Source organism: Crinia signifera, chromosome 7 (assembly GCF_055691185.1).
Source record: "Crinia signifera chromosome 7, ASM5569118v1, whole genome shotgun sequence".
Lineage (NCBI taxonomy): Eukaryota > Metazoa > Chordata > Amphibia > Anura > Myobatrachidae > Crinia > Crinia signifera.
The window spans coordinates 116,592,654-116,664,742 of NC_139223.1; positions in this window are offsets into that span (position 1 = coordinate 116,592,654).

A 72,089-nucleotide genomic window follows, 5' to 3' on the forward strand; every position below is an offset into this window, starting at 1 on the left:
GCTGCAAACACCTCATAGGAGACATAAGTCTACACTAAGATTTATGGTTAAAGGGGACCTGTTGGTACCCTGATTCCTGGGAGGGCTCCGACAGGTGCAGTTAGGGCCACCTGGACCAGACATCCAGGCAAGACTGGTGCACCCACACACCAAAGATCGGGGACACAGCCCCAGCCTCTGACCCATTGGTGAAGTGGCGATAACCAGACCAGAACTTTCACATCACCCCACTGCCCTTGGGCTTGGGGTTGATCCCAACCACCCCCACTTGACATACCATCTAATGTTAAATAAAGCAATAGTTAAATCACGCATACGTGTCACGACATCTTTATTGGTAATCACTCTCATTCCTCTCCCCCCCTTTCTCTTATCCCTGATACCTCCACCCCCCTCCCCTCCAATTTTTCCATCCACTTCCATTTCCTTCTGCACCTCACACCACACCCACCCTGAGTGCGCTATCCATACCCTCGCAGTAATAATCCCCAGGGGTCCATTTTGGACAGACCCCAGGATAAGCAGCACCACTCTCACATACCAGGTAGAGTGCAATATACCCTGTTTTTCATATACTGTATATAGATTGTACAAATTTTAACAGTGAAGTCAATTATTTTTATATTAAAAATCAAAAAGCTTTTAAAAATTTGATTGAGATAATTGTTGATGTTGGTGGTGAATGGCTGCGGCACGTGAGAGTCTCACTCACGCATCCCACTCAGCAAGGTGGCAAGGAGTGGGTACAGGGTTCTTCCCTGCCTGTCTCCACTTCAGAGAGGCGGGCAGGGAGCAGGCATAGGGGGGAGACGTGTGGGGAGACAGGCAGGGAGCGGGGACAGTGCTGCAGGACTTCCGGGAGAATAAGGCTCATGGATGGCGATAGCATCGATGGGAGCCGCAGTAATGAGAGAGGCTCCATCTGTATGAATATGGCAACATACAGCCATTTACACCATCGGGCTAATACGAATCCATAAATATGGCAGATTAGTAAATCTGCCCTATTTACAAAATGTAATTTTCCGAAAACAGGACTGATGCCGGTTGTATGAAGTCATTCCCGGCATCGGTCGTATTTCCGAATCTTAGTATATTTCCCCCATAGAGTGACATTTTTTAAACATTAATATAAATTTTAGCTCTGGTCCATTTTAAAGAACAAATACTGTTACACTAAGAACACTGATACGTGCTTAATTTTTTTTTTTATAAATGTGTTAATAGACTAACACACATACAGAAAGATCTTCGCACATTTTAAAAAAAATACTGACTAATAAATGTCTAACTCCCATTTTAAGATGCATAACTCACGTTTTACATTGCATTAACAGATGGGCTTAGAACTGGACGTGGGAATGTTTATTCGTTATGACATATGTGAATGTTTTACAATGAGCCTAATTACAAAATAAAACATTTTTTATGAACAATTAAAAGTGCTTTTAGATAACTGAGGCTTTCTCTATTTCTCGAGAAAAAATATTCTATTAAAAAGGAAATACGTTGATGGATCTAATTATAACTGACCTGCTTATATTTTACAAAATGTAAATCATTTGGTATATTTTGTCCCATAAGATAGCACTTTTCTGTAATTACAGCTTTGCTTTGTGCTTAGCGGTACATAAATACTGTATGTTGATTATCACAACAAAAACTGGTTCTGGGATCTCTGGTAGCAGCCCTTTCAGTAGATATTTTACGATATTTTTTAATAAACTATCTTTTAATGTTTGGCATTGCATAATTTTAAATAGAATGTTCCCTCACTCGATTGACTGGTTAAAGTTTTGAGGGGCCTTAATCTAATATACAGTACATTTAGCTCCCCTTGTAATGCTGCTAAACACACATAAATGGGCACTCGGGGACTCGCCATTCATATTGCCCATGTGCATGTAACGAAGGTTATGCAACTGGCATGTACAATCTAATGATTGTGGCATGTGAAGAAGACGTTGGCTTTAGGCCGACCAGCTGGCGTTGTTGCACAATGTACATAAAATAATAGTTCCATCAGTAAGTTAGCGGGCTCAGTTTTCGGAAATATTCTGAAATGAATATTGTTATCCTATTTTATGCTGCTATTTTATGCTTAAAGGATGAAGAGGATGAAGATATTGATGTTGTCTGTGTAAGTCAGAAACCAGGGGCAACAGTTCCTGCCTGAGATAAACAGAAAACAATTATGATGCCTTAGCATAAGACCAAAAAATATGCTTTTTTGGTGGAGAATTAGTTTTACCCAACTAGTGAAAATGTTTGTGATGGTATCTCATCCATTTGTGAGTTCAATGTTAGTAGAGATAATGAAATTAACCATTTAGGCACCTCCTTCATGTTACATCATTTATTTTGAGTTCATTACATTTATTTGACAAAATGATATTCATTTGTTATTATTAACACCCTCACCATTATCCTCCTAATTAATGATCGGAGGTAGTCTTTTAATGTTTGTGGAGTCGCAAACTAAAGTGAAAGTCCCTGTTGCTGAATTGCTTGATTTGTAAAACTGTGCATTTCCTTCATAAAAGTTAGTGGGAGTCCAAGAACAATTCCATCTTCCACTACTTTTTTTCATAATGGGCTTTATTCCCGGGGCATTGAGGACAATCTTTGCATTATTAATTCGCAAATCACTGTTAACAAGAAACTATGTGGTGCCTCAAACTAATCAATTGATCATTTGTGTATTCTTTCATGTCCTTTTCTCTTCTGAATATTTCCAAACTGAAGTCCAAAAGTCCATGTCTCAATTTTTTTAAAAATATTAATTCAATCAATCACCATTCTTGCATTTTTGTATGACCTTTTCTCTATCAATCTTGTACCTGCCTTTGAGATCAACCTCCCAGCTTCCTCAGGAGCAAGATGAGAAGCCACGGAAACGTGTTGAGCTGAGCTATATTATCTTGCAAATACTACCATTGAGGGCCTCTATATGGACTATGGACATTACATCATCCATAACTTAGATGTCTCCCTAAAAAACTTCATCCAGTAGCCTATCCGAGGCAGCAAAAGACTTGAATAAGTCATCCAGGTCTACAACACCTACTCCAGAATAATTTAATTAATCCATACAACTGAACTCTGATCTTGGGACTCAGTGGCCACCTGGTGTCCATCTGCTGCTTAATTGGAGACAACACAGTCCAAATCTCCATGCCTACATGGTAGTATGCCTGATATAATAATTTTTTTAATTTCTATTGTCACACATGTACAGTTTTTTTATATTTGTATTTATTTTTATTTATAGAATTCCATAGTGTATTTTAGTATATCTCAATTATTAAATTGTTTGTAAAAGAAACCGTTCCTATTCAGTATTTTTTTTATTACAGCCCGCACTGGTACATTCCTGTTTTGTTTCTTGTATGTTATTTTGGGATTGACAACCCCAGTACCAGCCACAGATAGTAGCACACCAATCAAACTCTCCTACCGGGGTTATTATTGTGTTTGTTTTTGCAAATGTAAGCTTAGCATTTATGTTCCTCTTGGTTAGTAGTGGTTTTGGCCCTGTAACATTCCTATAATAGTTTTTACCCAGGCTTATTTATGGTGGAATCATGAATGCTAACATTAGCTAAAGCAAGCAAAGCCTGCAGATCTTTAGATGTTCATCTAAGTTCTATTGTGATTTTTCGGAATGAGTTGTTGAAGTACTGTACTCTTGGAGCAATATTGGTAAGCTAACCCCTCCTCGGAACAGTCATCACTGTTCCAAGTTTTCTCCATTTGGAGATTATAGCTCTCACTGTGGTTGGCTGAAGACCCAAAACTTTAGAAATGTATTTGCTAGTCTTCCCGGACTGATATATTTCAATAACTTTCATTTTCATCTATTATGGAATTTCTTTTAATATTCGCAAACTGTGTTGTTTGATGAGAACTTTAAGCCAACTATAAATTGCTCTATTTAAGTAATATATTTAGACTAACTCCATTGGTTTTGATTTACTGGCTGAATGAGTAAATAATGAGGCAATAATTATTTCACAAAGGGCCAGTTGGTTTGTGTAAGTTATTTCCTTCAGTAAGAGAAATTATCCTTTAAAACTGTATTTTGTGTTTACTCATATTGTCTTTGTATGATATTCAGTTTTGTTTGAATATGTGGAACAATTAAAAATGAAAAAGAAAAGAGATCAGGAAGGGGCCAAAAACTTTTCATGTCACTGTAAACTGCACTTTGAGGACACAAAACACAGATGAATTCCAACAAAATTGCTACATTTCTTGAATAATTTGCACATATTTTATGTCCAGAATATGTGCTAGCAGAAAGCACACACATCAACAATTTACAATCTGCTATTACCATGTAATGACACACTTTTATACACGCCATTTATCACAAGCACTGATTGAGTCTCTGAAAATTGGAGGGGTTCCTTCAATGAACCATTTTTTTTATTAAATAGACAATTCAAGGCAGTTAGCATGCATCCAACCATACCTACAATTTATATATATTATATATAATTTCTCAAATGATTAGCTATTTATTATATGTGTATTATAGTTCATTATTTTTGTATTCTATTTGGATATTTACCGTAATAATGTGTCACTGTGTTATATATTAGCATAAATACAAAATGTCATTGCATAAGTTAAATATTCTGAGTCCAGATGGCCTGGTGGAGGGGAGATGAGTTAGCGCCATTGGGGGGGGGGCAACAGGTCCTGCTGCCAGCATGGAGGAGACCTCACTCTTCACACTGCCAGTTCACTGTCTAGCTACAGTTTGACAAGCACAGCACCATCATCAACAGTGGACACAGCAGCAGAGTGGGGAGAGCAAAGACAATGCATGCCTTTGCTGAATGGTTTGCGCTGGCTGGATATGCGTCGGGTCAACAAGAGGAAGATCAACATGCATTGAGTTAACCACTGAAGGTCGATATGCATCAAGGTCGACATGTCTGATTAAACATTTAGAAACTAGCAATTCATCTTTATTCTAATACCACATATCAGGGACTTTGGATTCCTTCTAATAGGCTGAATCATTTTTTGGCTTTTAATTACAGTATTTACTGTTCCAGACCTAGCCTCATATGTAAAGAACCTTCATCCTTTTGGATTATTATGTCCAGGAAGTGGACTGTTGCCTCCATGTGATGAAATACTGATAGTGAGTTTCCAATAAAAAAAGCATTTTGTAGACTAATATTGAATGAGCTTGTGAAAATTTTACATTTTACAAAAGTAAGGATAGAGTTTTGTTTGCAATCTATTGAGTGCCTTCTTAGTTTCCATTTGGGTGTATGTGTTATTTTGTATTCTTTGCTGGTGATGATCTACACAGGGGGAACATTATTAGAATTGTTTTATAGCATGGGAAATGTGCCTTTGCTATAAGTTTTAATGACCACCATTGACTGTCAAAATAGCAACACATTCAAAAAGTAGACATTCGTTCTAACGACATGTTCAATATTCCAAAATGTTTAAAATGTTGATAGATCAAAAAGTCAACATGCTTTTTTTAATGATTTTTTCTTTAAACTGACTTGTTCTCTGATCACAATCCAAGTGGGCATAGAGCTTGATTATAATAGTATGCCATAAGCAGCAAGGTACCATTCATGGACCATGGCGAGTGAGCAGTACACTTATGTGAAGATATACACCTCAAAAAATCCACTTTTCGACCTGTCAATATTTTAAATGTCATCATTTTGGCATGCCATCATGTTATCATCCTATCAATAAAGCATTCACCAGTAGTGCGTGTGTGTGTGTGTGCTTAGCACCCCTTCATCTTCTCTTTGCTATGCAGAGCAGCTATGCATGGACATACCTCTCTAACTGCCCAGTGATTGTGATAATCGTCTTTATCATGGCAGTAGGACACAGCCATTATAAGGACTGTCCTGCTTAGAGAATAGTCCTTCAACTTTTGCATATTACAGCTTCCTGTATCACAATGCACAATGAGAGCTGCCTATGGGTGTAATTTCAATGGGTCCCTCAAACCCTTCACCAACACCAAAAATACAGAAATAGAAACCACACTTAGCAGGTGCTTCACTCCTTCTTTTTACAGAGAGTCCTCCAAATAGGTAGAATTCATGCAAGAAAAACAAAACATGCAATAGTGAAGTACGTTCAAATCCACACTTCTGATTTTAATGCACACATAACATTAATACACAATAAAAACAATTCATCAATCATAAAAACATATGTTTCTTATGCAGCACTATTGAAAGTGCTCTAGTGCATAAACAATCCTCAATGTAGGTATAGACGAGAAATTACCGGCTGTTGTGGGAACTGATCAGTACACCGTCCTATAAGCGCTTGTGACAATGCTTGGATTACCCCGCAGCATCTCCTGGCTCTCTCCGTCCACCAACCAGTGAGAAATTCAGTTGTCCAGTTCACAATATCCACTGTATACACACTACAACTGTCTTCTATAGACTTCAATAGGCAGTGGCTACATGTGACCTTCATCTCTCATTAAAGTCTGCGCATAGTGGGAGCATACGCATAGCACATGCCCCACTATACCATGATCAGTGGGTCCTGATGTATACATATAGGCCATATAGGCTGTGTGCATGGTCTAGCTGTGTGCATAATATACCTGTATTGTAAGTAAATCATTTTCAAAGTGTGGTATAAGTTAAACATAACTGCATCATTATACCAACGTTACACCGAAGTGAAACATAAGGACAGAAAACAACAACAACTCTGAAAACCAAAGCACTACTTTGAGTGAGTTCACTTTATGCTCACAACATACTACTAATGGCTGCTTAATCTGCATATTCAGCCATAATAACACCTTTTTGACATCTGCAAAAAACGTTGACTATCCCCCCCCCCCCCCCCCCTTACTCCGGGTACTCCGGTTTCCTCCCACAATCCAAAAATGTACTGGTAGGTTAATTGGCTCCCAACAAAATTAACCCTAGAATGTCTGTTTGTACGGTAAGGAATATAGATTGTAAGCTCCACAGGGGCAGGGACTGATGTGACTGTTCAAATATACTCTGTAAAGCACTGCGGAATATGTATGCGCTATATAAGAAACTGTTAATAAATAAAATAAATAAATAATAATGACTCCACCTCTCCTGCTCTTCCATTGACAGTATCTCAAGATTCTGTTTTTGGTCCTCTTCACCTCTATCTTCACATGTCCTCTCTGGATGAGCTCTTTCACTCATTCAACTTCCAAAATCACTTCTACATCTGGGAGGCGGTGGGGACCCGGGGGAAGCGCCGTCGGAAGGGGACGCTCCCCTTTCGCAGATCAGATGCCAGCTGGCGGGAGATTCTTCCGCCATCCCCTGCAAGAGAGAGGCCCGCTCCATCTGTATGTTGATATTACTGATATCTACCTATCCTTTCCTGGTCTCTCTCCCTCTATCCTCACTCCTTGGGTGTGTCTAACGCCACCAATCAGGCATGTCTAACATCATATATTGGCACTCACTACAATATAAAACGTCTCTCAGTCTACTGCCTATTTCAGTTTTAATCTTCTTATTACTCTGTGTAACAGTGCATGCAAATAAAGTCAAAAAATATATGGATGATGCAGGTTTGTAGTGATATGACAATGGTCTAGTACCTTATGTAATTCTGAGATGAATTGAGCAACTCCTTTGGTATTGAGGTGCATTTCAATGAGACATAAACATATACATATGTGAAACAATTGTAAATATTCATCTGCACACCATGAGTTTTAAAATAGGTTAATTAATGTCAGGAAATATGTAGTGAGGGAAACATTACTTTTATTAAAAATTTTCTCTTACCACTCCCTGTGTCATCAGCAACGCCACGGGACACAGAATGGAATATTATACATGTTAAACATATCTCTTTCAGTTCATGGTAAGATATGTTTCCGCTATTGGGGGGCAAGAGTATGTGCGAACTACCTGCTAGCCGCTAACAAGCCGGGGTTTCTGGACTTAGATGCTAAAGGCTCTGAATTTAGTTGGGACTAGGCATACACCAAAATTTAGACTCTAAAGCATCTAAATTTAGTTGGGTCTAGGGGTACACTATTGAAACCTGTCCACAGTGCCACTAGTCGATGCAACAGCTGTCGACCATATAAATTCCACTATCCACGCCAACCCAAAGCGTGGCGAGCGGCGGCGGTACGCGTCCTACGACCTTTTCATACCCCCCACTATCCACGTTGGCGTGGAGTTGATTTTCTAAAGTGTGGCGAGCCACCGAGCCCGAAGCTTGGCGAGCGCACACCTTCACAGCTATCCGCGCCCCCTCCCGGGCTTCACAGGTGTCCGCTGCGCTCGCCACACTTTATAAAATCAACTCCACGCCGAAGTGGAAAGTGGGGTATGAAAAGGTCGTAGGACGCGTACCGCCGCCGCTCGCCACGCTTCGGGTTGGTGTGGATAGTGGGATTTACACGGTCGACAGCTGTTGCATCGACTAGTGCCACTGCGTACAGGTTTCAATAGTGTACCCCTACACCCAACTAAATTTAGATGCATTAGCATCTAAATTTAGATGTACCCCTAGTCCAAACTAAATTCAGAGGCTTTAGCGTCTGAATCCATAAACCCCGGCTTTTTAGCAGCTAGCAGTTAGTCGGGTTTCAGACACTTTAGCACCTAAGTCCAAGCGCCTAAGTCCAGAAACCCTGGCTTGTTAGCGGCTAGCATGTAGTCCGGTTTTCTGATGCTAAAGCATCTAAATTTAGCGTCTGCATGGGGGATTCCCCCTTTGATAGCGGTGTGCCGGGGTGTGCCCGGGGTGTCCACTTTTACATGCCCCCGTTGTCAGCGGTGCGCAGGGCTGCCTATTTCACTGTGGAACTACAAGTACCACAGTGACCTGTCAGCGCCTGGGCAGCGCAATGCTTCTGCGGCTGCCCGGCACTATGCTGATAACATAAGCTGACAATACGTAGATTACAGCTAGAGCGGCACATGCACAGTTAAACAGAGCTAGAGCGGCACGCACACAGTTAAACAGAGCTTCTGGCAGGCTGCCATCGATTAGGTGGCATCGGAGTGTAGATATTTGATGTCTTGCAGATAGAAAGTGTCGAGGTACCGGAAGCACGGCTTTCCCTGATTCCATGGCTGCCCGGATAGAGTTGCGGTGGTTAACCATTCTTTCACAGAATTTTCGCATCGTCATTCCCACATAAGCTAACCCACAGGGGCAGTTCAACAGATAAATGACGTGGTCCTTCTGACAATGTAAACGGTATTGAATTTTAATAAGTTTGCCTGAATGAGGGTGGGGAAAAGTAGGTCCCGGGGTCATGCTGTTGCAAGTAGTGCATCCCGCACATCAGAAACATCCTTAGTGTTTTGTGTGTAGCCATGTCATTTTGTTTTCAGAATTCGGATTGAGAGTGGGCCTTATAAGTAACTGTTTCAAGTTGGGACCCTTCTTGTACGCAAACATTGGAGGACTGTGATGTTGTAATTTCAATGAGGGATCGGAAGACAGTAGACAATGCTTTTTGATACTGTTGTGGATTTTTATTAGAAGCATGGTTAACTGGTTTTAGGTCGTGTCTCAAGGTTTGATGTATTTTGCTTTTTACACATGTTTTTCCTAGCTTTACGAAGACACCTTGTTAAGGTTTGTGCTGAGTAGCCCCTCTCAGTAAAATGCTCTGTCATCTCAGTTATCTGTTGCTCCATGGTATCCTGATTGGAATTATTGCGGATTACGGGCATGTATTGAAAGATTAGCAAATTCTCTTTTAATGCTGGAGGGTGTTGGCTAGTAGTGAGTAGTAGCGTGTTCCGATCAGTATCAATGTGAAATAACCTCACTTTTATTTCATTATTTTGTATGGATACATTGATATCAAAAGTTGATAGAGCAGGCGTCAATAGCATGTGTGAATTTTATGGGGCACTTTAGTTCATTCAGCTCGGTAACCATCGTGTTAAATGCATCAATTGGGCTGTCCCAGCTCATGAACGCGTAGTCTATGAACCACTTGCAAAAGATCATTTATTCTGCATATTTAGGCACGATGTGAGTCACCTCATACTTATGCTTGTACAGTCCAGCGTATGATGGGGCTAAATTTGAGCCCATGGTGGTCCCTGAGATTTGAACATAATATTTATTATTATACATGAAATGATTACATGTGAGGATTAACGTTGCCAATTGAATAAAAAAATCGGTTGGTGGTTCCAATGTTGCTCTCGCATCCAGTTTCTTGCGTAACACTATTAGACCCTCATGGTGTGAAATTCTTGATGTAAAAACTATACAGAAATAAAATTATAAATACAGGCATAGAATCAAAATACATTTAAGAGAAGAGAAAAAAAAAACCTAGGGTGGAATTAGTCAGGGCATTTAGCCAGTTCGATTATAAGGGTAAGGAACCAGAGAAATCGAACTGGCTAAATGCCCTGACTAATTCCCCCCTAGGTTGTTACAAATGCAATAAAACTAGATGTGCCACCTGCCAATATATTCAAAATAAAACAAAGTATGTAATGACAGCTGAGAATAAACCGTACGAAATTTGGTCATTTATCAACTGTGACACAACATTTGTTTTATATATATATATATATATGTTGACCTGTTCCTGTAACTTGAAGTTTGTGGGTCGAACAACAAGTCCCATGAAGATACGTTTCCTGGAGAACAGAAGGAACGTTATCAACAAGAAAATAAACCACAGTGTTTCTAGACACTACTTAATTCATCACGATAGTGACCCCAAATGTTTAAAAATTATCGGGTTGGAACATATAAAAAAATACGAAAAGAGGGGGAGATCGTTTTATCACCCTCTCTCGTCAAAAAATGTATTGGATGCATGCCATGAACTCCATGAACATCCACCCTGAAGGTCTAAATGACCAAGTGGAATTAAGGGGGAAATTTACTAAAGTAAATTTGTAAAAAAATAGGTGTATTTGTATCCAGAAATACACTTATTTTTTACATTTACTATCCCGAAAATACGGCAATTCGTATTCGTATTGATGTGCTATCAATACCAATACAAATTGCCATATTTTATTTTAATTTATATTCTTATGATAATATATGTACTCTATGCATTATATATTCCAATCTGTATTTTTTTCTCTTAAATATATTTTGATTCTATGCCTGTATTTATAATTTTATTTCTGTATAGTTTATACATCAAGAATTCATGAGTATGAAATAATAGACATACAATTGTTTCACTTATCCCCCTCCCCTTGAAATAATCAGGATGATATAGCTCTGCCCTCTGCCGGTCACTATGGGTTACCATAATAACCATTACATTGTAATATAAAATTACATTATAAAACCTATTTCCAACCTTTATTATTATACAAGCATGTAATAGAGAAGACTTTTCTGTTTATTGTCTATGATATTGTTCTATTGGGTAATGATAGTATGTATATAAAACAAATCTGGATACCGGAAGTCTGTTTCTCATCCAAAACAGAGACGGACATAACTCCACACTATGGGGAAGCATCACAAGGTGGAAGACGGAAGTTCTGTTTCTCCACAAATACCGGAAGTGACGCCGGTCAGTAGTTCACTGCGAAAGGCCCGACATAGAGAACACACGCCGGCCACTCAATCTACTCCTTCCGGGTCTATAAGCCGCTGCCCTCTACTCTCTCCCCACTAAGAAAAGACCAGACTTCTGGTTACACATGTACTGTCCACCAATGATATCAATGCTCATTTGCGTTCCACATACCAGAAGCTGAGCACGGCGTGCTTCCAGCGACTGGATGTGTAACGCAGATGACACTAAAAGAGGTAATTATGCCTGTATAATGTGTTTTATATATGTATGGTTCAAAACTTGACTGCCTCCTTTTGTCCTTTAATCATATAATAATTCTATAACAATTGTGGTTGATTTATATACATTTTTAAAACGACCAATTGGGTAAACTGTGTCTGAGGTCAAATTTTGCACTTCCTGTTAGATAGTATAAAACCTCAGGTCAGACCTAGAATGGTATACTTTTGATAAAGTCATCTGTGGATGACGAAATGCGTCAGGCCTGCACACCCCTATTGGATTCCTGTGGATTACAAATATTGCTTCTTACTTGGACCAGCTCTCCAAACTCTTATCGGTACCAACTGGACTTTCAAAAAAGGGATACCACCACCTGCTGAATTTTGGAGCCCTCCATTCCGTGAGAAGTCTACCAACTTTCCTCAGGACGGGAGTTGAGACATCAGGCTATCAGTCAGGTATATGGATACCCTCCAACCCAGTATTAATTGACTGTGCAAATAGGAGAGTAGTACTAGGAACAAGTGAGACTCTTATCAAGTATTCAAAGTCCGCATCAAGTTTTTTCAATAGGGGTGAATATTGCTATTATAATTTTAGTGATCTTTATTGCACGCAAATTATATATTTTATATATGTATGTTGTGATTTTATATTGTACTAATGTGATAATGATATATTAAAATCGCTTACTATATATAATACTCAATTGGTCATAACCTATTTTTTCTTTTAAATTCAAGCGCTCCACTACCAATCTTTCTTTTTCTTGTTCTAATACTTGCAATTTGTCTTTTTAAATAATCTGACTCTTGTAAATGCTGTCTTTATTGAGGATATGCAGTGTATCAAAACCAAAATACATTATATTTAATCGGGAAGCTTTGATATATTTTCAATTAGTGCAATCTATAATCAAAGTGATGTGTAGTATGATGTGCCCCTCTATCAATATACCTCTGTTCTGACACTTTACATTTAAGCACTTACACAGTGATATAGAGATTGTTTCTGATTGAATATATCACTCTGGATGATATACAAATGAATCTGATAACAACAAGAGAAGTTGCGTTAGTGCTCAAATATAATGTATCAGATGTCACAGTAGATAGGTAGAGAGGGGAAATAACTAATATACTATCACATATTCTAAGAAACACGATACCCCACACCCACAGAGTTTAGATGTCACACTAACACATATATTGTGTAAGATATATAGATACATACTATCAGGGGCGGATCCAGGATAAAATGACAGGGGGGGCACCATGATAAAAGAGGGTTTAGGTGGGGGAGGGCCAGTGTTAGTGGTGCCAGTGTACATGCTAAGAGAGCGTCAGAGAGAGGGTGGCAATGGGATTAAAAATAGGCCCTGGCATTTAAAGTACGCGGGCCCACCATGGCGACAAAAGTGAAGGATGTAGTTGTGCGGCGCGCTCTGGAAAAGGGGGTGTGGCCACTCAACAGGGGGCATGTCCTTGACTGTAGTGTACAACACCATATACAACTTCTACACATTATGCAACAAAATACTAGACCCCATTATACTTGCCCCTTACACATGATGCCAAATGGAATGAGCCAAAATTCAAACAATGCCACATGGATTGTGTCAAAATTCACATAATGCCACACGGATTGAGCCAAAATTTACATAATAACACACAGATTGAGCCAAAATTCACATAATGCCAAATGGATTGAGCCAAAATTCACATAATGCCACATGGATTGTGTCAAAATTCACATAATACCACATGGATTGTGTCAAAATTCACATAATGCCACACGGATTGAGCCAAATTCATAAAATGCCATATGGATTGAGCCAAAATTCACATAATGCCACATGGATTGAGCCAAAATTCACATAATGCCACACGGATTGTGCCAAAATTCACATAATGCCACACGGATTGAGACAAAATTCACATAATGCCACACAGATTAAGACAAAATTCACAATACGATTCATAAACAGGGACATTGTCCACCAAAGGAGCGCATTAAACATTTACACCATAATGTCCATTGCACGGCATGATGTCCATTATGTATTATGCCAAACACCATAATGCCTATTAAAAATTATGCTACATACAGTAAGTGCTGCTTATCTACATGCTCATCGCCAAGGGTTCCATGCTCATTGCCAGGGGTTCCATGCTCATTGCCATGTGGGATTACATGCTCATTGCCAACGGGGAATACATGCTTGTGGTAAATGGGGGACAGCCGCCACCAGGCAGAAGTGATAGCCACTGACAGTGGCAGAGCCTGTCTGAATTCCGAGCACTGCAGGTCCCAGCTATTTGAAATAATACCCATTTCACACCAGAAAATGCATTCACAGGTTGGCCCCTTTTACACCAGCCTAGTCCCTGCATTTTCTGGTGTGAGGGGGAGAGAAAACCACCCCTCCCCCCCTTTAACCATATATCTCATTTAACTGGCTATATCTTCGGAACTAACTGACCCATTTACATGAGACAAGTATCATATTGAAGAAATTATGAGTGGGCTCTGAATGATTTTGGTCCAGTGAAACTGGAACGTTTGGTTCCAGAGTAATCTTTCCTCAAAGAACATGAACAGCCATGAAATTACATTTCAAAAATAAAAAAATTGATTTACACGCTATACCTCTGGAACCGATTGACCGATATGGACCATCCTGGTATCATATTGAAGGCCCAGCGATTTGGAATTGAATGACTTCAATCACAAGCTCCTGTGATGTCAGTGGGGGAACTGGCAGCCATCCGAACTGGGTGGGGGTCGGAATTGACGGGTCCCATATTATCCTATGGGGAAAAAATGTTACAGCTTTGCCAGGCGATATCTCCGGTTCCCGGGGGGCTAGAGACATGGGGCTGGGCTCGTTGGAAAGCTCTAGTCCTCATCTACAAAATGAATGACAGAGGGGGCACGTGCCCGGGTGCCCCCCCCTGAATCCGCCACTGCATACTATAGATAGATAGATAGATAGATAGATAGATAGATAGATAGATAGATAGATACATTCTACCCCCCAATGCACTTACCTGATTGATGTAAAGGTGGAGTAGGCATGAAGCAGGGTCCTGGAGTATATTCAACCATGACCTCTCTGCTTGATGGTGCATCAAAACTTCATTCTTCAGCTCCTCTTAACAGCACAGAGGATGAACACTCCTCTGTTAAACCCCGACCCCTTTTACTCTCTCTACCCGGCTCTAGTGTTTCTATGGAAGGAAACCTCTGCTGATTGGTGGACGGCAGCCATCTTTTTGTAGCCTATATGGGGGCAGCTATTTTTTGTTACCTCCTGGCTTTGGCAGCTCAGCAGCTACAGGAGCAGGACCAGCCTCTGCCTAGCAGCAGCAATAACAGTGAGTGGGGGGAAAAGGGTCCTGGGCAGGAGGGGGCAGCCAAGTGTATGGATGGGAGGAGTAGGATGCACCTCCTACCCCTCTCCTCTACTGCTCCATTAGCATATGCAAATGCCCAGCATTTCATGTGTATTCTAATGAAAACGCTGGGCATTCTCAAGCTAATGAGGCCATGACGGACATGCGGGGGGCAGGCAGATGACATCACCAGAACTCAGTTGTCCGCCCTTTCCTCGCACAGAGCACCTGCAGTTTAGAGACACTATTAAGGTGCCTCTGAACTGCGAGCACTGGAGAAATGATTTAATGGTCGGCGACCTTGCAAGTCAATCAGAATAAAACCAGTGCTAGTGGCTGACAATCATAAAATGTGTGTACAATCAGAACTAAATCATGCCCTTTAACACATAACTGAACCTAAGGAACACATATAAACTTATCTACTTAATTTTATTTATTTTTGGGCCTAGGGGTGCCGTGGAAAAATTCTGATACTCTAGGGTGCAGTGATTCAAAATAGATTAGGAACACCTGCATTAAAGGAAATAAACTGGACTGAATTATTTAGAGGTATGGATACTACTAAAAGGTGGCAAACTTTTAATAAAATACTGTTGGAGGGCACTGATAAAATGATTTCTAGGGTAAACAAAAGAACAAATGTCAAAAGGGCATTCAAAGCGTTTAAACAAGTCATATAAAGAATGTAATAAGAAATGTAAAAATGCAATTAAGATAGCTAAATAAGAGACTGAATGTAAAATAGCCACAGATAGTAAATCTAATCCCAACAAATTCTACAATTATGTACTGTAAATGGGAATCGGTTAAAGAAGGAAAATATTGTCCCACAAAAAAATAAGCTGCTTACCCTGGTAATAGAAGGAAAAGAGAAAGTGGAATTATTCAATACATTTCTTGCTTTGGTATTTACAAGGGAATAATCTTCAGAAGATCTCTCGCAGATTAAATGCCCGGCTCTTGATTCCTCCCAAACTGTTTGAGTGGGAAAATTGTCAAAAATCTCCTAGCCCGGACAAAATATACCCTAGGTTACTAAAAGAATTGAGTTCTGTCATAGCACTACCATTATATCTGATATTCAAAGAATCAATAAACTCGAGGATGGTACCAAGGGACTGGCACATATATAACGTAGTACCAATATGTAAGAAAGGTAGCAAAACTATCCCTGAAAATCATAGACCGGTCAGCCTTACATCCATTTTGGGAAAAATATTAGAAGGAATAATAAGAGATAGTATCCAAAATTTCTTATAACAGTAACAAGCGATAAGTAGGGTTTAGCATGGGTTCGTCAAAAATAGATCATGTCAGACTAATTTAATTAGCTTCTATGAGGAAGTCAGTAGGGGGTTGGATTTAGGGAAATCTGTTGATGCAATACTGCTTGATTTTGCTAAAGCTTTTGACAAGGTGCCTCATAAAAGGTTATTTATGAAACTAGGTCATTTAGGATTAATAGTTAAAATTTGTATTTGTATTAAAAACTGGTTGCACAATCGGAGAGAGTGGTGGTAAATTGCATGTATTCCTGCTGGGATAAGGTCCAAAGTGGAGTCCCACAAGGTTCAATATTGGGACCCACCTTGTTTAGTATATTCATGAATAATATAGGAAGTGAAATAGTGAGTACAATTGCAATATTTGCAGATGAGCAATTGAGTAAGGAAATTAACTCAGGAGAAGATTTGGATACACTAAAAAGTGACTTAAAAAACTGGTAAGGTGGACGGAAAGGTGGAAAATGCAGTTTAACATTGATAAATGTAAAGTAATTCATTGTGGGAACAAAAATGAACAAGCTACTTATAGGCTAAATTGAGTTATCATAGGGAATTGTGCTGTAGATAAAGATTTGGGGATCATCATAGATGAAAAATTGGGTAATAGTGCTGCTCAAGTTCAGCAGCAAATGAAAACCAGACACTGGCCGGCATTAAAAGGCGAATGGATTTTATGGGATGCCAATGTGATAGTGCCTCTTTACAAGACATTGATGAGACCACACTTGGAATACTGTGTTGCGTTCTGGGTACGCACCTTAAAAGGTACATAAATTAATTAGTACAGGTACAGAGAAGGGCGACTAAGCTAGTAAAAGGTCTCAAATCACTATAATACAAAGATAGGTTAACCAGGCTGAATATGGTTTCACTGGAGAAACGGAGGTTGAGAGGTGATATGATTAGTATATTCAAATACAAGATTGGGAATCATATGGAACTGGGAGATGATTTTTTCATTAACAGGCCTATACTTAGGACACGCAGGCATGTCCTGAGGCTTGAGGAAAATAAATTCCATACTGAATTAAGAAGAGGATTCTTCACCATTAGAGCAGTAAAATTCTGGAATTCATTGTCGATGGGGGTGATTACAGCAACTACTGTTAATAAATTGAAATAAAAAATGAATACATTTTTGGCCACTAAGGGAATCCTATAGATATGACTTACTCAAGTGAGTATTTACAAGTCAGATAGGTTGAACTCGATGGACTAACATCTTTTATCAGCCTTAATTACTATGTTACTGTGTTAGGGTATGTGATCAAAACCTCTTGTCACACTCTATGGGATTTGGATACTTGACTAGGGGATGCTAGACTGGTAGATGAGTGAAGAAAGGTAACCAGCTTAATATAATGCTTCCTCATAGAACTAGAAACTTGGTGTTGAATGTAACTTGTCAGCAGTCTTCTCCAGCGGCCCACTGCAAGGAGGTTTGGATTTTGTAACATTTGATGAGCAGGTCGTGGCCCCTCGCCTTGGTCACCAGTACTACAGTAGATCTGGCTGTGGAGCAGTGACTGGACTGGATGAGTACCTTAGCTTTTAATAGTATCAACTGCACCTGGGCTGAAATCAAATAGTTGCTTTCAATAAGACCAGATGCATTAAACAGAAGGATGGGATCCCAGAACTGTACCAGGGCTGCTTAAGTGTAACTGACTTTGGGAATGTAGATGGAACATGAATAGTGACCAGATGAACTGAACCAGGGCTGATAAGAGGAACAGACTTTGGAACTTCAGACAGAACAGGAGAATGACCAGATGAACTCAACCGGGACTGATAAAAATGAATGGACACTGCAACTGCAGACAAAACCTGATAATGACCAGATGATCTGGTACAGGACTGATGAGGAAGAACAGACTCTGGAAGTGCAGATGAAACTGGAGAATAGCAACACAAACTGGAACAGAACTACTGAAGGACAACCCAAAAAGAACAGCTAGATCACAATGAGGAGAACAGAGAACTCATGCACAGACGATCTGTGAATAACATTGCACTGGCAAGTTGCAACAGGTAAAAAGACCATGAAACACAGACCCCCTTCAGAAACCTGCTCTGCCTGGTTGTGACACCTCTTTTATGCATAATATAAAATTAATACAATTACTTACACACAAACAATCTGAGAAATTTGCCACACTTACCCTTTCATACATGAAGAGGAATCATTTTATAGATTTTAGTGATATTCTTGAGGATAATAGGATGGGATGCAGTTACAATCCCGGCGGTCGGGATCCCGGCGTTCAGAATCCCGACGCCGGAATCCCGACCGCCGAAATGCCGACACATTCTCCCTCCGTGGGTGTCCACAACACCCCTGGAGGGAGAATAAATTAGTGTGCCCGCTGCGTGGCGAGAGCAGCGAGCCCGCAAGGAGGGGCGATCCACGTCCCCCCCTTGTCGGCATTTCGGCTGTCGGGATTCCGGCATCGGGATTCTGAACGCCGGGATCCCGACCGCCGGGATTCAATACTGAATCCAATAGGATGGCTTACACAAAATGCCTCAGTCGATAGTCATTAGCTCAACAACAAAAGGTTGCCCTGCAGAAGGGTCGACTTTTGCTGTCTTTTGCTGTCGACCTAATGAATGTCCTGGGAAAAACTGGATTAGACGATTTAGGGGTAGATGTACTTAGTCTTGGAGAGTGTCAAAGTAGAGAGAAAATCTACCAACCACTCATTTCTTATAATTTTTCAAACACAGCTTGTAACATAGCAGCTGAGTGGCCAGTACTTTACCTCTCCCCACTTTATCAGTCTCTAAGGCTTATTACATTTTAAAAATGTACCCTTTCTATACGCAGATTGGACCATGGTCAACAGCTTGTGAGTATGGTTACTCTCCCTGCTGCAAAATAGTTGGTGCTCATTTCCTAGTAGAAATGCATATTGTACTTTAACAAAACCGATAGAGCAATTACTGAAATCATCCGCATTATCACTGGACACACGTACGTTCTGTTTGACAGCTACATCTTTTCAACGTAACATATAATTTTTCCATTTCAATATCATTCTATTATCAGATTAAATTACATATATTTACTGTTCTACCACTTCAATGCTATGTTTTTCTGCAGTATATTCACTACTTGAGCTACTGTATTTTTTAAACTTCTCATTTCTAATAATCCACTTAATATGCAGTGTTTACTTTTGCATTAATGTCTCTTTTAATATGTAATTTTCTAATTATATATAATGTTATTATTACATATTGAATTACACTTCCTTTTAAAATTATTGGGTTTACAATATGTCAATATAAGATTTCTTCTGCAAATAACAAAATAGGCATGGAGTTCTCCAGCATGTTCTGCCATAGTAACAGTATTCCATAATAGCAAAACTGTGGCAGGGCATTCTGGGACTTGTTGTTTCATAACAGCTGGAGAACCATAGGTTAGCCAGGCTTGCAGAAGCTGGTTAGTATTTTATTATTATTAATATTATTATTATTATTATTATTATTATTATTATTATTATTATTCCACTGAACAGTTTCCATTTTACCTAAGCATATTTCTTCTTTTTCTCTTTCCTGACATGATATTGCTGGTATAGATCTGACATTAAGATTTACCTTCTACTCTATCATCAGTTTTCCTCATTCCTTCCTTGTCTATATTCACTTTTTTCCTTACTACCTCTGTCATATTTGTCATAATAGAAAATGTATGCATGATGCTTTATCCCCTTACCAAGATAGCTGGCAATACTTGTACCACTCAAGCATGGTACCATGTTGTTACTGTGTAATCTTCACTCAGTATTCAACCTCTTTTCAGTTCAGTATGAATCTGATAGGCTTCCATTGAAGCTCCCTAATGCACCCAAGGTAAATAATAGCCTAATGTTTCTAATCAGACAGGTGCAGCTATCATAGGTGAATCTAGAATTATGGTAATGGGTGGTCCCAGATCTAGACATAACAGCAGGGGGACCTTTGCGCGGCGTAGCCGCGTGGCAAAAAGGGGGCATGGCCTCATGGGAAGAAGGTGTGGCATCACAAAAAGGGGTGTGGTATTACACTTAAGACCATACACAGTAATGCCCATTACACATTTTAGCAAACTCCGTAATACCCATTACACATAAAGCCACACGCCGTAATGCCAATTACACATTAGGCCACACACCATAATGCCCATTACATACTATATAACAAACCGTAATGCCCATTACATATTTGCCACATAAGTGCTGCTTACCTACGTGCTCATTGCTAGGGGGTTCTTGCACCATAGTACCAATTACACATGATGCCGCACACCATAGTACCCATTACACATGATGCTGCACACCATAGTACCCATTACACATGATGCTGCACACATAATGTCCCTTACACATGATGCTGCACACATAATGCCCCTTACACATGATGCTTCACACTGTAATGCCCCTTACACATTAAGCCACACATTATGTGTAATGCCCCCACATACCGCCACTTGTAGCGTCCCTTAAGAAATGCCCCCAAAAGTGCTACTTACTGTAAATTTTTATATGAGCCTTCACTCCCACTCCTCTCCTGGTGTCCCCTCTAGCCGAGAGGACATTTGAAATATTGTGCGCGCTGTTGTTGTGCATGACGTCGGGGGAGCACGCCGGGCGCCGGCACCACATGATTAAAGGGGGGCGGGCTGAGGTGACAGCAGGGAGAAGAATTGGAGCGGAAGCTGCATGGGTGACAGTCATTGACAGCTGGGCAGAGGGCAGGGGGCTGCCCGGCTGTATTCAGAGCACTGCAGGTCACGGCTGTTTGAAATAATACCCCTTTCACAACAGAAAATGCAGGGATTTACCCGGGAATATGGTCCCAGGATCATGTAGGGACATTCCCAAGCTGACCCCTTATACAACAGCCTAGTCCCTGCATTTTCTGGTGTGAGGGAGAGAGACAACCACTCCCCTCTCCCTACCCCCCTTTAACCAACCAGCTATATCTTCGGAACCAACTGACCCATTTACATGAGACCAGTATCATATTGAAGAACTTTTGAGTTGGCTTCAAATGATTTTGGTCCCGTGAAACTGGGCTGTTTGGTTCCAGAGAAATCTGCCCTCAAAGAACATAAACAGTCATGAAATTACATTTAAGAAATTAAAAAAAAAAAAACGGTTTAACCTCAATATCCCTGGAACCAATTAACCCATATCCAGCCTGTTATCAGATTGAAGGCCCAGCGATTTGGGTTCAACTGAGATCAACCTCGAGCTTCAGTGATGCCGAAGGGGGAACTGGCAGCCGTTGAACTGGGTGGGGGTCGGAATTAGCGGGTCCCATGTTATCCTATAGGGAAAACGTTCCAGCTTTGCCTGGCAGTATCTCGGGCTAATGGGACCACCCCCTAGATTTGCCCATGGCAGCTATATTGTCCCTTTTGTAGCAGCAAAAATGGTAATAATTGTGACATTTGTTACCAGGGCTATAACTAGGGTATTGCAGCCTGTACCATAACAAAAAGATAAAAATAAACAAAAAACTGCTATCATGTTGTTTTTGCAATCCAAAACTTGAAAGTTGGATTGAAAATCCAAATTCAGGACCTAGTTATATCCTTTAGTATTTGTTGCTTCATGGTCAATTTTGCTATACCTTTTTGCCTTCCTGTGGATTATTTGGGGTTTTGGCTGAATTGCTGTTTTTAGTACCTTATATAGTAGAATTAAAGGCGAATGTTTCTATAGGATTTCTTCTATCTCTCTGATTTATGTGAAATTGTGTAATGAATGGTGCTAGATGTTTGGTCATTTTATTTTATTTTGTATAATATTTGATCATCTCCTTTCTGTTCAATTGGGACACTTGATTTGATCTTAAAGGAATGGTTCCTTATATTCTTTCTGCAGGAATTATTCTTATATTTCCCAACTTTTGGGTTGAAACATGAATTACTTGTGCAGTTTAGTTTTATTTGGAATTGTCCTCCAGTGATATTCTCCACTTGCATTGGTGATTGCTGTTGAGTAGTAACATATTATTACCAATTTTGTATAGGTTCTTGTATGTGTCACGCTAGGGGTACCTTGTGGATCTGTCTGAGGCCTGGAGGTTGGGTGTTTGCGACTTGAGGGAGACTGGAGAACAGCAGGTTTAATATAACTCTTTATTGTAGCACCAACATGAGAAGGCAAAACCATAAATGAAACTGCAGGCTGAAAAACCCAGTGGAATACCTGGGTAACAACTAAAAGTCCAGAATGATGGGATTAATCCCAGAGTCTTTGTTATCTTACTGGGGAAACTAATGACTGACTGTGGGTGCAGACAGCAGGGGGCAGCAGGAGACGGAAGTCAGCGAACTCCGATGACTGGCAGTAGATGCGAGTGCCGACAGCATGGTGGAGAAGCGTCAGCGGGCTGAAGAACTGACAGTAGGTGCAGATGCAGACAGCAGGATGGTAAGGCGTCGGCAGGCACGGAAGACTGGCAGTAGGTGCGGAGGCAGACAGCAGGATGGTGAGGCGTCGGCAGGCACGGAAGACTGGCAGTAGGTGCGGATGCAGACAGCAGGATGGTGAGGCGTCAGCAGGCACGGAAGGCTGGCAACAGATGCGGCTGGACCACAGCAGACGTGAAGATGTGTCAACAGACACGCAGGGTTGGCAACAGGTGCAGCTGGTCGACAGCAGGAGTGGAGATGTGTCAACAGACACGCAGGGCTGGCAACAGGTGCAGCTGGTCGACAGCAGGAGTGGAGATGTGTCAACAGACACGCAGGGCTGGCAGCAGGTGCAGCTGGTCGACAGCAGGAGTGGAGATGTGTCAACAGACACGCAGAGCTGGCAGCAGGTGCAACTGGTCGACAGCAGGGGTGGAGATGTGTCAACAGGCACGCAGGGCTGGCAGCAGGTGCAGCTGGTCAACAGCAGGAGTGGAGATGTGTCAACAGACACGCAGGGCTGGCAGCAGGTGCAGCTGGTCGACAGCAGGAGTGAAGATGTGTCAACAGACACGCAGGGCTGGCAGCAGGTGAAGCTGGTCGACAGCAGGAGTGAAGATGTGTCAACAGACACGCAGGGCTGGCAGCAGGTGCAGCTGGTCGACAGACTGTAGCAAACCTGAAAGGGCTGGAGACAGCATGCAATTTGCAAAGTCCAGGGAACAGGTGTAAAGCTGTAAGGGCTGGGAGCAGAATGCAAATGCAGGTATCCAGGTATCAGGTGTTGAACTGCAGGTAACGAAGACAGGAATCAGGGATATCACAGGGCAAGGACAGGAGCACAGGCTGAAGCTTCCTCCCCAGGGATTGACAACAAAGTACTGGCGCTTGTATGCCCCAGAGGGCTCTGCTTTATCCCCCAGGGTAGATCTTGATTGGAGGAGTTGAATTGGAGCTCTGAACCATTGGCTGGCTACAACAACATGGCGGCGCCCGGACTGGAGACAAACAACCTTGGCTGGCTCTCATGCTGGAAGCGCGTGCTGCAGGCCCCAGGAAGATGGTCGCGGCCGGGAGACCTAGACGCCGCGCTCCCCGTCCTGCACCCAGACAGATGGCCCGCAGGCCCCGCCGCCGGAGATGAACAGGTGAGCGGCGCGTCCTAACAGCGGCCGTGACAGCACCCCCCCCTTTTGAAGTGGCCTCTGGACACTTCCATGGTTTTCTTGGATATTGTTGATGAAACTTACGGACCAAAGTGGGAGCATCAACGCAAGCAGCATTCACCCAGGATCGTTCCTCTGGACCGAAGCCTTTCCAGTCTACCAGATATTGGACTTGCCCTGAACGAACTCTTGAGTCCACAACTTTTTTAATTTCAAAAGCAACATCATGATGAGCCTGAGGCTGAGGAGACTTGGGTACTTTATTCTGGAATCGATTTAATATCAATGGTCTTAATAACGAGATGTGGAATGTATTTGAAATTTTCAAAGAACGAGGCAACTGTAACTTATAAGCCAAAGGAGAGATCACAGTAGTTACTGTATATGGCCCAATGAATCGAGGTGCAAACTTCATAGACGGGACTTTGAGTCTAATATTTTTGGTGGAGAGCCAAACTCGGTCTCCTACCTTGAGTTTCGGAGCTGCCCGTCTGTGCCGATCAGAGAATTTCTTGTAACGTTGGGAGGCTTTCTCTAAGGAAGCATGAACATTCCTCCAGATGTTTGAGAAAAACCGGACAGACGAGTTCACTGCTGGTATGTCAAAAACAGGAAGATTTTGGAATTCTGGAACACGTGGGTTACGACCATACACAATGAAGAAGGGAGTCTTTTCGGTGGAGGAATGATAAGAGTTGTTATGTGCAAATTCGGCCCAAGGCAGAAGCTCCTTCCAATTGTCTTGCGAGGAGGACAGATACAGGCGTAAAAAGGCCTCCAAATCTTGATTTACTCTTTCTGTTTGGCCATTGGATTGCGGATGATAGGATGAAGAAAAGTTCAGCTTTACCTGTAAAGCACTACACAACGCTCTCCAAAACTTTGATACAAATTGTACCCCTCTGTCAGATACAATTTCTCTCGGAAGACCATGTAGACGGAATATTTCAGCTATGAATATTTGAGCCAATTTAGGAGCAGACGGAAGGCCTTTTAGTGGAACAAAATGAGCCATCTTGGAAAAACGGTCAATGACGACCCAGATCATGTTGAACCCTTGTGAAGGAGGCAGATCGGTGACAAAGTCCATCGATATGTGTGACCAGGGTGACTCAGGTATGGATAATGGTTGTAGAAGACCAGCAGGTGCTTGACGAGAAGACTTGTGACGAGAACACTGGGTACAGGATGGTACGAAGTCAGTGACATCTTTCCTCATGGATGGCCACCAGTACACTCTTTTAATGAATTCTAAAGTTTTCTTTACACCACAGTGACCAGAAAAACGAGAGGAGTGTGCCCACTGTAGCAAAGATGATCTGAGTCCAGTATCAACAAAAGTCTTTCCTCTAGGAATGGATACTACAGCAGTCTTAGCAAACACTGTAGGGCTTAGAACTGGGCTTATGGTACGATCTTCTGTAGAGGATGTGAAAGATCTGGAGAGTGCATCCGCTTTGCCATTTTGAGACCCAGGACGGAAAGATAACACAAACTCGAATCTCGTAAAGAATAAAGCCCATCGGGCTAGTCTGGGGTTCAGACACTGGGCGTTCTGCAAATATAACAAGTTCTTATGATCTGTAATGACGGATATAGGAAACTTAGCCCCTTCCAACAGGTACCGCCATTCTTCAAAGGCCAATTTAATGGCTAGTAATTCTTGTTCACCAATGGGATAGTTCATCTCGGCTGGCAGGAACTTCCTGGAGAAGAACCCACATGGGTGTAGGTGACCGTCCTCAGACTTCTGTGAAAGTACAGCTCCAACCCCAACAGAAGAGGCATCTACCTCCAGAATAAACGGGCGAGAACAATCGGGCTGCAGAAGAATTGGAGCTGAAGTGAATACACTTTTTAGTTGCTGAAACGCTGCCACCGCTTCGGGAGACCACTTGGCAGGATTGGCTCCTTTGTGGGTCAAAGCCGTGATGGGACAAATGATGGAAGAAAATTTTTTGATGAATTTCCTATAATAATTGGAAAAGCCAATGAAGCGTTGAACAGCCTTTAGGGTATGAGGTTGTGGCCAATCAAGGACTGCTTGCACTTTAGAAGGATCCATGCTTAATCCGGTACCTGAAATGATGTAACCAAGGAAGGGAACTGAAGATTTTTCAAATTCACATTTCTCCAATTTGCAGTATAGCTGGTTGGATCGCAATCGCTGTAACACTTCCTTCACGTGCTGACGGTGTTCCGGAATATTCTGAGAAAAAATAAGAATGTCATCGAGATAAACAACCACGGAATAATACAGTAAATCACGGAATAATTCATTCATGAACTCTTGGAATACTGCTGGAGCATTGCTGAGACCAAACGGCATAACAAGGTACTCGTAGTGACCGTCTCTAGTATTAAAAGCTGTTTTCCACTCATCGCCTGCTCGGATACGGATAAGGTTATAAGCTCCTCTGAGATCCAATTTGGTGAAGACCTTAGCCCCTTTGATTCGATCAAACAACTCAGTCACCAAGGGTAACGGGTACTTGTTTTTGACTGTTATGTTATTCAGTCCCCTATAATCAATACAGGGCCTCAGACCTCCATCTTTCTTTTTAACGAAAAAGAATCCGGCTCCTGCTGGCGACGTAGAAGGCCGAATGAAGCCTTTTAATAGGTTCTCTTTAATTTACTGGGACATGGCTTCTGTCTCTGGAAGAGAGAGTGGGTAAGTTCGGCCCTTTGGAGGCATTTTACCTGGAATAAGATCGATGGGACAGTCCCAGCGCCGATGCGGAGGTAATTTGTCGGCTGAACCTTTACAGAAGACGTCGGAGAAGGCTTGATAGGCTTGAGGAAGAAGATCAGGAGACGTAGGCGAGGTGGACTGGATGCGCACTAATCCGGGAAGACAGGTGTGATGGCAGTTCGTACCCCAGGACAGAACCTCCATAGTACTCCAATTGATTTTCGGAGAATGTCGCTGGAGCCAAGGAAACCCCAACACTACAGGGTGGTTCGCTTTAGGAATAATGAAAAAAGATAATTCTTCCTGATGCAACGCCCCAACTTGAATTTTGATGGGCAGAGTCCGATGAGTGATGGAGGCTTGAGGAATAAGACTCCCATCTACGGCAGATAACTGGAGTGGCTGCGAAAGTTCCTGAGAGTCCAGGCCATGATACGACACAAACTGGGCTGAAATAAAGTTGGCGGCTGCTCCAGAGTCCAGTAAAGCAGATACTGCGAGTGAACCGTTGGGTAATACAATCTGTATGGACAGCAAAGAGTCGGACTTGATTGGAGAAGTTTCTACTCGTCCTAGATTGGCCTCTCCGCAACCAACTAGGACCGGGAGTTTAACGGACGACGGGTACATTTGGCTAACAGATGACCTGATTCCCCACAATACAAGCATAAATTCTGTCACCGTCTTCTCTGGCGTTCTTCGGGAGTTAGCCGAGTATGGTTGATCTGCATAGGCTCATCAGAAGAATTTGGAGGAAGAGAAGGCCCTGGGCGAGGAGAAACGGAGATAGACTTGCCTCGCTCTTGCCGGGATCTCTCTAGCTGACGCTCCCGAAAACGAAGGTCCAACCTATTGCAGAGCGATATGACCTCACCCAGCGAGGTGGGAAGATCTCGGGTGGCTAATTCGTCCTTCATGCGCTCAGATAACCCTGCCAAGAAAGTGGAAATTAGAGCTTCCTCATTCCACTTCAGTTCAGATGCCACAGTTTGAAAGTGGATAACATATTGAGAAACGGAGCGGGAGCCTTGACGAATCCGCAGGATTTCTGAAGCGGCAGAGGATACTCGTCCCGGTTCGTCAAAAATTTTTCTGAACTGAGAAATAAAGTCAGAGTATTTGGAGAGTAGCGGATCATTTCTTTCCCAGAGTGGGGAGACCCAGTCCAATGCAGAATCCGATAATAAGGAAACAATAAAAGCCACTTTAACCCGATCAGAAGGAAAGTTCATTGGTTGCAGGGAAAAATGCACTTCACATTGATTGATAAACCCCCGGCAGGTACGAGGGGTACCATTATATTTAGAAGGGGTAGACAATCGAAGAGACGGGGAGACAGTCTGTGGAGAAGGATTTGAGGCTTGTCTTTGAGAAATGCCTTGGAGTGCTTGAGTAACTTGCTGCTGGGATTCCTCCAGTGCTCGCAGCCGCGCGACCACATTTTGAAAGAACTCCTGGCTGGCGGACGGATCCATTGGGCCAGTACTTACTGTCACGCTAGGGGTACCTTGTGGATCTGTCTGAGGCCTGGAGGTTGGGTGTTTGCGACTTGAGGGAGACTGGAGAACAGCAGGTTTAATATAACTCTTTATTGTAGCACCAACATGAGAAGGCAAACCCATAAATGAAACTGCAGGCTGAAAAACCCAGTGGAATACCTGGGTAACAACTAAAAGTCCAGAATGATGGGATTAATCCCAGAGTCTTTGTTATCTTACTGGGGAAACTAATGACTGACTGTAGGTGCAGACAGCAGGGGGCAGCAGGAGACGGAAGTCAGCGAACTCCAATGACTGGCAGTAGATGCGAGTGCCGACAGCATGGTGGAGAAGCGTCAGCGGGCTGAAGAACTGACAGTAGGTGCAGATGCAGACAGCAGGATGGTAAGGCGTCGGCAGGCACGGAAGACTGGCAGTAGGTGCGGATGCAGACAGCAGGATGGTGAGGCGTCAGCAGGCATGGAAGGCTGGCAACAGATGCGGCTGGACCACAGCAGACGTGAAGATGTGTCAACAGACACGCAGGGTTGGCAACAGGTGCAGCTGGTCGACAGCAGGAGTGGAGATGTGTCAACAGACACGCAGGGCTGGCAACAGGTGCAGCTGGTCGACAGCAGGAGTGGAGATGTGTCAACAGACACGCAGGGCTGGCAGCAGGTGCAGCTGGTCGACAGCAGGAGTGGAGATGTGTCAACAGACACGCAGAGCTGGCAGCAGGTGCAACTGGTCGACAGCAGGGGTGGAGATGTGTCAACAGGCACGCAGGGCTGGCAGCAGGTGCAGCTGGTCGACAGCAGGAGTGGAGATGTGTCAACAGACACGCAGGGCTGGCAGCAGGTGCAGCTGGTCGACAGCAGGAGTGAAGATGTGTCAACAGACACGCAGGGCTGGCAGCAGGTGCAGCTGGTCGACAGCAGGAGTGAAGATGTGTCAACAGACACGCAGGGCTGGCAGCAGGTGCAGCTGGTAGACAGACTGTAGCAAACCTGAAAGGGCTGGAGACAGCATGCAATTTGCAAAGTCCAGGGAACAGGTGTAAAGCTGTAAGGGCTGGGAGCAGAATGCAAATGCAGGTATCCAGGTATCAGGTGTTGAACTGCAGGTAACGAAGACAGGAATCAGGGATATCACAGGGCAAGGACAGGAGCACAGGCTGAAGCTTCCTCCCCAGGGATTGACAACAAAGTACTGGCGCTTGTATGCCCCAGAGGGCTCTGCTTTATCCCCCAGGGTAGATCTTGATTGGAGGAGTTGAATTGGAGCTCTGAACCATTGGCTGGCTACAACAACATGGCGGCGCCCGGACTGGAGACAAACAACCTTGGCTGGCTCTCATGCTGGAAGCGCGTGCTGCAGGCCCCAGGAAGATGGTCGCGGCCGGGAGACCTAGACGCCGCGCTCCCCGTCCTGCACCCAGACGAATGGCCCGCAGGCCCTGCCGCCGGAGATGAACAGGTGAGCGGCGCGTCCTAACAGCGGCCGTGACAGTATGCAATGAGTCTTATATACTAAATATTTCCAGATCCTGAAACATTACCACTTCTTTATTATAGGTTGTTGGAAACTCCAATTTTAGAGTTTATTTTGTCCATATGTCTTAATCATTTGAGAAGTTCTTCTTATAAACTGACCAAAACAAAATGTAATTAAAGCATAACTGCCACAAGTAAGTTAATTCCTATATGTTATTGTTACAAATATTTTCATCATCACACTTTGCGGTACTTGTGTATTTTGGCGGCGCCCATCGCATCGCATACCATAAGGCATACGATGGAATGCGATGCGACGCTTTTCATACCCCCACTATCCACGTCGGCGTGGAGTTGAGAATAGAAAGTGTGGCGAGCGCAGCAAGCCACTGAGCCCGAAGCGTGGCGAGCGGACGCGGATACCTGTGAAGCCCGCGAGGGGACTCCGATACCTGTGAAGGTGTCCACGTGCGCTCGCCACGCTTCGGGCTCGGTGGCTCGCTGCGCTCGCCACACTTTCTATTCTCAACTCCACGCCGACGTGGATAGTGGGGGTATGAAAAGGTCGGAGGACACGTACCGCCGCCCCTCGCGGGCTCGTTGCGCTCGCCACGCTTCGGGTTCACGTTTATAGTGGAGGGGTGGCGTGGGGGTGCATTTCACATTGTAAGCACCTATTAGGTGCTTATACGATCCTTCATCACATAGGGGGCAAAAATCGCGTTGCATCGCATGCCATGCGATGCATGCCATGTGATGCGACTCGATGAAAACATTGCGCGATGCACATCGGAGGCGCTGCTATAATACACAAGTACCCACTTTGCTACAAGAAAAGATTTACATAGCAAGGTTTGAATGATGTTCCCATGGCTTCCCCCCTTTTTTTTGGTAAAAATTGCCATTGTAGCAAAAGTAGTAATGCCGCCATATGAATTAGATATTTGTCATAATAAAATATATTTTTGTGTTTGAAATGCTTATTTTAGTAAAATGATAATATTGAGTTGTGTCAAATACTTTTTTATGTTCTATATATACAGTATGTAAATAGATTTAACATCATTAGTGCACATTATACAGATGGAGCGTTTAACTAGCCTTCTCTGGAGAGTCATGATGAGTGATGGCTTACCAAGGTTTATTATCATCTATTGTTCTCAGATACAATACAATACATAGAATAATACAGTAAGAATTTAAAGGTCTAGATGAGGATAGCTCTATCTGTATATGTGTCTTTCCATTGTGTCCTTTCAATGATCTGTAAAATATTCCTGGAATCCTTCATTTGATTCTTGATGATTTTTTTTTTTATGTATCTTTGGAAGGTGGTGAAAAGACAGCATTATTTGAATATTTTATGAAAATTAAATTAAATAACTTTATGTTGACAACCACCATTAATTGTCCATCTTCCCGATATTTGTATAGTTGTTTCTGTAATGCCATTATTGGATTAATCTTAATTTTTTTCATATGTTATCAATTTCATCCACTTTGTGATCATATCATTCCATTTTTATATTATAGTTTAAGTCTATTATTTTGCCATCTTTTTAGTTTTTTTTTTCAGTTGTTTCCTCTCATCACATGTAAAATTGTATTTACTTTTCATCTTTCTGGTAATTTTGTTTTTTCATCCTCCACTATTCTATAATAGTTTTTTTATATGTTAGACTTTAATGTGGGTTGGGCAGAAGGTTGAGGTAGGTTTGAAGGTAGTGCATTTATATTGTTTGGTAGATGCAATCATTTGCCTTGTTAAGGGATCTTTCGAGAAATACTTTTAATACATATTTTTCAAATACATTTTCGGGTGTCTATATACTGTATAGATCAAATTTCTGGATGCAAATTTTAATCCTTTAATAAGTACACTTTTGCTATAGTTTCAATGTTTTTTTTTTCTCCTCTTATTCCCTTTTTATTCCCTTTTTCTTGGCTACAGTATATGTTGTTCCACAAAGTCTGGTGGTCTTTCTGATCTCCATACTGTCTCTAAAAAATCATTCTTCTAATTCTGCCTTCTTTGATCCAGAGCTTATTTAATGCTTAAACAATTAATACATGGTGTATTTTTTTTATTTATCCGTTTAGGGCAGTATCTTTGCTATTTACAGACAATGGGCCTTATTCTAGTTGACTCTTTCTGACAAAATCCTTCTTAGATGGACAAAACCATGTGCACTGCAGGTTGGGAGATGTAATATGTACAGATAGAATTAGATTTGGGTGGGGTTTTACTTCAAAGTGAGATCTATATTGCAGTGTAAAAATAAAGTAGTCAGTGTTTTCCCTGCACAGAAACAAAATAACTTACCCAAATCTAATTCTCTCTGCACAGTTTACATCTGACCCCCCCCCCCCCCTGCAGTGCACATGGTTTTGTCCATCTAAGAAGGATTTTGTCAGAAAGAGTCAACTAGAATAAGGCCCAATGGTCATTCATTATTTGTAGCCCCAGCTACAACAAGCTTGCCACTGTTAATTTGGCAATGAAAATATCCATGGTTAACTCTGGTCCTTTACTGCATAAAGACATTTGATTCGCTTTTTTAGCACTTCAATAACATTTTAGAATGAGCTGAATTGATTTTGAGTGAATCTACTGTTTGCCCCGGCAATGCTTGTTTGCTCTGCTTATCATGGAATAGTTCTGTGGATCCTCTGCTTGTTAAGAATAAAATGAACCCTTCAGTCTAATCTCACAAAATCCAGCAGATATGTATTTTCCCATATACTGTAAATACACAGCAGCAGGAATCAGTTTATGTCAATACACCGTTATACATACAGTACAGATTTCCACATACACTAAACCTGGATTTTACTTCAAATGGTACAGCACAGAAAGCCACAAAAATGTTAAAAAAAAAAAATTCCTCACAATGAAAAGTAAATGAATAAAGAAGGACAAGGATTGTATTTATCTAAAAATGTCAGTCTTAATATCACTGTGATCTGAGATAATATAGCTTTGTATTTATCACAGGTGCTCATCATTTACACTTTATCAATGTATTAGAACAAGGTAAATATGTTTGTGCTAATATTTCTTGTGTATTTCTCTGAATTTGTGTGAAAATTGCCAAGCAAACATTTGTAATTATCCTAATGACCTGTAATGTTTACCTTATATAGAAAATAAAATCTTTTTTTTACACTTAATTTTTATTTGAATTTATATGACAAATGTGAGTGACGCAATAATTTTTTAGCAGATATTTTTCAACAGCTCTCACAGAGATGTCGCCACTCAAAGGGTTAAACTTTAAACCACTGTTATTAAAGGGAAAGTCTGAGATCTTATTGTCGATGTAGAACCTGAGTTGGTGTGTTCTTATTCCATATAGATATAACAGTGGCTGTTATGAACTTAATAGAATATCTTCAGAAAAAAACTACAGTGATTACTGGTTGCACTGTACATTTGGATGGAAAAGTGAGAAAACAATGTTCTTTGAAATAAGTTAGTAACTTTGGAATTGCCATTATTTTTTGAGTATCACTTATCCAAATATCCGTTTTCCAAATTATTCCGAAAACTATAGTCTCCAAAATCTACTTTTATTTTTTATTTTTTGCTAAAAACTTCCAGGGGACATCTGTAACTGGCACTACTGGGGAAATAACATGGGATTGGGATCATTTGGTCTACAGCATGATGGTCTACAGTCATTAGGTCGACACCATTAGGTTGACATGGGAAAAGGTTGACATGGGTCTAGGTCGAGATGGGAAAAGGTTGACATGGTTCTAGGTCGAAAGGTCATTAGTTCGACAGGTCGTTAGTTCGACAGGTCATTATATCGACAATGTCTAGGTTGACAGTGAAAAGGTCAACATGGGGTTATTCACTGTTTTTTTACCTGAATGTCAACACAGTCGACATGGACACAGTTTAAAGTGCACTGCTGCGCTCGCTATGCATCGGGCACGGTGCCTTGCTACGCTCGGCACACTATTTTATTCTCCCACCACGCCCTAGTAGATGGTAGGGCATGAAACACCACTTGTCAGCACATGTCGGCTCAAAAAAATTGTGAAAAACCCCATGTCGACCTTTTCACTGTCAACCTAGACACTGTCGAACTAATGACCTGTCGAACTAACGAGCTGTCGAACTAATGACCTGTTAACCTAGACCTTTTCCTATGTCGACCTAGACCCATGCTGACATTTTCCCATGTCGATCTAATGGTGTCGACCTAATGACTTTCTACCATAATGCTGTAGACCAAATGACCGCATCCCAATAACATGTAACTGACACTAAATATTTGCAAGGACATGATTGATTGGCATTCAAATTAAGTGCCTGAGATAGTGTACCAACTTTGTTTCATGTTTTAAAACCTTGTTTGGTACTTGTGGAGTATCACGGCTCCCACGACCTTGATCGTATGCTGATCGTATGATAAAAAATCGCATCGCATACGATCAAATCGCATGCGATGCGATCGCACCCGATTTTGCACTGAAATGTATCAAAATGCATTGAAATGTGTAGTAAACATGTGAAATGCCCCCAAATGCCATTTTTCATAGTTTACCACCCACACTATCAACGTGAACCCGAAGCTTGGTGAGCGGCGGCGGTACGCGTCCTACGACCTTTTCATACCCCCACTATCCACGTCAGAGTGGAGTTGAGAATAGAAAGTGGGGCGAGCGCAGCGAGGCGGGCGGACGCGGATACCTGTGAAGCCCGCGAGGGGACGCATATAGCTGTGAATAAAATAATCACACCCCAGGCAGGGAAGAGGAACTGCATGGGTTTTTAAATATAGCGGGTGCTAGAATGAACACATATATATATATATATATATATATATATACACAGGGATACTACCAGCGCAAAACACAGTCCTCTGATGATGGGGATATTAGTAGTGTCTCGATGTGTGCCGCTCTTTGAGAGATCCTCACCAAAGGGATCCAATAAAGTACTTGCAAAAAACAGGAAAAAAGCGCACTCGTGAGTATAATAAAGGTATAAATTTACTAATGCACATATGCTCACATACATCAAGGTTCAGGATAATCAGCTTGCCAGCATAATGTGGTAAATCAACCGGTACGATGGAACAGGTAGGTGGGACGTCAGATGGTATCAGGAAGACTTCCAAGGCAGACCGCTCTCACCGTCGCACTTGCAAGCCTGTATCCAGGGACGTAACTCCACACACACTCCGGGACCTCTCACTAGAACGCTGGAAGCAGATAGCCAGAGACGCAGGATCACGTCAGGAGTCTAAGCCACGCCCAACGCGTTTCGTCACCGTTGGACTTCGTCAGGGGGTGTGTCCATACCTCTCCTTGTCAAACATATATATGGCTATCAATTAACCCATCCAGGTGAAATACATAATACAATCTTCAACATTTAACATAATACACAGTTCATATTCAAAATATCTACACGCATATGCTACAAACAGTGACAGTTCATCCGTATATCTTTATTACATTAGGTGAAACTGCTATAAAAAGAGACGTAACTATAAAAACTATATCAATTTAATTTTTCCATATAAAAAGGATATATATAAAAAAAAATATATAAAAATATATATATGAAAATATACATATATAACTTTATAATATAAAAATCTAGTAAAACTACATTTATAACATTTATGTTCCGGAGAAATGTCAGCGAGGTAGCAGCAACCTGTAAATTTACAAACAGGACAAAGAAAAAACAGTTTTAATGACTGATCACAAAATTCATGTATAAATAACAACAATGTAAACATACTAAAGAGAAGTATATAATGGGTAACAAAATCACTCCTACACATCATTGTGCGCATAACCCAAACTCTATGATGCACAGGTGGAGCACAGCTCAACAGCACCTGAGCATCGAGTTTAAGCCTGCGACAGCAACGATTTTAGTGCAGGAAAGGTGTGATGTCGCATCCCTCATTTAACCCTGCAGGCGACAATGTCCCTAGAGTATAAATCCAAAAGGTTTCTCTCATACTTAATTTTTTCAAGATATCACCGCCACGGCTGTCAAGACTGACATGCTCTATGGCTCTAAAGGAGAAATTGTTTAAGTCAGATGAACAGCAATTATCAAAGTGTCGTGGCACACTATGCGTTAATACTTTATTCTTAATACTGCGGGTGTGCTGTAAGATACGTATTTTTAATAATCTCTTAGTTTTACCTATGTATCTTTTACCGCATTTGCAGTCTAAAAGGTAAATAACGTTTGTAGTAGTGCAGCAAATGTTAGATTTAATCTCATATGATCTGCTTTTATCTGCATTAAAAAACTTTGTTCTTTCCTTACTCATATATTTGCAAACTTTACATTTGTTGCATGGAAAACAACCTTTAGTTTTACCTAACCAATTAGAATCTACTTCACTTTTTAGATTACTGGGAGCCAATACTGATCTCAGTGTATTGGCCCGTTTAAAAACGACCTGAGGCTTTTTTGGAAGTACTCCTTTAAGAAAAGGATCAAGCAAAAGTATATCCCAATGCTTTGACAAAATATCTTTAATTTGTTGACCATGTACATTATATTTTGTAATAAAAGGGACAAAAATTTTTTCGTTTTTGTTATCCTTATTTTTATATTGCAAAAGATCAGCTCTATCTAGTGATCTCACTTTTTGTTTACAATTCTCTATTAATTTACAAGGGTAATGTTTTTCTTTAAATCTGTCATCAAAAGTTATAGCTTGTTCCTCAAACTTGGCAGCATTACTACAGTTTTTCCTAATACGCATATATTGCGAAAACGGGATATTATCCAGCCACTTGCGGTAATGATTACTTTTATAGTCGACATAGCTATTACTGTCGACATCCTTTAGATATGTATAAGTGCTGACTTTTTTCCCCATTTCCCAATCTTCAGTATCTAGAACCAAGTCTAAGAATTCAATTTTGTTCTGACTACATTTGCTAGTAAAACGTAAATTATGATTATTAGTGTTTAAAGCCTGCATAAAAATTTCAAACGATTCCATATCACCTTGCCAGACGATCAAGATATCGTCTATATAGCGTTTTAGACATTTAATATTTGACTTAAAATGCATATTGATATTTTCATTATTCTCCTCCCACTCCCCTAAATATAGGTTGGCTAGGCTCGGTGCATACGGGGTCCCCATAGCGACCCCGCATTTTTGGAGAAAAAAGTCACCCTGAAAGGTGAAATAGTTGTTTTTCATAACAATATTAATGCACTCTAGAAGAAAACCTCTGAAGTCTATATGTATATATATATATATATATATATATATATATATATATATATATATCCATGTCCTGGGATGGCACACCAAGTCTGGTATAGCAGCGTTATCCAGAAATAATGAGCTGGTGCCCACCTAAATTCAGAGCAGTGGGATGCTCTTACATGCAGTGAGGAGAGGGGATGGCGGCACTCGAAAATAAGGAGACCAAGCAATCTGGTTTAGTACCAACGTTTCAAAGCCGGGTGGCTTTTTTTTTATCAAGGTGCTTAGAGAACCTAAGCACCTTGATAAAAAAGCCACCCGGCTTTGAAACGTCGGTACCTAACCGGATTGCTTGGTCTCCTTATTTTCAAGTGCCGCCGTCCCCTCTCCTCACTATATATATATATATATATATATATATATATATATATATATATATATATATATATATATATAAAAGCTGGCAGGGCGGCACTCTATTCATAGGCTTCTGGTGCCTGGTCCATAAAATAAAGTATAAAGCACACTTACCCCTCACATGCAGTGAAGAATCCAGACCAGAACTCAGCATTAAGGAAAAAACATTTAATACATTGTTGTGCAGAGAAGAAGGTAGCAGCAGCTGTACCCAACAGCTGTTTCAACTGGTCGCTGCCGGTTTTCTTAAAAATAGGTTCAGTAACTCTGGGTCTGGGGGTGGTTCAATCAAATAGCAATATATATATATATATATATATATATATATATATATATATATATATATATATTTATATATATATATTGTATTTCGAAACAAAGGCACTCACAGGTTCCTGCTGAAAAATAGCACTGTACTTGTTTCCTAGCACGTTGCCCACTAAGCATTGCGTAGCATGTATAGTGCTGTGCGATGCATGCGATGCAATGCAATGTGATATTTCATTGTACAAGCACCCATGCCATGAGATGTGATGGGTGCTTACTATGATGTGATGCAATGAGATGTGATTTGTGCATAGTATTACATGAGATGGGTGCTTAAAATGGTAAGCACCTATGGCATTGTTTTGCGGCACCCCCAGTATCCACGCCACCTCAAAGTGTGGCGAGCGGCGGTGGAACGCGTCCTCTGACCTTTTCATATCCCCACTATCCACATCGGCACGGAGTTGACTATATATAGTGTGGCGAGCACAGCGAGCCACCGAGCCCGAAGCTTGGCGAGTGCAGCGAGTCCCGTGAGGGGACGCAGAGTACATATAAAGTAATCCACGTCCCCTCGCGGGTCTCGCTATACTCACCATGCTTCCGGCTCTCCACACTATATGAAATCAACTCCACGCTGATGTGGATAGTGGGGTTATGAAAAGGCCGGAGGACGCAGTGCCGTGGATAGTGCTGGTGTTTTAGGAACACATTCACACATGCAACTTCATACAGCTGACACAGTAATGACGACATGTGTTAACTATTAACTAATTTACTGAACTAATTTGATTAATTAGCATAAATAATTAAGAACAATTAAAATATAACAAGTTTAAAATCAGTAACAGTAATGATTAAAAAACAAGAATAATTAATTACAACATGATTATTAGTCCTTTGGGAGGAGCTTCAGGGACTCAATGATATGGAGGAAAGGATCCTCAGCTCCCAAAGTTTTGCGCCACATGAACTCCGTTAAGTATGACTGGAGCTCATGCCGCGCAGTTCCTCTTTGGCGCTTATTCCGCCACTTGCATGCGCTCCAAAGTCGTTCCACATTTTGGGTGTGGACCCCTGTTATCGGATCAATAAAATTGAACCGGTGGTTAACCGTGAAATGACGGTATCCAGCAAGTTCAAGTTCGGCGGTAGAATATGCCCTCCAGCAGTCTGTATATATATATATATATATATATATATATATATATATATATATATATATGTGCCAGGCTCAATATTCTGCTGGATGGAGTCCATTAACGTTGTCGCTTCACGCCTGGGCACCATTTGTAGAAAGCACTGGCCTGTCTCCCGTCAGATCAATCCGAATATCCACTTCTTTGGAAGAATGCGGCCAGCTTTGTTCTTCCTTTTAACAAAAAGTGTCTCATCCACTGCTACGATGTGCCCAGGGCCTCCAATTCTCCACTGGGGCTGTGCCATTATGTCCAGGGCACATGCCTCACGCATCCAGCGATTATACAGCACAGCTGTCTTCTTGGATATATCCAGCTGCTGACTGCAGTATTCAATAGACGTCATCTCCATCGTCACCTTCAACGAAAGCCGCATTGCTTGCCCATTTGCGCAGTTCTGCGCCACAGGAAGCAGATCCTTAGCCTGGAAAAAGGCAACAGCATCCTCCTCCATCTGCGGCAGCGAGAACATGTTAAAAACTCCAGCCATCTCGATCAAATCTCTATCAAAACCAAATAATCACCAGAAATCACCACCAGCTCTGAGGTACACTTCTTGTCACCACATACCTCCCAACATTATCCTCTCCAGGAAGGACACAAAGCTCTGCTTCTGGGCTTCCCTGGTAATGTATGATTGCCATCACCTGTGGTGAGCTAGGTAATTCATAAGAAAGCTGTTTCACCACAGGTGATGGCAATCATACATTACCAGGGAAGTCCAGGAACAGAACATTGTGTTCATCCTGGAGAGGGTAATGTTGGAAGGTATGTCACTGCAGAATATCTGAGAGGATCTGACAGGGGGTGGGAATGACAGGGATCGGGAACTGGAAAATCACATCACAGCGCATCGCATTGCATGCTACTGTTGTGCGTGATACAATGCGATGTGATTTCAGTACGTTTGCGTAAGTAATAAATCTGGGCACCATGTTAGGAAACAAGTACCGAAAACAGTAAATATAACTGAAATATAATCCTGCGAGTCATTGAATTCTTTATTGGCCTGGAGTGCCGCACCACCAATATCCTATTTATTCTAAATAGTTGTTGTCTGGTATTATTTTACATAGTCCGAGTGCCGCACCTATGGTCGTTATATTCAGGCTTGTCTCTTATTTATATATTTAGTGTTATATAAGCTTTTCTCCTTGTTTATATAGTGCATACTGGGCCTTATTCAGATCTGAGCTCAGTACAAATTTGTTTGGAAAATGGGCAAAACCATGTGCACTGCAGTTGGGGCAGAAGTAACATGTATAGAGAGAGTTAGATTTGTGTGAGTTATTTTATTTCTGTGCAGGGTAAATACTGGCTGCATTCTTTTTTACACTGCAATTTAGTTTTCAGTTTCAACACACCACACCCAAATGTAACTCTCTCTATACATGTTACATCTGCCCCACCTGCAGTGCACATGGTTTTGCCCATTTTCAAAACAAATTTGTACTGAGCTACAATGAGATTTCCTACAATGGGTTAAATGAAATATTCCTGTGGTATGGCAGCTGAGAACCAGTCTATGGGCAAGTTCATTACATTTCTTGGTTATCTCCTTCACTGAATAACCCTAAGTCCCAAATTCTGATTGCTTTTCTGTCAATCTTTGCTCCATGTCAGGGTCTAAGGTTATATGTCTTCTCCTCGTGCCGTGGGAGCCTGAGAGAGAAATGACAGCACTGCAAAAGTAATAGTGAATTTCTGGCCATATTATTGACTGACATTTCAGTCCTAACAGCAGGTAGCTGAGTAAGTGCAGCAATGCATTAACTAACTCTAGTACAGTACACAGTTTATCAAACATTTCCTGCCATTGATGGTTCTATTTCTATTAGATCTTTATATTCCCTGAAATAATAAGCACACTGTATATTTGGTGTCCCTACCCTAGACCAAGGAAAGGAATAACTAATAATGTGTAATGTTCAAGGATGAATGGCTTCTCACATACTGTACATCAATTTTCTCAAATTCAACAATAAAAGGACATATAGGTCTCATAGCAGTGGCGTAACTATAGCAACTTACTACCTAGCCCTCCCACCCACCCAAGTAAACTTACACCCCCCCCTTACCTCTCCGCATGCCGCCGCTCCAGCCGCATTCAGGGTCCCGGTCGCAGCGCAGATCTTGTCCTGGCTCCGTCTCCTCCTGCAGCTCTAATGAAAAATAACTCTCAGAAAATGGCTGCCCCCATACAGCAGACAGTTGTTTGGGATGCTAGAGGAGGCGCGTGCCTGTTAGGGGGCAGCCATTTTGTGATGGTCATTATAGAACTGCAGGAAGAGACGGAGCCGGGAGAAGATCTGCTCTGTGGGACCCTGAAAGCGGCAGCAGCGGCGGCATGCGGAGGGGTAAGGGGGTGTTTAACTTCACTTGTGAAGGTGGGTGGGAGGGCTAGGGGGAGGGGGCGGCACTGCCGATATCGGCGGGGGGGGGGGGGGGGCGCAAAAAATCTAGTTACGCCACTGTCTCATAGTAAGACTAGAGCATGTCCGAGACTCATCATTCTGGAATGAAGTGACAACATTAGCTTAAGTATATTGATTATTGATGTACTTGCTAAATTTCACTTCAGGTTAGTTAGGTTCTTTTTAAGAATGGATGACAGGTCATAAATGCAACATATGCAGTGGTGGTTTTTACCTATGGGCTGGAGGACTGCAGCCCCCCCCCCCCCCAGGTAAAATCTGCCACTGTAGTGAGGCCAGTCTGTGAGACTGCACTGGCTTCACTGTGACTGGCAGTGACTTCCTGTGGCGCTCACAGGAAGCTGGTGCTATTATCTAAAGAGAACTTTCATCCTCTGGGTATACTAAACTATGCTATGAATAAGTACTGGCCTCCAACAGAAAAATGTCGTAGTCTACTTACATACTGGAGGGGACAAGCACAAGGCAAGTCGAGCAGCGCTTGTAATGAAGGACAATACCAGATGATTGGAAATGTGTATCAAATTTTTACTAACATAAAGTATACCTGAAGATACAATAATTACATTAAAAGCAATACAATAAATGAAAAAATGAAAAATGAAAAAAACAATTGCCAAGCCTCTGTGGATGTTTTTTTTGTGTGGAGAGGTTGTTTGGGGGTTATCACTTAAAATAACAAGGTATGTGCACAATTACCAGATGGTGAATCCAAATTCTCCTTTAGTTGAATCAAAGGTGGTGTCCTCTCGATTGTTACGGCGCTGTCAGCTGCCGCTGGAGGAAGACTGGAGTTTCCGCTCACTAAGATATTTCTGTCCTCCTATTGAGGTGAGTAGCTGTCAAACAGGTCACCGGAGGGGTCCTTGGAGCGGTGTCCACCAATATGTAGCAGCAATGGAGTGGATTTGGAAGGTAGGCTTCCGCGCACAGTGTGGGATCACTGACACAGGTGATTGATGGTATGTTCGGGTCACCTGGAGCTCCTGTGCGCGGTGTCCACCAATTGAAAAGGAGAATGAAGGAGGTAGGGGAGGCAAATGTCCACAGTGGATAATTGGTCCTCACACAATATCCAGAGGCTTGGAATCAGCACCTAACGCGTTTCACTGCGCCCTGCAGCTTTATCAAAGGTGTTCTGACTGTGTACCTGGCTCAGGTATATATACCTTACTTAATGAGGAAATCATTATCACATGTGCAATCCAATCACTGGTATAATCTCATCAAAAATAAAACAAACCACATTATAATCAGGAGGCAGACATAAATTACCATAAAACAATACATACAATTAGTACCCACAGTTAAAATTAATGCAGGAATTCTTATTTAAACATGCAAGGTCCGATCACGTGATCGGAGTTACAGCTCGCTCCGGAGGCGGGTCTCCAGTACTATATTGTTTAGATGTTCTTATTATGCTAGAAATAAGGGTAATCCCGCAGCCAGAGCAAGTATAACAAATTATAAACAGCCACAATAGACATCGTTCATAAAGCAGCGTGGATGGAACGCAAATGTGTTCCACATGGGACAGGGAACAACTTCCGCCGTCATCCCGGAAGTTAAAGCGGAGCGGCATTAAGAGCAAGGGAAATAGAGAGAGACACTCTCGAAAGCTTACACTGTGTAGTGGTGATGTTAATGGTCACATGGACATCACGTGACCGCAAATGCTGAACTGAAGGAACGCATCTGCGTTTCAGATGCATAGTAAATGTCACGTGATGAGAAGAGATATTAATACCAATATCTTTAAGCAATATTTAGGGTATAAATATAAACAATCAATTAATTCAAAGAGAAATAGCATAAACTAAATAACAATGCATAATTCGATATGGTAGCAGAAGTACAGTCCACAAATACAAATTAATTCAAGCTTGCATCCGTGATCATAATCTCATGCCACGGAAACAATGTATTTAACAATATAATCCCAACCAAAGAATATATATATATATATATATATATATATATATATATATATATATACTGTGTGTTGGTGTCCGGCACTCCCCGCTCACAAAGTGCAATATAGCTGCCCGGGTGCCTTCCTCGTGGTGTGCAAACCACAAATATTTTGTCCCAAAAAAGCAGGCGTCACTCCAGGTCTTTAAATGCAAAAATCCAGTGAAGTTTATTACTTCCACGGTCTACGCCGTTTCGGGTATTAACCCTTCGTCAGGACTATAGGAAATCACAGCAGTGGTTGTTGCACTATTTTGCTGTGATTTCCTATGGTCCTGACGAAGGGTTAATACCTGAAACGGCGTAGACCGTGGAAGTAATAAACTTCACTTGATTTTTGCATTTAAAGACCTGGAGTGACGCCTGCTTTTTTGGGACAATATATATATATATATATATATATATATATATATATATAAGCAAGCAAGGGGTCCGGCACTCAGGCTGTAGAAATTCAGCTGCTTAGGTGCGCTTCTATCCCTCAAGGAGAAGTATAATATCAACAAGCAGAAGTCACTCTAAGAATTCATTCAATGCTGCACGGCGGCAGTAAAAAACGTGAAGACACTAGTATAGTGCAAAGCCAACGTTTCGGGCGGGTAGCCCTTTATCAAGACATAATAAGTGTACAAACATTACTCACATTTATAGTAGAAAAACTGTCTAATCACTCTGTGCACACCACCACCATGCTGGCACCCGGCGAGGAACTGATGACATCATCGGCGCTGCTGCACCGACAGGTTCTGACTCACCGGGGGCGTGTGTCCATCACCGTGTACCTGGTAACCATAGTGACAATCATAAATAAACAAGAAGAAAATAGGTCACCATGATCAGTGCATGTTGACCTCAGTGTATAACACCATACAAGCATGTGAACAATCTACCACCCTGTACACCTTATGTGTGGGGAAAAGAAGGAGCATAATGACCAAGGAGCAGCTCTGAGCGGGGAACTATATGGAACAAGTGTTACGGCTGGTGCCCGTGATCGCACTGTGCCGCAGGAGTGAGCTGCTGTCAGCCGGGTCTATGTCCGGCCGCAAGCGCCGGGTCTCAGTGTGTCAGGCTACTGACGGAGGGAGCCCAGCGTGTTGCCGGCTGAAGTGTGAAGCATACCTGTGCTGGGTGCGCGGTGTGCGCGGCTGTCTGGGATCGCGGGTCAGAGGGTTGAGGCACCGGGAGTAGGGTGTCAGAAAGCGCACACGCATTGCGTGTGAGCATGGTGCCCAGGAGTAGAACTGGAGAAGGACACGCAAAGCGTGTACATGGTGCTGAAAGGAGGGTGAATGGGAGAACACGCAGAGCGTGTAGCCAAGGTGCTGAACTGTTACAATCCGTCCAGTGTGTGTAAACCTAGTCAGTGGATATGGCAAGGTGGGGTGAACAACTGTGTATAAACAGCTGAGCGCTGTTATATGTGGATGCAGATGTCAGAATAAGTCTAAAGAACTGAAAAGGCAAGGGTGTGGAGTGTATGATGGAGAGTAAGGGGGAACAAAAGTGTGTAAACCGTACCTAGATACAGTCTGTACTAAAAGGGGAAGGAATGGTGAATGTGAGGGAAAGAGAGATAGAATGCAGATGTGAAAAGGTGACACTATAAGATGTATAATAAGAGTGTTACACCGTGTATAAGGTGAACACACTTAGGGTAAGCCGTGTGGATCCGTGACAGCAGACATGCAACAATAATGCATATAAGAGATATAAAACAAATGTATAGCCAAAGGCCGGCAATGCAGTGCCGATAAGGTCAGCTGAAGAGAGCTGTACTAAAGGGCTCAACGTCCGCAAGAAGGTCACACAGATGTTCCTAGAGTCAACCTGTGTCAACCAGGTCTCAGACTATGTAGAGGGAACATAATAATACAAAGGGGGCTAACGATTCAGTCCAGGTGCCCGTGGGGCTAATCCAAGAGGGGGGACTGTCTGTCGACAGTATTAGTGGCTCGGTCAGTCCCCGGACCTAAGGAAGGAGGGTTCACAAAAAGCAGGACATGGGGAGTAATTCATTCAAACCGTGGGGTTGAACAGTGTCCAAAGCATGTATCCATTTTGATTCCAATTTGAGTAGTGCTTTGCCTCTATCGCCACCTCTGGAGTTGGGAGGGATGCAGTCAATAATCTTGTATCGGATGCTCGGCAGTGTATGGTTAGAGGCTTTCCAGTGTCTGGCCACCGGTTGGTCAGAGCCTTTGTTGCCCAGTGCCGCTCGTATGCTGGATTTATGGAGGGCCATCCTCTCCTTGAATTGTCTGATGGTCTTCCCCACGTATAGCAGTCCACACGGGCATTTGATGTAATACACCACATATGTGCTGCTACACGTGAGGGGATGTCTTATGGGTATCCGTGTTCCGGTTCTGGGGTGCAGAAAGAAATCTCCTGTTTCCAACCCTCCGCAGGTAACACATTTGAGGCATCTGTAATTGCCGTTTTTTCTCTTCAGGAATGTGGTTGGCGGAGCTTCTTTCAGGTCGGAGATATCGTTTCGGACCACGAATTCTTTTATATTTTTGCTGCGCTTGTATGCCGGCATCAATGTCGTACTTCTGAGACTGCTCAAATGCGGGTCGTTTGTAACAAGAGGCCAGAACCGTTTGGCAATTCTGACTATTTCAGTGCTGGCAGTAGAATAGCTCTGTGTCCATATCATTCTGTCAGTTTTAGCTGTCTGGGAGTCACGTTGCAGAAGATCTTCTCTCTTGAGTGCTAAGACACGATTTTTGGTGTTGGACAGTAGCTTTCTGGGGTATCCTCTAGTGGCGAATTTTCTATACATGCTCTCAATCTCAATTTTAGCCACCTCTGGGTCTGAGCAAATCCGCATTGCTCTCAGAAATTGAGAGTATGGGAGACTCCATTTGGAGGCTGATGGATGGAAACTACTACCCAATAGGGCTGTGTTCCTGTCGGTGGGTTTGTGGAAGACAGAGGTTTCCAGCCGCAGATCAGGGGTGAGCATAATGGTAACGTCCAGGAAGTTGATGGTCTGGAAACTTGAATTCGTGGTGAATTTTATGTTCACGTCCTTGCTGTTGATATCCGCCATACATAAGTTAAAGCTTTCCTGGGTGCCGCTCCAAAAGACGATGATGTCATCAATATATCGATGGTATAGTTTGATGTTTTGAGCGATGGTAGGGTCTGAGAAGAATAGGTCATTCTCTAACTCGTACATGAAGATGTTGGCCAGACTGGGTGCCACACAAGATCCCATCGCAACTCCCGCTAGCTGGATGAAGTATTTGTTGTCGAACAGGAAATAATTGTTGGAGAGTGCTTGTTCCAACAGGTTGATGAAGAATTCTGTATCCGGGCCTGAGTAAATGCCACTGTGTTGCACAGCTCTTCTGACTGCGGCTATCCCTCTGGTTAGGGGAATGCTGGTGTATAACGAAACGACATCTATAGTACATAGAAGCCATTTCTCAGGGAGAGGTGAGATGTCCCGGAGCAATAACAGTAATGCTGTAGTGTCTTTTAAATATGTTCTTTGTTTTTGCACGATCGGTTGTAGGAAAAGGTCCAAGAATTGGGCTGCAATGTAGTAAAGGGAGTCCCTTGCAGCAATGATAGGTCTGCCTGGGGGGTTGATGGGATCTTTGTGTATTTTCGGGAGAGTATATAGGATGGGTACCTTGGGGAAGTCGGTGGTCAGGGCTATACGGATGTTATCTGGAATAAGGTTGGCTGCGACCGATTCTGTAAGAAATTGATCGAATTCTTTCTTGAAGACAGTAGTGGGGTCTTTGGGCAATGGACGGTATGTAGACTCATCATTCAGTTGCCTGTAAATTTCTTGTTTGTAGGCAGAAAGGTCCTGTACGACAATCCCGCCGCCCTTGTCTGCTGTTCTAATGACGATGTCATTGTAGCCACTGAGGGCTTTAAGTGCGAGGCGTTCCGCTTCCGAAATGTTACTTGGAAGTCATGTCCTTTAGTATGTATTTCTGTGATGGAGCGGTCCATGTGACCAAGAAAACATTTGATGGACATGTTGGAAGACGTCGGGTCGAACGTGCTGGTTTTGTGCAAGGGGTTAGGAGCCGGTACAGTGGAAGAAGAATTATTAAAATGTTCTCGAAGTCTTAACTTTCGACCTAATTTATACAGGTCTACTTTGTCTTCAAAAAGAGTGGGTGTATGGGTCGGCACGAAGGAGAGCCCTTTATTAAGTACAGCCATTTCCGTTGCGGTTAGGGTTCTGTGGGAAAGGTTATAGACTATATTCTCCTTCCCGTTTTCTTTTTTGATTTGTCTGAACCACTGGCCACCGCGGCGGGTGGATCTTGCACTGGTGGGGGCCCTCTGGCCCTGGTGGTCACCCCTAAAGGGGGTCTCCTAGAGTTGCTCCCTTTGTTGTTGGTCCGGCGGTCCGTCTCGCTGGAGGACACGTCACTGGACTGGTCAGTATCAAACCGGGGTTGTCGTCGACGTCTGTTGGGAAATCTGCGTTCCTGTTGTCCCCTACCGTATACCCAACTATATACTTTAAATTCCGCGTAGTCACGGTTGACAGTCTCTAATTTAGTTTGTTTGAAGGCAATGAGATCTGCCCGGTATTTTTCAATTTGCGTATTCAATTGTTTCAGCCAATCCTGGTCTTTGTCTGCACGAATGTTCGGGAGGTATGTCGTCTCAAATGTGTCGATTTTCAATTTGGTGGCCTCCAGTTCCCTCTTGGATTCCTCTATGACCAAGAGTATAAGGTCCAGGGAGCACTTGTTGAGTACTGACGTCCACCTTTTACAAAACTCAGGGTTATGGCGCCCTATAGTCGGGACGTTTTTCACGCGGAAACCTCGAGGCAGTTTCTTTTCCCGGTAATACTCGGACAGGGTTACACCGTGTAGAAAAAAGTCAATTTCGCGTTTCTTGAGTTTGGTCAGTTGAGAAATCAAATGCTCAGTGGGAGGTGTGCTGGCCTTGTCCGTCCATCTTTCCTGGAACAGGATACCCTCTGCGTCTGAGTCGGTTAGGACCAAGGTTGCTCCGGGCGTGAGTGTGACATCCTTAAAGCCTGGGATGTTCTCCGTGGTCATGGCTCGAGATGGTGGGGTTCAGAGATGCGTGGATGAAGGGGGGGGGGGGGGGGGGCGGGTAATGAAAGGAAGTGTGGACACAGGGGAAGGGAGGTGGGGTGATGCCTTGTGATAAGATCCAAAAGGATGGCGGTGCCCTGGTTCTCTGTCTGCATAAATACAGTCAGGACTGTATAAGCAAGCAAGGGGTCCGGCACTCAGGCTGTAGAAATTCAGCTGCTTAGGTGCGCTTCTATCCCTCAAGGAGAAGTATAATATCAACAAGCAGAAGTCACTCTAAGAATTCATTCAATGCTGCACGGCGGCAGTAAAAAACGTGAAGACACTAGTATAGTGCAAAGCCAACGTTTCGGGCGGGTAGCCCTTTATCAAGACATAATAAGTGTACAAACATTACTCACATTTATAGTAGAAAAACTGTCTAATCACTCTGTGCACACCACCACCATGCTGGCACCCGGCGAGGAACTGATGACATCATCGGCGCTGCTGCACCGACAGGTTCTGACTCACCGGGGGCGTGTGTCCATCACCGTGTACCTGGTAACCATAGTGACAATCATAAATAAACAAGAAGAAAATAGGTCACCATGATCAGTGCATGTTGACCTCAGTGTATAACACCATACAAGCATGTGAACAATCTACCACCCTGTACACCTTATGTGTGGGGAAAAGAAGGAGCATAATGACCAAGGAGCAGCTCTGAGCGGGGAACTATATGGAACAAGTGTTACGGCTGGTGCCCGTGATCGCACTGTGCCGCAGGAGTGAGCTGCTGTCAGCCGGGTCTATGTCCGGCCGCAAGCGCCGGGTCTCAGTGTGTCAGGCTACTGACGGAGGGAGCCCAGCGTGTTGCCGGCTGAAGTGTGAAGCATACCTGTGCTGGGTGCGCGGTGTGCGCGGCTGTCTGGGATCGCGGGTCAGAGGGTTGAGGCACCGGGAGTAGGGTGTCAGAAAGCGCACACGCATTGCGTGTGAGCATGGTGCCCAGGAGTAGAACTGGAGAAGGACACGCAAAGCGTGTACATGGTGCTGAAAGGAGGGTGAATGGGAGAACACGCAGAGCGTGTAGCCAAGGTGCTGAACTGTTACAATCCGTCCAGTGTGTGTAAACCTAGTCAGTGGATATGGCAAGGTGGGGTGAACAACTGTGTATAAACAGCTGAGCGCTGTTATATGTGGATGCAGATGTCAGAATAAGTCTAAAGAACTGAAAAGGCAAGGGTGTGGAGTGTATGATGGAGAGTAAGGGGGAACAAAAGTGTGTAAACCGTACCTAGATACAGTCTGTACTAAAAGGGGAAGGAATGGTGAATGTGAGGGAAAGAGAGATAGAATGCAGATGTGAAAAGGTGACACTATAAGATGTATAATAAGAGTGTTACACCGTGTATAAGGTGAACACACTTAGGGTAAGCCGTGTGGATCCGTGACAGCAGACATGCAACAATAATGCATATAAGAGATATAAAACAAATGTATAGCCAAAGGCCGGCAATGCAGTGCCGATAAGGTCAGCTGAAGAGAGCTGTACTAAAGGGCTCAACGTCCGCAAGAAGGTCACACAGATGTTCCTAGAGTCAACCTGTGTCAACCAGGTCTCAGACTATGTAGAGGGAACATAATAATACAAAGGGGGCTAACGATTCAGTCCAGGTGCCCGTGGGGCTAATCCAAGAGGGGGGACTGTCTGTCGACAGTATTAGTGGCTCGGTCAGTCCCCGGACCTAAGGAAGGAGGGTTCACAAAAAGCAGGACATGGGGAGTAATTCATTCAAACCGTGGGGTTGAACAGTGTCCAAAGCATGTATCCATTTTGATTCCAATTTGAGTAGTGCTTTGCCTCTATCGCCACCTCTGGAGTTGGGAGGGATGCAGTCAATAATCTTGTATCGGATGCTCGGCAGTGTATGGTTAGAGGCTTTCCAGTGTCTGGCCACCGGTTGGTCAGAGCCTTTGTTGCCCAGTGCCGCTCGTATGCTGGATTTATGGAGGGCCATCCTCTCCTTGAATTGTCTGATGGTCTTCCCCACGTATAGCAGTCCACACGGGCATTTGATGTAATACACCACATATGTGCTGCTACACGTGAGGGGATGTCTTATGGGTATCCGTGTTCCGGTTCTGGGGTGCAGAAAGAAATCTCCTGTTTCCAACCCTCCGCAGGTAACACATTTGAGGCATCTGTAATTGCCGTTTTTTCTCTTCAGGAATGTGGTTGGCGGAGCTTCTTTCAGGTCGGAGATATCGTTTCGGACCACGAATTCTTTTATATTTTTGCTGCGCTTGTATGCCGGCATCAATGTCGTACTTCTGAGACTGCTCAAATGCGGGTCGTTTGTAACAAGAGGCCAGAACCGTTTGGCAATTCTGACTATTTCAGTGCTGGCAGTAGAATAGCTCTGTGTCCATATCATTCTGTCAGTTTTAGCTGTCTGGGAGTCACGTTGCAGAAGATCTTCTCTCTTGAGTGCTAAGACACGATTTTTGGTGTTGGACAGTAGCTTTCTGGGGTATCCTCTAGTGGCGAATTTTCTATACATGCTCTCAATCTCAATTTTAGCCACCTCTGGGTCTGAGCAAATCCGCATTGCTCTCAGAAATTGAGAGTATGGGAGACTCCATTTGGAGGCTGATGGATGGAAACTACTACCCAATAGGGCTGTGTTCCTGTCGGTGGGTTTGTGGAAGACAGAGGTTTCCAGCCGCAGATCAGGGGTGAGCATAATGGTAACGTCCAGGAAGTTGATGGTCTGGAAACTTGAATTCGTGGTGAATTTTATGTTCACGTCCTTGCTGTTGATATCCGCCATACATAAGTTAAAGCTTTCCTGGGTGCCGCTCCAAAAGACGATGATGTCATCAATATATCGATGGTATAGTTTGATGTTTTGAGCGATGGTAGGGTCTGAGAAGAATAGGTCATTCTCTAACTCGTACATGAAGATGTTGGCCAGACTGGGTGCCACACAAGATCCCATCGCAACTCCCGCTAGCTGGATGAAGTATTTGTTGTCGAACAGGAAATAATTGTTGGAGAGTGCTTGTTCCAACAGGTTGATGAAGAATTCTGTATCCGGGCCTGAGTAAATGCCACTGTGTTGCACAGCTCTTCTGACTGCGGCTATCCCTCTGGTTAGGGGAATGCTGGTGTATAACGAAACGACATCTCACCTCTCCCTGAGAAATGGCTTCTATGTACTATAGATGTCGTTTCGTTATACACCAGCATTCCCCTAACCAGAGGGATAGCCGCAGTCAGAAGAGCTGTGCAACACAGTGGCATTTACTCAGGCCCGGATACAGAATTCTTCATCAACCTGTTGGAACAAGCACTCTCCAACAATTATTTCCTGTTCGACAACAAATACTTCATCCAGCTAGCGGGAGTTGCGATGGGATCTTGTGTGGCACCCAGTCTGGCCAACATCTTCATGTACGAGTTAGAGAATGACCTATTCTTCTCAGACCCTACCATCGCTCAAAACATCAAACTATACCATCGATATATTGATGACATCATCGTCTTTTGGAGCGGCACCCAGGAAAGCTTTAACTTATGTATGGCGGATATCAACAGCAAGGACGTGAACATAAAATTCACCACGAATTCAAGTTTCCAGACCATCAACTTCCTGGACGTTACCATTATGCTCACCCCTGATCTGCGGCTGGAAACCTCTGTCTTCCACAAACCCACCGACAGGAACACAGCCCTATTGGGTAGTAGTTTCCATCCATCAGCCTCCAAATGGAGTCTCCCATACTCTCAATTTCTGAGAGCAATGCGGATTTGCTCAGACCCAGAGGTGGCTAAAATTGAGATTGAGAGCATGTATAGAAAATTCGCCACTAGAGGATACCCCAGAAAGCTACTGTCCAACACCAAAAATCGTGTCTTAGCACTCAAGAGAGAAGATCTTCTGCAACGTGACTCCCAGACAGCTAAAACTGACAGAATGATATGGACACAGAGCTATTCTACTGCCAGCACTGAAATAGTCAGAATTGCCAAACGGTTCTGGCCTCTTGTTACAAACGACCCGCATTTGAGCAGTCTCAGAAGTACGACATTGATGCCGGCATACAAGCGCAGCAAAAATATAAAAGAATTCGTGGTCCGAAACGATATCTCCGACCTGAAAGAAGCTCCGCCAACCACATTCCTGAAGAGAAAAAACGGCAATTACAGATGCCTCAAATGTGTTACCTGCGGAGGGTTGGAAACAGGAGATTTCTTTCTGCACCCCAGAACCGGAACACGGATACCCATAAGACATCCCCTCACGTGTAGCAGCACATATGTGGTGTATTACATCAAATGCCCGTGTGGACTGCTATACGTGGGGAAGACCATCAGACAATTCAAGGAGAGGATGGCCCTCCATAAATCCAGCATACGAGCGGCACTGGGCAACAAAGGCTCTGACCAACCGGTGGCCAGACACTGGAAAGCCTCTAACCATACACTGCCGAGCATCCGATACAAGATTATTGACTGCATCCCTCCCAACTCCAGAGGTGGCGATAGAGGCAAAGCACTACTCAAATTGGAATCAAAATGGATACATGCTTTGGACACTGTTCAACCCCACGGTTTGAATGAATTACTCCCCATGTCCTGCTTTTTGTGAACCCTCCTTCCTTAGGTCCGGGGACTGACCGAGCCACTAATACTGTCGACAGACAGTCCCCCCTCTTGGATTAGCCCCACGGGCACCTGGACTGAATCGTTAGCCCCCTTTGTATTATTATGTTCCCTCTACATAGTCTGAGACCTGGTTGACACAGGTTGACTCTAGGAACATCTGTGTGACCTTCTTGCGGACGTTGAGCCCTTTAGTACAGCTCTCTTCAGCTGACCTTATCGGCACTGCATTGCCGGCCTTTGGCTATACATTTGTTTTATATCTCTTATATGCATTATTGTTGCATGTCTGCTGTCACGGATCCACACGGCTTACCCTAAGTGTGTTCACCTTATACACGGTGTAACACTCTTATTATACATCTTATAGTGTCACCTTTTCACATCTGCATTCTATCTCTCTTTCCCTCACATTCACCATTCCTTCCCCTTTTAGTACAGACTGTATCTAGGTACGGTTTACACACTTTTGTTCCCCCTTACTCTCCATCATACACTCCACACCCTTGCCTTTTCAGTTCTTTAGACTTATTCTGACATCTGCATCCACATATAACAGCGCTCAGCTGTTTATACACAGTTGTTCACCCCACCTTGCCATATCCACTGACTAGGTTTACACACACTGGACGGATTGTAACAGTTCAGCACCTTGGCTACACGCTCTGCGTGTTCTCCCATTCACCCTCCTTTCAGCACCATGTACACGCTTTGCGTGTCCTTCTCCAGTTCTACTCCTGGGCACCATGCTCACACGCAATGCGTGTGCGCTTTCTGACACCCTACTCCCGGTGCCTCAACCCTCTGACCCGCGATCCCAGACAGCCGCGCACACCGCGCACCCAGCACAGGTATGCTTCACACTTCAGCCGGCAACACGCTGGGCTCCCTCCGTCAGTAGCCTGACACACTGAGACCCGGCGCTTGCGGCCGGACATAGACCCGGCTGACAGCAGCTCACTCCTGCGGCACAGTGCGATCACGGGCACCAGCCGTAACACTTGTTCCATATAGTTCCCCGCTCAGAGCTGCTCCTTGGTCATTATGCTCCTTCTTTTCCCCACACATAAGGTGTACAGGGTGGTAGATTGTTCACATGCTTGTATGGTGTTATACACTGAGGTCAACATGCACTGATCATGGTGACCTATTTTCTTCTTGTTTATTTATGATTGTCACTATGGTTACCAGGTACACGGTGATGGACACACGCCCCCGGTGAGTCAGAACCTGTCGGTGCAGCAGCGCCGATGATGTCATCAGTTCCTCGCCGGGTGCCAGCATGGTGGTGGTGTGCACAGAGTGATTAGACAGTTTTTCTACTATAAATGTGAGTAATGTTTGTACACTTATTATGTCTTGATAAAGGGCTACCCGCCCGAAACGTTGGCTTTGCACTATACTAGTGTCTTCACGTTTTTTACTGCCGCCGTGCAGCATTGAATGAATTCTTAGAGTGACTTCTGCTTGTTGATATTATACTTCTCCTTGAGGGATAGAAGCGCACCTAAGCAGCTGAATTTCTACAGCCTGAGTGCCGGACCCCTTGCTTGCTTATACAGTCCTGACTGTATTTATGCAGACAGAGAACCAGGGCACCGCCATCCTTTTGGATCTTATCACAAGGCATCACCCCACCTCCCTTCCCCTGTGTCCACACTTCCTTTCATTACCCGCCCCCCCCCCCCTTCATCCACGCATCTCTGAACCCCACCATCTCGAGCCATGACCACGGAGAACATCCCAGGCTTTAAGGATGTCACACTCACGCCCGGAGCAACCTTGGTCCTAACCGACTCAGACGCAGAGGGTATCCTGTTCCAGGAAAGATGGACGGACAAGGCCAGCACACCTCCCACTGAGCATTTGATTTCTCAACTGACCAAACTCAAGAAACGCGAAATTGACTTTTTTCTACACGGTGTAACCCTGTCCGAGTATTACCGGGAAAAGAAACTGCCTCGAGGTTTCCGCGTGAAAAACGTCCCGACTATAGGGCGCCATAACCCTGAGTTTTGTAAAAGGTGGACGTCAGTACTCAACAAGTGCTCCCTGGACCTTATACTCTTGGTCATAGAGGAATCCAAGAGGGAACTGGAGGCCACCAAATTGAAAATCGACACATTTGAGACGACATACCTCCCGAACATTCGTGCAGACAAAGACCAGGATTGGCTGAAACAATTGAATACGCAAATTGAAAAATACCGGGCAGATCTCATTGCCTTCAAACAAACTAAATTAGAGACTGTCAACCGTGACTACGCGGAATTTAAAGTATATAGTTGGGTATACGGTAGGGGACAACAGGAACGCAGATTTCCCAACAGACGTCGACGACAACCCCGGTTTGATACTGACCAGTCCAGTGACGTGTCCTCCAGCGAGACGGACCGCCGGACCAACAACAAAGGGAGCAACTCTAGGAGACCCCCTTTAGGGGTGACCACCAGGGCCAGAGGGCCCCCACCAGTGCAAGATCCACCCGCCGCGGTGGCCAGTGGTTCAGACAAATCAAAAAAGAAAACGGGAAGGAGAATATAGTCTATAACCTTTCCCACAGAACCCTAACCGCAACGGAAATGGCTGTACTTAATAAAGGGCTCTCCTTCGTGCCGACCCATACACCCACTCTTTTTGAAGACAAAGTAGACCTGTATAAATTAGGTCGAAAGTTAAGACTTCGAGAACATTTTAATAATTCTACTTCCACTGTACCGGCTCCTAACCCCTTGCACAAAACCAGCACGTTCGACCCGACGTCTTCCAACATGTCCATCAAATGTTTTCTTTGTCACATGGACCGCTCCATCACAGAAATACATACTAAAGGACATGACTTCCAAAGTAACATTTCGGAAGCGGAACGCCTCGCACTTAAAGCCCTCAGTGGCTACAATGACATCGTCATTAGAACAGCAGACAAGGGCGGCGGGATTGTCGTACAGGACCTTTCTGCCTACAAACAAGAAATTTACAGGCAACTGAATGATGAGTCTACATACCGTCCATTGCCCAAAGACCCCACTACTGTCTTCAAGAAAGAATTCGATCAATTTCTTACAGAATCGGTCGCAGCCAACCTTATTCCAGATAACATCCGTATAGCCCTGACCACCGACTTCCCCAAGGTACCCATCCTATATACTCTCCCGAAAATACACAAAGATCCCATCAACCCCCCAGGCAGACCTATCATTGCTGCAAGGGACTCCCTTTACTACATTGCAGCCCAATTCTTGGACCTTTTCCTACAACCGATCGTGCAAAAACAAAGAACATATTTAAAAGACACTACAGCATTACTGTTATTGCTCCGGGACATCTCACCTCTCCCTGAGAAATGGCTTCTATGTACTATAGATGTCGTTTCGTTATACACCAGCATTCCCCTAACCAGAGGGATAGCCGCAGTCAGAAGAGCTGTGCAACACAGTGGCATTTACTCAGGCCCGGATACAGAATTCTTCATCAACCTGTTGGAACAAGCACTCTCCAACAATTATTTCCTGTTCGACAACAAATACTTCATCCAGCTAGCGGGAGTTGCGATGGGATCTTGTGTGGCACCCAGTCTGGCCAACATCTTCATGTACGAGTTAGAGAATGACCTATTCTTCTCAGACCCTACCATCGCTCAAAACATCAAACTATACCATCGATATATTGATGACATCATCGTCTTTTGGAGCGGCACCCAGGAAAGCTTTAACTTATGTATGGCGGATATCAACAGCAAGGACGTGAACATAAAATTCACCACGAATTCAAGTTTCCAGACCATCAACTTCCTGGACGTTACCATTATGCTCACCCCTGATCTGCGGCTGGAAACCTCTGTCTTCCACAAACCCACCGACAGGAACACAGCCCTATTGGGTAGTAGTTTCCATCCATCAGCCTCCAAATGGAGTCTCCCATACTCTCAATTTCTGAGAGCAATGCGGATTTGCTCAGACCCAGAGGTGGCTAAAATTGAGATTGAGAGCATGTATAGAAAATTCGCCACTAGAGGATACCCCAGAAAGCTACTGTCCAACACCAAAAATCGTGTCTTAGCACTCAAGAGAGAAGATCTTCTGCAACGTGACTCCCAGACAGCTAAAACTGACAGAATGATATGGACACAGAGCTATTCTACTGCCAGCACTGAAATAGTCAGAATTGCCAAACGGTTCTGGCCTCTTGTTACAAACGACCCGCATTTGAGCAGTCTGAGAAGTACGACATTGATGCCGGCATACAAGCGCAGCAAAAATATAAAAGAATTCGTGGTCCGAAACGATATCTCCGACCTGAAAGAAGCTCCGCCAACCACATTCCTGAAGAGAAAAAACGGCAATTACAGATGCCTCAAATGTGTTACCTGCGGAGGGTTGGAAACAGGAGATTTCTTTCTGCACCCCAGAACCGGAACACGGATACCCATAAGACATCCCCTCACGTGTAGCAGCACATATGTGGTGTATTACATCAAATGCCCGTGTGGACTGCTATACGTGGGGAAGACCATCAGACAATTCAAGGAGAGGATGGCCCTCCATAAATCCAGCATACGAGCGGCACTGGGCAACAAAGGCTCTGACCAACCGGTGGCCAGACACTGGAAAGCCTCTAACCATACACTGCCGAGCATCCGATACAAGATTATTGACTGCATCCCTCCCAACTCCAGAGGTGGCGATAGAGGCAAAGCACTACTCAAATTGGAATCAAAATGGATACATGCTTTGGACACTGTTCAACCCCACGGTTTGAATGAATTACTCCCCATGTCCTGCTTTTTGTGAACCCTCCTTCCTTAGGTCCGGGGACTGACCGAGCCACTAATACTGTCGACAGACAGTCCCCCCTCTTGGATTAGCCCCACGGGCACCTGGACTGAATCGTTAGCCCCCTTTGTATTATTATGTTCCCTCTACATAGTCTGAGACCTGGTTGACACAGGTTGACTCTAGGAACATCTGTGTGACCTTCTTGCGGACGTTGAGCCCTTTAGTACAGCTCTCTTCAGCTGACCTTATCGGCACTGCATTGCCGGCCTTTGGCTATACATTTGTTTTATATCTCTTATATGCATTATTGTTGCATGTCTGCTGTCACGGATCCACACGGCTTACCCTAAGTGTGTTCACCTTATACACGGTGTAACACTCTTATTATACATCTTATAGTGTCACCTTTTCACATCTGCATTCTATCTCTCTTTCCCTCACATTCACCATTCCTTCCCCTTTTAGTACAGACTGTATCTAGGTACGGTTTACACACTTTTGTTCCCCCTTACTCTCCATCATACACTCCACACCCTTGCCTTTTCAGTTCTTTAGACTTATTCTGACATCTGCATCCACATATAACAGCGCTCAGCTGTTTATACACAGTTGTTCACCCCACCTTGCCATATCCACTGACTAGGTTTACACACACTGGACGGATTGTAACAGTTCAGCACCTTGGCTACACGCTCTGCGTGTTCTCCCATTCACCCTCCTTTCAGCACCATGTACACGCTTTGCGTGTCCTTCTCCAGTTCTACTCCTGGGCACCATGCTCACACGCAATGCGTGTGCGCTTTCTGACACCCTACTCCCGGTGCCTCAACCCTCTGACCCGCGATCCCAGACAGCCGCGCACACCGCGCACCCAGCACAGGTATGCTTCACACTTCAGCCGGCAACACGCTGGGCTCCCTCCGTCAGTAGCCTGACACACTGAGACCCGGCGCTTGCGGCCGGACATAGACCCGGCTGACAGCAGCTCACTCCTGCGGCACAGTGCGATCACGGGCACCAGCCGTAACACTTGTTCCATATAGTTCCCCGCTCAGAGCTGCTCCTTGGTCATTATGCTCCTTCTTTTCCCCACACATAAGGTGTACAGGGTGGTAGATTGTTCACATGCTTGTATGGTGTTATACACTGAGGTCAACATGCACTGATCATGGTGACCTATTTTCTTCTTGTTTATTTATGATTGTCACTATGGTTACCAGGTACACGGTGATGGACACACGCCCCCGGTGAGTCAGAACCTGTCGGTGCAGCAGCGCCGATGATGTCATCAGTTCCTCGCCGGGTGCCAGCATGGTGGTGGTGTGCACAGAGTGATTAGACAGTTTTTCTACTATAAATGTGAGTAATGTTTGTACACTTATTATGTCTTGATAAAGGGCTACCCGCCCGAAACGTTGGCTTTGCACTATACTAGTGTCTTCACGTTTTTTACTGCCGCCGTGCAGCATTGAATGAATTCTTAGAGTGACTTCTGCTTGTTGATATTATATATATATATATATATATATATATATATATATATTTTTTTTTTTAATATATATTTAATATAATATTATATATTATTTATATACCAACAACAGATATGTCATGTCACGACCTTATAGCACATGCTTTGCGCCAGAATGTCTTTTTGTTACTGGAACCAGAAAATCAAGATAATTTAAAGTACAATATTAAGTTCCATTGCCTCATTGAGGCCCGTTGGGAACAAACAGTCCATTTTGAAAGTCCAAAAGATCTCTTGTTTGCACAAAGTGCGAAACCTATCACCCCCCCTTTTGGTGGGTGGTATATGTTCAAGTCCAGTGAGTTTCAAATATTTGGGGTTACTTTCATGGTGTTCGGCAAAGTGCCGTGAGATACTATGTAGTAAGGAACCCTTTAGAATGTTTCGGCGATGCTCGAGGAATCTGGTCCTCAGAGGTCGTGTTGTGCGACCAACATATTTTAAATCGCAGGTGCAGGTCAAAAGGTGAATCGTGAATGATGTATTACAATTGATAAATCCCCGTATTTTGAGATTTTCCATGGGTGTGTTAATCATCAGGGTTTTATTGGTGATGAAATTACATGTGATACATTGATTGCCACCACATTTGTAGCAACCCAATGGTTTAACAGGGAGCCATCCGGATGTCTGAGATGGTGATTTAAATGATTCTTGGGGACATTTTAGACAACTGGGAGCTAAGAGATTTTTAAGGGATTTGTTTTTACGGAAAATAAAGGAAGTTTGAGAGGGCAGTACTTCTCTGAGATGGGGGTCTTGTTTTAGAATGAAATGATTTTTTCTAATAATTTTTTGTATATCTTGGTATTCCCTATTAAAGGTGGAGATAAAGGAAATGCGGTCATCCCTAACAAAAGTGGGTTGTTTTGGTGGTTTACCACATAAGAGGGTATTTCTATCCAGCTCTCTGCTTGATCTGAAAGCTTCTTGAACCAATTGAGTGGGGTAACCACTAGGTCTACTTACATACTGGTATATGTACAAAGAAATAGTCAACTTAAAAATACATTTATTTTATTTGCTACTTCAATTTGTTATTGGATTTCCTAGTTCCTAGATAACAAAACGCAGAATTTTATTGCTAAAATCTTCCATCTGTATAATAGCAGCTATGCTCATTAAGCTACTGAACCCTATGAGACTATTCCAACAGGAGCAAATTTTCATGGGTCACTGGGTTGTCCTTAGGCCCGAGATGCAATCCACACACACACGAGGTCCTGAAAATAAATAAAACTTTATTTTATTATCTGACATATTTTATAGAGGTAATTGCTGTTGGGAATTATTTGTCTGATTCTGATTCACTCACAAAATCAAATTTTCTCTTTAATGGACAAAATCATGTGCACTGCAAATGGGGGGCAGATATAACTTGTGTAGAGAGAATTTGATATGGGGGGTTGTACTTCAGACTGATATCTAAATTGCAGTGTAAAAATAAAGCAGACTGTATTTACCTTGCACAGAAACAAAATAACAACCAAATCTAACTCTCTCTGCATGTTACATCAGTCCCACCTGCAGTGCACATGGTTTTGTCCATTAGAGAGAGAATTTGCTTTTGCGAGTGAACCAGAATCAGGCCTTATGTGTGTGCAGGTGTGGTGTTAATGGACTACATGTACTGTAGTTTATAGACATTGTTTGGCTTCCATACATAACAGCAGCCTGCAACTGCAGTCTCCTGCATGCTGGAGGACCCCCAGCACAGTGCAAGACTGCCCAGTATGTAAAGTCCCTCCCCGCAATGCGATTTCAATGTAATTGCTACGTACTTGAAATCACTTCTCAGAAATGCTAATGTATCACAGAAATTCGATGCGTATTTCTATTGTAGCTACGTGAATGTGCAGCCAGGCTGGGAAGGCAGGCTCAGAGCCACCATGTTTTGACTCGCAGTGGCTGTGTGTGACATCACGCAGCCAATGTAAACTGCCCTGAAAATGGTCCAGACACACCTGCATTGTCCAGAACATGCACGCTTAATGCTGTATTGCCCCCCTCAGTGCTGAATCAGGCCATTTGGGCTCTATTGTCCAGCATAGTGAAACTCTAGTTCAGCCTTTTTCAACCACTGTGCTGGGGTCCCCTAGTGTTCCTTGTGTTGTTATCAGGTGTGACCCCAGAGCTAGAGATGTCCACACCAGTTTACAGCCACCCCCACCAGTTCAACTTTTATTCACTGGTGATAAACAGGAGAGCACATGAGGACACCCATCTAGCTTACTTTAGAAGTTTGATGGGTGTGCTCCTGTGCTCTCCTGTTTATATCCGACGAGCATAGAGTTTATAAAATCCAAGCACTTGATATAGATATATATATATATATATATATATATATATATATATATAGATATCTGGAAAGACCGCACTCTCACCCAACAAAGCAACACTTGGGGTGCCCGGCAAGGGTGCATGCAAAAGCATGTACCCAACTAATAGTCCAGGATCCACACTCAGTGTGGAAGCAGAGCACTCTCCAAAATCACAAATCAGCCTTGTGATTTAGATAAAATGATAATTTAATCCAATAGGTGCAGTTAGGCAATATACTTAAGAGTATGTATGCTCCGACGTTTCGGTCCCAACATGGACCTTTATCAAGGAGCGTTTTGCATCAAACTAGCATTCAGTCAACGGCGTGGGTATCAGCCTGGTGCAGGATAGGGTCAGCAAGCTGGCTGACCCTATCCTGCACCATGCTGATACCCACGCCTGATCACAAGGCTGATTTGTGATTTTGGAGAGTGCTCTGCTTCCACACTGAGTGTGGATCCTGGACTATATATATATATATATATATAACAGCACGGTCCGGCGGCACTCAGGATAAAAGACTCACGACACCAGCCTGTGTACAGTCAATGTTTCAATAAGCTTTATTTATTTTCGTCAGGACAAAGTAATGCAAAAACACTCACCCTATTTATGTGCTCACCATCACCATCTGAATCACGCAGGGACCCGGCGCACAGCACGCCTCCTGAGCTGTCCCGTCATGATGACATCACCACGTGTATCAATCACCATTAAAAAACATTTTCAATGCTACAAGTGGAAACAAGCATACATATGGATAAGCAACAATGTAATGACACAATAAAAAGCAACATACTTTATAAAAAACAATTTAAGCCTAAGGTCTCGTTGAGACCGTGCGGGCTAAGTGAATCCAATCTAAAAATCCATTCAGCTTCACGCTGTAACAGGATTTTTGTTCACTAGAACCTTTCAGAACCGCAGTCCTGATTGCCATGCGGTGTTGCGCCATGCGCGTTTTAAATTTGCAATCTGTCTTTCCCACATAATACTTGCCGCAGGGGCACACTAAAACATATATAACAAATTGTGTGGAACAGGTGACTCTGAATTTGATTGGGAATGTTTTGTTTTTAAAAGGATGTTTGATGGTGTCACCGGTCCACATGTAACTACATGTGACGCACCCGGTGCACTTAACACATCCAAGCTTAGGGGCACTGAAAAAAGATGCAGGGACAGTTTTCTCAAAGTTAGTGATGTCACTATGAACTAAGAGGTCACGCAAATTGCGCCCCCTAGAATAACTGGTGACCAATTTTTTGTTGCAAAGACCAGGCAAGATACTGTCCGTGGTCACTATGGGCCAATAAGTTTTAACAGCTGAATTGGCTTTGCTGCTGGCAGTATTGAACCTATTGGGCCAGAAAATTCTATTAGTGACGGCATGCTTGGTTTTTCTTTTTAGGGCTTTGGACCTAGGGGTAGCAAGAACCTTTTTCTTGGTGAGGATAAGTTGCTCATAATTGTACCCCCGTTCCAAGAATTTAAGGACCATTTGGTCCTACTGAATATGCAGATCTTCAATATCACTGCAGATCCTGCGAACTCGCAGCATCTGCGAATAAGGAAGACCCTTGACAACCGATGATGGATGAAAACTACTAGGTGACAACAACATGTTTCTGTCAGTAGGTTTAACAAATAAAGATGTTTTCAATAAGCCATTGTTAACGCTAATCCGTACATCTAAAAAGTCAATTTGACTAGCAGACGATGTACATGTCAATTTAATGGGGCTATTGCTGTTGTTTTGACGATCAATGACAGCATTAAGGGAGGCTATTGAACCATTCCACCGCAATATCATATCATCTATATATCTTGCATAATATAGAACATTGTTGGTGACCTCTTGATCAGAAAAAAAGATATCATGTTCCACCATCATCATATAAGCATTAGCGTACGATGGGGCCGCTGAAGACCCCATCGCACAGCCGGTCGTTCAATCTCACACCTGTAATCAGATACATTTTGAACAACAATCGCGCCGCCCTTATCGGCGGCACGAATAACAATATAACGTCTATTGCTCAGCGATTGTTGTTCAAAATGTATCTGATTACAGGTGTGAGATTGAACGACAATTGTCGGATATCGTCACATATCAGTTATTGTCTGGTGATCCCACCGATGCTTTTAAACGGGAGTTGGATAATTATCTGGTTGCTGCTGTATCCTCGGGTGTCATTAACCCTAACGCCAAAAGGTTATTAACTTGTGAGTTTCCGAGGAGGCCGTTGTTGTATACACTCCCGAAAATTCACAAGAGCTTAGTGAAACCCCCTGGTAGACCCATCATCTCTGCCAGGGGGTCCATTTTTCAACCTGTATCAGCTTATTTGGATGTGTACTTACAAACGGTTGTGCAGCATTCTCAATACTATCTACAGGATACCACAGCGTTATTACTTGCACTCAAGGAGGTGGGCAGTATTCCCCATGGGTGTTTGCTGTGCAGTATAGATGTTACCTCACTGTACACCAGCATTCCCCATCCTGAGGGCATCGCTGCCACACGTCACCTTATTTCTAACAGTTCCTGGTACTGTGGTCCTGATTTTAATTTTTTCAGTGATTTATTAGAGATGGTGCTTAAGAAAAATTATTTTTATTTTAATGGCCTATTTTTCCTGCAACTGACCGGCTGTGCGATGGGGTCTTCAGTGGCCCCATCGTACGCTAATGCTTATATGATGATGGTGGAACATGATATCTTTTTTTCTGATCAAGAGGTCACCAACAATGTTCTATATTATGCAAGATATATAGATGATATGATATTGCTGTGGAATGGTTCAATAGCCTCCCTTAATGCTGTCATTGATCGTCAAAACAACAGCAATAGCCCCATTAAATTGACATGTACATCGTCTGCTAGTCAAATTGACTTTTTAGATGTACGGATTAGCGTTAACAATGGCTTATTGAAAACATCTTTATTTGTTAAACCTACTGACAGAAACATGTTGTTGTCACCTAGTAGTTTTCATCCATCATCGGTTGTCAAGGGTCTTCCTTATTCGCAGATGCTGCGAGTTCGCAGGATCTGCAGTGATATTGAAGATCTGCATATTCAGTTGGACCAAATGGTCCTTAAATTCTTGGAACGGGGGTACAATTATGAGCAACTTATCCTCACCAAGAAAAAGGTTCTTGCTACCCCTAGGTCCAAAGCCCTAAAAAGAAAAACCAAGCATGCCGTCACTAATAGTATTTTCTGGCCCAATAGGTTCAATACTGCCAGCAGCAAAGCCAATTCAGCTGTTAAAACTTATTGGCCCATAGTGACCACGGACAGTAACTTGCCTGGTCTTTGCAACAAAAAAATGGTCACCAGTTATTCTAGGGGGCGCAATTTGCGTGACCTCTTAGTTCATAGTGACATCACTAACTTTGAGAAAACTGTCCCTGCATCTTTTTTCAGTGCCCCTAAGCTTGGATGTGTTAAGTGCACCGGGTGCGTCACATGTAGTTACATGTGGACCGGTGACACCATCAAACATCCTTTTAAAAAACAAAACATTCCCAATCAAATTCAGAGTCACCTGTTCCACACAATTTGTTATATATGTTTTAGTGTGCCCCTGCGGCAAGTATTATGTGGGAAAGACAGATTGCAAATTTAAAACGCGCATGGCGCAACACCGCATGGCAATCAGGACTGCGGTTCTGAAAGGTTCTAGTGAACAACCTGTTGCCCGGCACTATGCCATGATGGGCCATTCTCCCACTGCCCTAAAACATAGGATAATAGATCATGTGCCCCCTCTGGTTAGAGGAGGCAACAGATCAAAAATCCTGTTACAGCATGAAGCTGAATGGATTTTTAGATTGGATTCACTTAGCCCGCACGGTCTCAACGAGACCTTTAGGCTTAAATTGTTTTTTTATAAAGTATGTTGCTTTTTATTGTGTCATTACATTGTTGCTTATCCATATGTATGCTTGTTTCCACTTGTAGCATTGAAAATGTTTTTTAATGGTGATTGATACACGTGGTGATGTCATCATGACGGGACAGCTCAGGAGGCGTGCTGTGCGCCGGGTCCCTGCGTGATTCAGATGGTGATGGTGAGCACATAAATAGGGTGAGTGTTTTTGCATTACTTTGTCCTTACGAAAATAAGTAAAGCTTATTGAAACGTTGACTGTACACAGGCTGGTGTCGTGAGTCTTTTATCCTGAGTGCCGCCGGACCGTGCTGTTATGTGGGAGCTACATGCTTCCTAATCTACGGAAGGCAACAGGGACTGTTATCACGTCCAGTGAGTGCCGGAACCCACTGCTGCTATATATATATATATATATATATATATATATATATATATATATATAAATTTGTTATAGTACTGTACCCCTAATCGAGCAGCTCGGAGAAGCACAACCCTAACCCTCTCTCTATTATATTTCAATTCAATAGTATCTTCCTGCCCCAGTCCTGTCTCTGTATCGTGGGCATATGAGGGGCCAGATTCTCTAAGCTTCAAAAGTGATAAAATGGAGAGTGATAAACAGCCAGCCAATCAGCTCCTACCTGCCATGTCACAGACTGTGTTTGAAAAATGTCAGAAAAGGAGCTGATTGGCTGGCTGTTTATCACTCTCCATTTTATCACTTTTGAAGCTTAGAGAATCTGGCCCGAGACCAGCTCTTTCTGATGTTAGTGGGTCCAGATCTGGCTACTGACCCCTCCTCCTCTTACTATCTGCTAAACATCATTGGTTGGCGGTGGCAGTTGTTGCTCCCTCTCTCACATGGATGGTGTTAGTGTGAGTCCCACTGCAAGACTGCATAGGACATATTTATAGAAGACGAGTCACAGGAAGCTAGGTGGGAAGCTTCTTGGGAGTGCTGCTGTTATACTGTACCCACTAGCTCCTTGGGAGAACATAATGGCAGCTAGGCAGTGACTCCTATGGTGTTCATATGAGGGCATTTTTAACTCTACCCCTTGGGGCACTACACACTGAAAACAATTGGCATACATAGGTTCTTTCCTCTGTTATTCAAGGCAGATAGAACAGGGTCAATGTTCTTTCTTTTTGTGATTTATGTGGAACACTGTGAATGATTTATGTGCAGACCAATGTGATATATTTTTTTACGTGAGGGCCAATGTATTTTATTTTTTTTTACCTGTGGGGAGCAGTATGATTCTTTTTTATAAGTAATATTGGGTATAGGTACTGCGCTCTATCCTCTTTTAGTGAAGTGTGGAATGTTAATCACTTCTAGTATATGTCCACTTAATACACGTATGGAGGAATTGTATGTTAATGAAATGGTACTTTGCTTAATTTGCACAGGTGTACAGATGAGTATCCCTTATCCAAATATCCATTATCCAAATTATTCCAAAAACCAGTCTCCAAAATGTACTTTTTTGCTAAAACCTACTTGGGACATCTGTAACTGCCACTACTGGTGAAATTATATGTAACTGACACTACTGGGGAAATTATTTATAACTGGCACTACCGGGGACATCTGTAACTGGCACTACTGGGGACATGATATGTAACTGGCACTACTGGGGACATGATATGTAACTGGCACTACTGGGTACATCTATAACTGGCACTACTGAGGAAGTGATATGTAACTAACACTACATATGTGCAAGAAAATGATTGCTTGCCATCAAATTCAGTGTCTCAGATTGTACAAACACTTTGTTTCATGTTTAAAACCTTGTTATAAACATGAAATAAATATAAATATAAAATATATTTGTGTGTATTTCATGTGTTTCATGTGTTTGTACAACATAAATGCAAGATACCTCAAGATACCTCATTCAAATATAAAAAAATTCCAAAATACGGAATAATCCATTATCCAAAATGCTTCTGGCCCCAAGCATTTTGAATAAGGGAGACGCAACCTGTGCTTAACTACTCTGTTACAAACACAATCTCCTATATATTTGGCTACATCTGTCACTCAAAGTGGGTGTCTGTGTCTATAACGCTCTGTTCCTGGACTTTCCTCTTAATGTGTGATTGCCTTCATCTGTGCTGAACACCTTTCTGAGAAATTAACCTGTTTAAAACAGGTGATGGCAATCATACATTAAGGGGAAGTCTAGAAACAGAGCATTGTGTCCCTCCTGGAGAGGGTCATGTTGGGAGGTATGTGACAGAGAACCAGCCCAGTGAGCCCACAGACAGTGCCAGACACCCACTGCCTTCCCATGTTGCCCAGCACTGCTACTCCACAGCCACCAGGTGAGCGCCCCCTCCCGCGATTTGCGGCAAAACCTCCCCCCCCCCCCGCGCCCCCCCCCTCCCGCGATTCGCGGCAAAAACACCCGCTCCCCCGCGACCCCCCCTACCGCGATTCGCAGCAAAAACACCCCCGCGACCCCCCTCCCGCGATTCGCTGCAAAAAGAACCCCCCCACGACCCCTCCTGCAATTCGCGGCATAACCACCACCCCGCGACCCCCCCCCCTCCCGCGAATCGCGGCAAACCCTCCCCCGTGACCCCCCCCCCCCCGATTCGCGGAAAAAACACCCCCCCGCGACCTCCCTCCCGCGATTCGCGGCAAAAAGAACCCCCCCGCGACCCCCCCTTTGCACGATTGGCGGCACCCCCCTGCGACCCCCCTCCCGCGATTCGCGGCACCCCCCCCCCGCAATTCGCAGCAGCCACAGGATTAAATGGCACATGCAAAACACTGACATGGCTATGGTCGACAATGAAAAAGGTTGACATGAGTTTTTGAAGATTTATTTTTAATTTTTTTAATTTTTTCATATTCATTGTCATGTGTCGACATGGACACCAATGAAGTGGCACACTTATGTCAACATTTACATGTGTTGACCTTTCTGTGTTGATTTTTTCTTGTGGCGATTCGCGTCACACCCCCCCGCAACCCCCCCTCCCGCGATTCGCGGCACCCCCCGTGACCTCCCACAATTCACGGCAACCCCCCACCGGAACCCCTGTGAACCCCGCCCTCCCGCGATTCGCGGCACCCACCCCCGCGACCCCCCCTCCCGCAATTCGCGGCACCCCCCCCGTGATTCGCGGCAGCGCCAGAATTAAATTGCACATGGAAAACACTGACATGGCTATGGTCGACAATGAAAAAGGTTGACATGAGTTTTTGAATATTTTCATATTCATTCTCATGTGTCGACATGGACACCAATGAAGTGCCACACTTATGTCAACATTTACATGTGTTGACCTTTCTGTGTTGATTTTTTTCTTGTGGCGATTCGCGTCACACCCCCCGCAACCCCCCCTCCGGCGATTCGCGGCACCCCGGCACCCCCCTGCGACCCCTCCCGCAATTCGCGGCAACCCCCCACCGGAACCCCCATGAACCCCGCTCTCCCGCGATTCGCGGCACCCACCCCCCGCAACCCCCCCTCCCGCAAATCGCGGCACCCCCTGCGATTCGCGGCAGCCCCAAGATTAAATGGCACATGCAAAACACTGGCACGGCTATGGTCGACAATGAAAAAGGTTGACATGAGTTTTTGAAGATTTATTTCATTTTTTGAATGTTTTCATATTCATTGTCATGTGTCAACATGGACACCAATGAAGTGGCACACTTATGTTAACATTTACATGTGTTGACCTTTCTGTGTTGATTTTTTCTTGTGGCGATTCGCGTCACACCCCCCCGCAACCCCCCCCCCCGCGATTCGCAGCACCCCCCGTGACCCCCCACCTCCCGCAATTCGCGGCAACCCCCACCGGAACCCCTGTGAACCCCGCCCTCCCGCGATTCGCAGGACCCAACCCCGCGACCCCCCCTCCCGCAATTCGCGGCACCCCCCGTGATTCGCGGCAGCTCCAGAATTAAATTGCACATGGAAAACACTGACATGGCTATGGTCGACAATGAAAAAGGTTGACATGAGTTTTTGAAGTTTTTTTTTCATTTTTTGAATATTTTCATATTCATTTTCATGTGTCGACATGGACACCAATGAAGTGCCACACTTATGTCAACATTTACATGTGTTGACCTTTCTGTGTTGATTTTTTCTTGTGGCGATTTGCGTCACCCCCCCCCACCCCACAACCCCCACTCCCGCGATTCACGGCACACACACACACACCTCCCCCGCGATTCTCGGCACCCCACCCCGTGACCCCCCCTCCCGTGATTCACGGCACACCCCCGCGACCCCCCCTCCCATGATTCGCCGCAACCCCCGCCCCGTAACCCCCCCTCCCGCGATTCGCGGCACCCACCCCCGCGACCCCCCCTCCCGCAATTCGCGGCACCCCCCCGCGATTCGCGGCAGCTCCAGAATTAAATTGCACATGGAAAACACTGACATGGCTATGGTCGACAATGAAAAAGGTTGACATGAGTTTTTGAAGTTTTTTTTTTCATTTTTTGAATGTTTTCATATTCATTCTCATGTGTCGACATGGACACCAATGAAGTGCCACACTTATGTCAACATTTACATGTGTTGACCTTTCTGTGTTGATTTTTTATTGTGGCGATTCGTGTCACACCCCCCCCCCCCACCCCCACTCCCGCGATTCACGGCACACACACACCCCCCCCCCCGCGATTCTCGGCACCCCACCCCGTGACCCCCCCTCCCGTGATTCACGGCACACCCCCCGCGACCCCCCCTACCATGATTCACCGTAACCCCCCTCCCGCGATTTGCGGCAACCCACCCCGCGACCCCCCTCCCGCGATTCTCTGCAATCCCTCCCCTCCCGCGATTCGCAGCATCCACCCCCCCACAACCCCCCCTCCTGCAATTCGCGGCACCCCCCGCGACCCCCCCTCCTGCAATTCGCGGCACCCTCCGCGACCCCCCCTCCTGCGATTCGCGGACACCTAAGTTGCAATACAGGGCATCTTTCATACAATTCTAACCATATTTCTCATATACAAACGTTCACAAATTAAGGGGGCGCAGCCCCTTACGACGGTGTGAAGAGCGCCCGTAGGGCGCGATGAATCACCTGTTGGAATATATAAAGTTAAAGAAAGCAAAAAAAAATTAGAAAAATGTAGTATAAAAACCATATACTTAAATGGGTTTAGTACAAAATTGAGGGTAATCTATAGTAGTCCGTATATGATAAATGTCTCAGTCCATTTTTCCTTTAGGAAATTGTCCAGGTACACAAATTGAACTGGGTGGCTACAATGAAATAAAGGGGGAGGAAGGGGAGGGCAGACTGCATCTGTAAGTCTCTAGATGTACTTTGATTCTCAAATTGAAATGTGGGGATGGCTTCTGATGGGTCAGGTTAAGTTGGTGTAGATAGGAAGGTATGGGCATAGATTACAGGAGTTTGAACCTGCCCGCTGTCCTCCCGACGCTATTGCGATGGTGTTTGGGGTTTGTGCTTGAGTCCTGTCACAGTTGCGTCTTTACAGACAGTCTTGGTGTGGATTGCGTGTGTCTTGAGCTGGATCACTGACCACCACAAGTGCCTCCCCTGATTACTTGGATTATCATTCGGTGGATGACAGCCCCTGAAAGACTCCAGCGGGTTTCACTATGTGCACAGTGGTAATCGCGCTACCCGACGGCACCGTTTCACCCGGCTTTGACTTGTTCACGAGTGATTGTTTTTCATATGGTTTTTTTTTTTTTTGTAAAGAGCCAATGTGTTTTTCACTGTGGGGTTCTGATGGTGTGTCTTGGCAATTTAAAAAATTTGTTTGGTGTGCCCAGGTTTAAAAAGGTCGGAAATCACTAGTGTAGTTACTGGATTTCAATGGATCAAGATACCCAGAGGATGAAAGTTCTATTTAGATAATAGCATCAAGCTGAAAGACTAATCAATTCTTCTACCCCATTAAAATATCACTAAAACTATAATTAACCAATGAAGGTATTGTAATAAACTACTAAAACCAAACACTATTATGTGTTCATTAGAAATGTAACATTGATATTATGCAGCAAAAGTGTAAAAGGGAAACAACCCTCAGTTCATGTAATTAAGCTCTGTATGCACTCATGTTAATATTGGGCAGTTATTACTGGGAAGGATTAGACCATTGGTGTGTACACCTTTACTGAATCAATTGCTGGTAAAGGCTCTAAAGATCACTTGCCTTTCAGATAGGTTGTAAGAAAGAAGAGAACTGACTTCACTTCAAATCAAATACAGTAAAGAAGTAGTTTTATCAAATAGTAACAGGCCATCGCCATTGCACCTATCGAATCAATTGCGTGTGCTGTGTTGGGGAGACAGATGGGAGGAGAAGGGGTGGGGTGAACAGTGAGCCTGGGCCCCAGTAAGAGATAGTAACCAACCCCTCTCAATGCTACTAGCTGTACTGGGGCCATTGATTTCTCTCAGGAGCCCTGAGTATTGGTCCTATGGTCATTATCATTATCATCATCATCATCATCATAAACTTACCTCTGAACTGATTACTCCCAGAACCAATATTTCTCCTACACTGCTCCCCTCCTGTGGATTTGGTCTAACATCCTATGAGACTGTATACCAGACTTAACTGCTTCAACAGAACCCTTGAAATGCACCTTTCATCAAAGCGTAACGTTCTAATCTCATGTGCCATGCTGCAC